Below are 72,089 nucleotides of genomic sequence, written 5' to 3' on the forward strand. Positions count from 1 at the left end.
TAGCTAAACCTTTTTCCCAAATGAGAGTTAACATTGTTCTACATTAATGCTCCAACCAAAAGACATAGACTGGCTGAATGGATACAAAAACAAGACGCATATATTTGCTGTCTACAAGAGACCCACTTCAGACCTAGGGACACATACAGACTGAAAGTGAGGAGATGGAAAAAGATATTCCATGCAAATGGAAATCAAAAGAAAGCTGGAGTAGCAATTCTCATATCAGTCAAAATAGACTTTAAAATAAAGACTATTACAAGAGGCAAAGAAGGACACTACATAATGATCAAGGGATCAATCCAAGAAGAAGATATAACAATCATAAACAAATATGCACCTAATATAAGTGCTGTTTTCTACAGCCACTGTACCAATTTACATTCCCACCAACAGAGTAGATGGTTCCAATTTCTCCAGATCCTTGACAACACTTTTTATCTTTTGTTTGTTTTTGTAATAGTCATTCTAATAGGTTTGAGGTGATATCTCACTGTTTTTGATTTGCATTTCCCTGATGATTACTGATATTTAGCACTTTTTCATATACTTGTTGACCATTTGTATGTTTTCTGTGGAAAATGTCTATTCAGTTCTGTTGCTCATTTTTTAATGTGGTTATTTACTTTTTCTGATAATCTCTTTATTTATATTGGCCAGTTAAGGTTTTCTATTTCTTCTTTTGTTTTTCTGGAAGACTTTATCTTGCCTTTATATCTAAGGAACAGTTTTACTGGGTACAGTATTCTTGGTTGTTAATTTTTTTCTTTCAGCACTTTGAATATATCATCTCAATCTTTCCTGGATTGAGAGGTTTCTGCTGAGAAATCCACTGATAGCCTTATGGGGTTCCCTTATATGTGATGAGTTGCTTTTCTCTTGCTGCTTTGAAATTTCTTTCTTTATCTTTGAAAATGTGATTATAATGTATCAGTATAGACTTCTTGGTTTCTTCTCTTTGACATCCTTTGGCATCCTGAATGTGGATGCCCATTTCTTTCTCCACATCTGGGAAGTTTTCAGCCATTATTTCCTTAAATAAGCTTTCTGCCCCTTTCTCTATCTCTTCTCTTTCAGGACTCCTAAAATGTGTACATTGGCTCAGTTGATGGAGTTCCCTGAGCCCTTTAGGCTTTCTTCACCTTTTTCATTCTTTTTCCTTTTTGATCCTCTGGCTGTATAATTTAAATGCTCTGTCTTTGAGTTCACTGATTGCTGCTTCTGTTTTTTTTCTAAGTCTGCTGTTGAATTTTTCACTGCAGTCATTGCACTCTTCAGCTCCAGTATTTTTATTTTATTTTATTAGTTTCTTTTACAGGGTATGGCAGATTCTATTTTCTAAAGATGATGCAGTATCTCCTTTGACATTCTCACTGATTAGTGGGTCTGCTCTTGACCTCAAATCTGAGTGGGCTTAGACTCACTTGTAATCAGAGTGAAGTAGAAGTGATGCTGGATGACTTCCTAGGTAAGGCCAGAAAAGTCCATGCTACTTTTACCTTCTTCTCTTGAACTCTCATACTCAGAGCCCAGGAATGCCATGCATAAGTCTGACTATCCAAAGGGTACCATGCAGTGATGAAGCCAAACCACTCTGATGGGCATTCTCTGTCATCAAGTCCTCCCAGCCTATGTGTCAGATTCTGTGACTGAAGGAGCATATAGGTAATCTCAGCTCCCAGCTGTTGAGTCACCCCAAGCCTTTGACTCCTCCTAGCTGAAGCCCAGATGGGGTGAAGCACATAAAAGTCATCCTTACTGTGCCCTTTCCAATTTCTGACCCACAGAATCCCTCTTTCTGCTGTGTTGTTTCTGGGACTTGTTTCTGAATTAAAGGAGAGATAGATGCTAATGAGATTAGGAGGTGGAAGAGAAGGTAAATAATAGAACTTTAGTTCTCTCTGCCTCAGTAGGTGTTTGTTTATGGTCAACAAAGTACCTGCATACTGGAGTTAAATGCAGACAGTGTGGGTAGGGGATGCCAAATTTTCCCTGGGTTTTGACATCTGTCATGTTTCAGAGGGAAGGGCTCATGAAAAGTAGTTTAAAAGTATGTTTTCAGTCCATCATCAATGAAACAGTTGGTTGAAATTCCACCTGGATTTTAGCAACTGTTCCTCTCTCATTTAAAATCCATAGTGTTGTTGCCAGTTTTTCTCCTTTTCTGTATCTTTATGGTCATTTTTTAAATGGTGAGGTTTTTTTTTTAATTGAGATATTGACATATAACATTGTGTTCGTTTTAGGTGTACAACATAATGGTTGATATATGTATATACTGCAAAATGATCACCACAATAAGTTTAGCTAGCATCCATCACCACACACAGTTACGTTTTTTTTTCTCTTGTGATGAGAACTTTTAAGGTTACTCTCTTAGCAACTTTCAAGTATACAATAGAGTATTAACATATTTGTCATGCTGTACATTACATCCCCAGGAGTTATTTTATAACTGGAAGTTTGTACCTTTTGACACCATCACCCATTTTATCCAACCCCCATCCCCCACTTCTGGCAACCACCAATCTGCTCTCATCTCCAGTATTTCTGAGTGGTTCTTTTTATTGTTTCTATCTCTTTATTGATGTTTTTCATTTTGTTCATATATCATTTTCCTGAATTCGCTTAATTGACTGAGTTCTACTGTAACTCACTGAGCTTCTTTTAGAAGATTGTTTTGAATTTTGTCAGCAAATTCATAGATCTCTATTTCTTTAGGGTCAGTTACTAGAGATTTATTTTTCTCCTTTGACTATGTTATATTTTCCTGAAAGATCAGTCCAGTCCCTTGTAGCTTTGTGCTGATGTCTGCATTTTTTGAAGACACAAACACTCTAAATTGCTCCAGGTGACCAGCCTTTTTTTTTTTTTTTAATGGAGGCTGTAATCTCTCATTCCCTCTGGTGTCTAACTTTGCTGGTTCTGTCAGCACTTGATGTGAGGCTACACAGAAGCTAGTGCCGTGGGTAGGACCCTGAAAGGTAAAGACATTGGAGGCATGCCCTACTCCTCTGCCTCCCTTCTGAGGGAGAAGCCTCAGTTCTGCACATTTTCCCAATCTTGAAGATCCTTGCTAGCTGTAGGAAACCACCCTCTGCTTTTCCTTTGTTCTTAGCTGCCCCAGGCATCTGGACTATGCTAGTTCCTTCAGCACTTGGTGTGAGGTGAGACAGGACCTGGACCCTTGGGGAGTGAGTGCACTGAAAGGCTCGGAGGCTGAGCGCACACTCTAATCTCTTTTCCCCACCATGGGAGAAGTCATTGGCTGAGGAGATCTCTCTTGGCCCTGGGCTGTGCAGTTTGCAGGGAGGGGCTAATGCAGTTAAAGTGAAATTGCTCTTCTTACCCATTTCAGCGTGGCTGTTCTTGGTTTTTGTGCTTATCTGGGGTGCTGAAACTTCTTATTTGGAATCTGGAATTCTCATAAAGGTATTTTGGTTCATGTATAATTTTTACATCGCTGTTTCTATGGGGGAACAACGATTGAGTATTCCTATTTCTTCATTTTGCTGATGTCACTCGCAGTTTGATCTTTAAGGAACAGATTATTTCGTGATACTGTGGTGGAATATGTGTAGTGATGAATTTAGCCAGGGTAGCTACAATGACTAGTGGGACAGTGTGCATCTTCATTTAGGGGAAGGTATAAGAACTTCTTCACTTATAATAACAGTGGTGTTTTAAAACCTGTATGATCATGTTATAACTCTTAACATTGATACATATAACTAGATTGATTTATGAAAGGTTTAGCTAAAATAAAACATGGTCAACAATGTATACACATATCTGTGTGCCCATTTTATCATTGTATTTCTTGATATTTCTTTATGTTAAGATAAATATAAAAATAATGCTCTCTTGATGTTTTAATTTGCTTTAATTTACTTCTGCTTTTTTTTGTTTACAGAATGTTTATACATCAAATACAAATGCTGCATTTTATAATGTATGCCTTCAGGCAAGAGGCTGTAGCAGAATGAAAAATCAATTTTTAGCATAACAATATGTTCAATCTTCTTATATATATATTTATTTTTATTGTGGTAAAAAACACAAAACATAAATTTTACCCTCTTAACAAATTTTAACTGTACAGTATTGTTAACTATATGCATATTGCTGTGTAGAAGATCTTCAGAACTATTTTTATCTTCTTGACTGAAACTCTATACCCAATGAGTAGCAGCTTCCCAGTTCCCCCTTTCCCCTAGTCCCTGGCAACCACCATTCTGCTTTCTGCTTCTGTGAGTTTGCTTTAGCTATCTCATATAAGTAGAGCTACACAGGATTTCTCCTGCGACTGGCTTCTCTCACTTAACACAATGGCCTCAATCTATGTTGTCACACGCTGTAGAATTGCCTTCTTGTTTTAAAGCTGAATAATACTCCATTGTATGTATATATCACATTTTCTTTATCCAGTCACCTGTTCATGGACATTTAATATGTTCATTCTTTGTGTTCACTATTCTTTGACTATTTGCAGGCACACATGCCATTTGATGCCTATGGTGCCACCAGGTCAGGTGAATGGAGGGTGCTGAACTGTCTTATCCTGGAGCATTGTCTGCGTGTAGTTTACTTGTTCTGTGCCCTTCTACTAATGGGTTCCTTTGTGTAACTCCACAGGTAAAAGTCCTGGGCTCAGAATCTTAGTTCTTGTCAGAGTCTTTGTTCTGGTTCAGCCTCCTCAACTGTAGTGAAGTCATTCTTTCTGGATTAGTTTCCAAAGGCTATGGTAGGAGCTAATGTCTGTGAACCTTTCCCCTAAAACCCAGGATGGGCCAAATACTTCTCTGACTATATTGCTTATCTTTTGGAAGTTACTTAACTTTGAATAAGAAATAAAAACAGTTGAATTTAATTAAAAATCAAGTTATACATGAGCTCTAAGCTTACAAAGTTCTCAGCCCTTGTAGATTGGTTCTTTTATAGAACAAACATCATGTTGAGGTTTCTTACCCTGAGACACATATTTGCTGCCTCAGCATCCTCTGCAGAGCTGCCTTTACCTCCTAGTTCTTGAAGCTGTAAATGAGAGGGTTTAATAAGGAAGTGATCACACCATACCGTATAGAGATAACTCACTACAGTACTGGTCCTGAAGAGGGGCTGATGTACCTGAATAGAGCCGTCCCATAGAACAAGAGCACCACGGTGAGATGGGAGTAGCAGGTGGAGAAGGCTTCACCTTGGCTTTTAGAGGAAGAGGTACTTAGAATGGCAAGAATAATTTTTGAGTAAGAGAAGAGAATCAGGGGAAGTGTCACAAGTCCTAGAAATGCAAAAAACCTAGCCAGCAGGATGGTGTTAGGTGTGGTATCACTGCAGGACAGAGGGAAGTGTGAAGGCAGTTCACAACTGAAATGGGGGATGAGATTGGGACCATAGAACTGTAAGTTCTGAACACAACGATTATTCACTAGTGAGTTCAGAAACCCCATCACCCATGCTGTACCAACGATTGCAGTGCAGAGAGGTCTATTCATGACCACGGTGGAGAGCAGAGGGTGACACATGGCAGCATAGCGGTCATAGGCCGTAGCAGAGAGCAAGCAGCTCTCAGTGATTCCAGAAATCATGAAAAAGAAACTCTGGGTAATGCAGCCCCACACCGAAATGGTTTTCTTCTGAGATAGGAAATTCTGCAGCATCTTGGGCACAGTGACTAAAGAGTAGCATATGTCTAGGAAAGATAAATGTCCAAGGAAGAAGTACCTGGGCATGTGGAGGTGAGAATCAGCCCTGATCAACAGGATCATCATCAGGTTCCCTATCAGGGTCAGGAGGTAAATCCCCAGGAAGAGAACAAAGAGCATGGTCTGGATATCCGGGTCACTAGACAATCATAGCAGCACAAATTCATCAATAATGCTAAGATTTGTCATGGTTTCTTAGATATCCTATCCCTGGAGAGAAACAAATACTTATTCATTTGGTGGGACAACGATCTGAGTCACACTCAGTGAATAGGACTTTTTAATCTATAAAAGATCCACTCTTTAAGGCTAAAGTGTCCCAGTATCCAGTTGCGCTGATTTGAGTCTTTTGGTCTCAGCTAAGAGAATCTGGTACTCTTCCTTATCATTTTCCTCTCCTTTTGTCTCCCTCAGTCCTGAGGACAGCGCCTGCCCAGTTTATGTGACTTATATCTCTTTTTTCATCAACTCATTGGTAATCTTGTGCCAGCTGAGCCCTGGAGACAGATGTTGAGTAAGAACTGTTGGGAGCCAGGACCAGTTCACTGCCCATGGGAGAGGCAGCAGTAGCCAGAGCCAATGTGGTTCTCAGTCCAGAGAGGGACAAGCTACTAGTCCTGCTGTGGCCAGTGGAGGACACAGGACTGCAGAATGCTTCTGGCTATAAATGGCTTTACTATTAGGGGACCAGGTGAACTCCAGTGTGTGAGACTCTGCTTAGAGTCTTTATTCCCTGATAGTCCTAGCATTCTGAAAACACACACACTCTCTCTCTCTCTCTCTCTCTCTCTCTCTCTCTCTCTCTCTTCAACCAGGTACATATACTCTCCTTTCTCACTGTGACAAGTTCAGTCATTTCATTACTCTCTTGAAGCTCCCTGCTCCTTTAACCTCACACTCCTAACTCTCAGCTGATAATTGGCAGAGGACATGTTCCTGTTCCTGTTATGGGCGATCTCTAACTCCCTAATCCCCACACATGGAGTTATTCTTCTTTTCTCCCCTCCAGCGCGGGAAGGAGGCCCTTCTCCTTCACCTCTGGTGAGTGCTTCTCTCTGCTCTGTATTCCATCTTAACCCTTCTCTTTGAGCATCTCTCTGAATCAACCATGCTCTTTCACTTCCCTTGTCTCTCCCTTTCCATCAAGCATATCCACTCAGTTTATATGCAGAACTACTCACATTTATCCATTTAAAATAGAGCAGAAACAATTAATAACCTTCTTTCTTCCATAAGAAGCCTTAAAAATATAATAGAATTTGGCACCCTTCCTTGGGTAATAAAATATATTGCCTTTAAAGTTTTCTACATGTAAAAACACTAAGACTTAGATAACTTTTCGTCTGAGACATAAAGTCCACATTAGTGAAAATTTTACTCACCCATCTAGATTTTAGTATATTTCTGATGTTACCCCAATCCTTCAGAAAAAATTTATATGGAATATACCACATATTATATAACACCTCTGCTGCACCCTGTAGTCAAACATATTACTATTTCTATAATGAAACTTCTGAGTACCCCTTCTACATGGGATTTTAAGAGTCTACAAATAGCCTCATATCAATTAACTTCCAGTGTTTCCTCCAAACTAGTTCTGGAAAAAAAAGTTTGGCTTTTAGAGATTTTTGGAGATTTTGGAATTGGAGATGAGAGCTTATAAACCTGTCTTAAATTTCTATATTCACTGGCTTTTATTTCTAGATTTCCTATTCTATTCTTTGATGTGTCTGTTTTTACAGTAGTGCCACACTCTCTAATGACTGTAGATACGGTATATACTTTAATATATAACGATGCTGGTTTCTAATGTTTATACTTTTATGTTATTTTTTCATTTATTCTTATAATTTCACTTCGTAATTGGATTTATAGTTTGAAAAATTCCCTTGAGATTTCAGCTGGAGTTGTTTTTTCACCAATATGTCAATATTACTTTGGCAGTAAGCTTTACAATTTGTTCTACCTTTTCTTTGTTTCAGCCTTTTCTTTTTGCTTACAGTATAATTTTTTATTTTCTTCACATAGGCCCTAGGCTTTTTTGTCTATATTTTTTATACATCAGGTTCTTATTAGTCATCAATTTTATACACGTCAGTGTATATATGTCAATCCCAATCACCCAATTCATCACACCCCCACCCCCACGCAGCTTTCCCCCCTTGGTGTCCATACGTTTGTTCTCTACATCTGTGTCTCAATTTCTGCCCTGAAATCTGTGTCTCAATTTCTTCCCTGCCCTGTACCATTTTTCTAGGTTCCACATATATGTGTTAATATGATACTTGTTTTTCTCTTTCTGACTTACTTCACTCTGTATGACAGTCTCTAGATCCATCCATGTCTCAACAAATGACCCAGTCTTATTCCTTTTTATGGCTGAGTAATGTTCCATTGTATATATGTACCACGTCTTCTTTACCCATTCGTCTGTCAATGGGCATTTAGGTTGCTCCCATGACTTGGCTATTCTAAAGAGTGCTGCAATGAACACTGGGGTTCATGTGTCTTTTGAATAATGGTTTTCTCTGGGTATATGCCCAGTAGTGGGATGGCTGGATCATATGGTAATTTTATTTTCAGTTTTTTAAGGAACCTCCATACTGTTCTCCACAGTGGCTGTATCAATTTACATTCCCACCAACAGTGCAAGAGGGTTCCCTTTTCTCCACACCCTCTCCAGCATTTGTTGTTTGTAGATTTTCTGATGATGCCCATTCTAACTGGTGTGAGATGGTACCTCATTATAGTTTTGATTTGAATTTCTCTAATAATTAGTGATGTTGAGCAGCTTTTCATGTGCTTCTTGGCCATCTGTATGTCTTCTTTGGAGAATTGTCTATTTAGGTCTTCTGCCCATTTTTGGGTTGGGTTGTTTGTTTTTTAAATATTGAGCTGCATGAGCTATTTATATATTTTGGAGATTAATCCTTTGTCCCTTGATTTGTTTGCAAATATTTTCTCCCATTCTGAGTGTTGTCTTTTTGTCTTGTTTATCGTTTCCTTTGCTGTGCAAAAGCTTTTAAGTTTCATTAGGTCCCATTTGGTTTTTTTTGTTTTTATTTTCATTACTCTAGGAGGTGGATCAAAAAAGATCTTGCTGTGATTTATGTCAAAGAGTGTTCTTCCTATGTTTTCCTCTAAGAGTTTTATAGTGTCCAGTCTTAACATTTAGGTCTCTAATGCGTTTTGAGTTTATTTTAAGTGTATGGTGTTAGGGAGTGTTCTAATTTCATTCTTTTACATGTAGCTGTCCAGTTTTCCCAGCACCACTTATTGAAGAGGCTGTCTTTTCTCCATTGTATATCCTTGCCTCCTTTGTCGTAGATTAGTTGACCATAGGTGCGTGGGTTTATCTCTGGGCTTTCTATCTTGTTCCATTGATCTATGTTTCTGTTTTTGTGCCAGAACCATATTGCCTTCATTAGTGTAGCTTTGTAGTATAGTCTGAAGTCAGGGAGTCTGATGCCTCCAGCTCCGTTATTTTCCCTCAAGACTGCTTTGTCTATTCGGGGTCTTTTGTGTCTCCATACAAATTTTAAGATTTTTTGTTCTAGTTCCATAAAATATGCCATTGGTAAGTTGACAGGGATTGCATTGAGTCTGTAGATTGCTTTGAGTAGTATAACCATTTTCACAATATTGATTCTTCCAATCCAAGAACATGGTATACCTCTCCATCTGTTGGTATCATCTTTAATTTCTTTCATCAGTGTCTTATAGTTTTCTGCATACAGGTCTTTTGTCTCCCTAGGTAGGTTTATTCCTAGGTATTTTATTCTTTTCGTTGCAATGGTAAATGGGAGTGTTTCCTTAATTTCTCTTTTAGATTTTTCATCATTAGTGTATAGGAATGCAAGAGATTTCTGTGCATTAACTTTGTATCCTGCAACTTTACCAAATACATTGATTAGCTCTAGTAGTTTTCTGGTGGCATCTTTAGGATTCTCTATGTATAGTATCATGTCATCTGCAAACAGTGACAGTTTTACTTCTTCTTTTCCAATTTGTATTCCTTTTGTTTCTTTTTCTTCTCTGATTGCCATGGCTAGGACTTCCAAAACTATGTTGAATAATAGTGGTGAGAGTGGACATCCTTGTCTTGTTCCTGATCTTAGAGGAAATGCTTTCAGTTTTTCACCATTGAGAATGACGTTTGCTGTGGGTTTGTCATATATGGCCTTTATTATGTTGAGGTAGGTTCCCTCTATGCTCACTTTCTGGAGAGTTTTTATCATGAATGGATGTTGAATTTTGTCAAAAGTTTTTCTGCATCTATTGAGATGATCATATGGTTTTTCTTCTTCAATTTGTAAATATGGTGTATCACATTGATTGATTTGAGTATATTGAAGAAAAGTTGCATCTCTGGGATAAATCCCACTTCATCATGGTTTATGATCCTTTTAATGTGTTGTTGGATTCTGTTTGCTAGTGTTTTGTTGAGGATTTTTGCATCTATATTCATCAGTGATACTAGTCTGTAATTTTCTTTTTTTGTAGTATCTTTCTCTGGTTTTGGTATCAGGGTGATGGTGGCCTCATAAAATGAGTTTGGGAGTGTTCCTCCCTCCACAATTTTTTGGAACAGTTTGAGAAGGATGGGTGTTAGCTCACTTCTAAATGTTTGATAGAATTCACCTGTGAAGCCATCTGGTCCTGGAATTCTGTTTGTTGGAAGGTTTTTAGTCACAGTTTCAATTTCATTACTTGTGATTGGTCTGTTCATATTTTCTGTTTCTTCCTGGTTCAGTCTTGGCAGGTATACCTTCTAAAAATTTTTCCATTTCTTCCAGGTTGTCCATTTTATTGGCATAGAGTTGCTTGTAGTAGTCTCTTAGGATGCTTTGTATATCTGTGGTGCCTGTTGTAACTTCTCCTTTTTCATTTCTAATTTTATTGATTTGAGTCCTCTCCCTCTTTTTCTTGATGAGTCTGGCTAATGGTTTATCAATTTTGTTTATCTTCTCAAAGAACCAGCTTTTAGTTTTATTGATCTTTGCTATTGTTTTCTTTGTTTCTATTTCATTTCTTCCTGCTCTGATCTTTATGATTTCTTTCCTTCTGCTAACTTTGGGTTTTGTTTGTTCTTCTCTCTCTAGTTCCTTTAGGTGTAACGTTAGATTGTTTATTTGAGATTTTCCTCGTTTCTTGAGGTAGCTTTTATAGCTATAAACTTCCCTCTTAGAACTGCTCTTGCTGCATCCCATAGGTTTCAGATCATCATGTTTTCGTTATCATTTGTCTCTAGGTATTTTTTTATTTCCTCTTTGATTTCTTCAGTGGTCTCCTGGTTATTTAGTAACGTATTGTTTAGCCTCCATGTGTTTGTTTTTTACGTTTTTTCCCCTGTAATTCATTTCTAATCTCATCGCGTTGTGGTCAGAAAAGATGCTTGATATGATTTCAATTTTCTTAAATTTACCGAGGCTTGATTTGTGACCCAAGATGTGATCTATCCTGGAGAATGGTCCGTGCGCACTTGAGAAGAAAGTGTAATCTGCTGTTTTTGGATGGAATGTCCTATAAATATCAATTAAATCTATCTGATCTATTGTGTCATTTAAAGCTTCTGTTTTCTTATTTATTTTCATTTTGGATGATCTGTCCATTGGTGTAAATGAGGTGTTAAAGTCCCCCACTATTTTTGTGTTACTGTCGATTTCCTCTTTTATAGCTGTTAGCAGTTGCCTAATGTATTGAGGTGCTCCTATGTTGGGTGCATATATATTTATAATTGTTATACCTTCTTCTTAAATTGATCCCTTGATCATTTATGTAGTGTCCTTCCTTATCTCTTGTAACATTCTTTAAAGTCTATTTTATCTGTTATGAGCATTGTTACTCCAGCTTTCTTTTGATTTCCATTTGCATGGAATATATTTTTCCATACCCTCACTTTCAGTCTGTGTGTGTCCCTAAGTCTGAAGTGGGTCTCTTGTAGACAGCATATATATGGGTCTTGTTTTTGCATCCATTCAGCAAGCCTGTGTCTTCTGGTCGCAGCATTTAATCCATTTACATTTAAGGTAATTATCGATATGTATGTTCCTACGACCATTTTCTTAATCATTTTGGGTTTGTTTTTGTAGGTCCTTTTCTTCCCTTGTGTTTCCCACTTAGAGAAGTTCCTTTAGCATTTGTTGTAGAGCTGGTTTAGTGGTACTGAATTCTCTTAGCTTTTGCTTGTCTGTAAAGCTTTTGATTTCTCCATCGAATATGAATGAGATCCTTGCCGGGTAGAGTAATCTTCAGTGTAGGTTCTTCCCTTTCATCACTGTAAGTATATCATGCCACTGCCTTCTGGCTTGTAGAGTTTCTGCTGAGAACTCAGCTGTTAACCTTATGGGAGTTCCCTTGTATGTTATTTGTCATTTTTCCCTTGCTGCTTTCAATAATTTTTCTTTGTCTTTAATTTTTGCCAATTTGATTACTATGTGTCTTGGCGTGTTTCTCCTTGGGTTTATCCTCTATGGGACTTGCTGCACTTCCTGGATTTGGGTGGCTATTTCCTTTCCCATGTTAGAGAAGTTTTTGACTATAATCTCTTCAAACATTTTCTCTGGTCCTTTCTCTCTCTCTTCTCCTTCTGGAACCCCTATAATGAGAATGTTGTTGTGTTTAATGTTGTCCCTGAGGCTGTCTTAGGCTGTTTTCATTTCTTTTCATTCTTTTTTCTTTACTCTGTTCCGCAGCAGTGAATTCCACCATTCTGTCTTCCAGGTCACTTATCCGTTCTTCTGCCTTAGTTATTCTGCTATTGATTCCTTCTAGTATAGTTTTCATTTCAGTTATCGTATTGTTCATCTCTGTTCGTTTGTTCTTTAATTCTTCTAGGTGTTTTTTAAACATTTCTTGCATCTTCTCAATCTTTGTCTCCATTCTTTTTCCGAGGTCCCGGATCATCTTCACTATCATTATTCTGAATTCTTTTTCTGGAAGGTTGCCTATCTCCACTTCATTTAGTTGTGTTTCTTCAGTTTTATCTTGTTCCTGCATCTGGTACCTAGCCCTCTGCCTTTTCATCTTGTCTATCTTTCTGTGAATGTGATTTTTGTTCCACAGGCTGCAGGACTGTAGTTCTTATTCATTCTGCTGTCTGCCCTCTGGTGGATGAGGCCATCTCAGAGGCTTGTGCAAGTTTCCTGATGGGAGGGACTGGTGGTGGGTAGAGCTTGTCTGTGTATTATATATACTTTTTTTTTTTTGCTCTTTTGCTTATGAACTTTGCAGTTGAGGTTCCCAACTACATAGCTTTGTGGAGAAGTAGCAGCAGCTTCTAGGGCTTGAGCTCCATACTTTATGGAGAAATTTGATTTTATGTGGGCATATGCTGCCAGATAGGGTACACCAGGTAATATTATTCTGGCCTCCAGTACTTATTGTTCTTCCCTGACATCATCAGCCAAAGGGAGGCACTCTCTTCTTCCCGAGCTCTGGTCCTACAATGAAACATGTCACCCAGTTGCAGTTGCCTGTTTGATGCCACGTGTATTTGCTCATGCATTACTCCAACCAAAGTCCCTATTGGTACCCTTTTACTTTCCCCTCTTCCTGGCTTCTACTTGTCTAATCAGGAAACTTTCTGATTTTTCTCCTACTTTTTTGTGTTGGTACTTTTCTGTTCACCCCTGCATACTTTCAAGTTACTATTTCTCTCTTTAGTACCATCAGAACTGCTTTCAGTTTCTCAGTAACTGCTTAATATCTGGTCTTCTAAGTAATCACCCTTTTGATTTGACAATAGGTAAATTCACTTAAAAACCCTCTTTAATATTTTTCCATGGTTTGTTTCTTAAAAGAAATACTGCATCATATGCTCAGTAGACCATTTTATAATCAGAAGGTCACAAGCTATATGTTCCAATTCACTAGAGATGATAAAACAATGAAGCTGAGGGGGGGGGGAGAGAGAAAGGGAAAGAGATTGGTCATGAATTTTCATTTTGTACTGAAGAAGTATTGGACGTCAATCCTGACTCCATCACTTACTGGCTAAGTGACTTAGGCAAGTTAATGGTCTCAGACACACTCAGTATCTTCGTTTTGAAAAATGGAACTTCTACCTTACAAGGATGTTATAATGAATAAAGACTTTTTTTTAATAGTATACAGAACACTGCTGGCTGATAGCTTGATGAACTTTAGCTCTTTTGTCTATTTTTATGGCAAAAATAAAAGTAGAGAAAGGAAGTTTACAACAAAAATGATCAAATAAGACAGTTGAATAAATTAAACCCATAATTTATAACTGTATGTAAAAATCACAGTGGTATTAAATACAAAGTTTTAAGTAACGTCATTAAAAGGCACAGATTTAAGAAACAAAAATCTAATGATATGGTGCTTTAAGCATATAACAAAATGATACAGAAACATTAAAGCTGCCATGATGGGCAAAGATATACATGGTGACTTCTAAAAAAGAAAGAACAAGGTGGAAATATTAACATCACAGAAAGTGAAATTCAAAGAAAAAACATTAAACTATAAAAGAGTTCCATTTTATAATATCATTATAATATAATGATAAGAGGTATAACCCACAGTGAAGACAAAACTTCCATGATCTTTTAAGGCTACAAAATTCAGTTTCAAAATAAATGAAGCAAAAACATGGTAATACCATGAAATACATCCAGAGGCACAATGTTGGTGTCAAACTTATACATATTTTTTCAGTCTTTGACAGAAGAAATGAAGTGAAAGTCAACACCATTGCAAACGATTTGAGTGTATGATAAATAGAACAAGGACATGATGATGGAGTAGAAGGACTTGAGCTCACCTCCTCTCACAAAACACCAAAATTATAACTAACTGCTGAACAACCACTGACAAAAAAAGACTGGAACCTACCAAAAAGATATTCTACAACTAAAGACAAAAAAGAAGCCATAATGAGATGGTAGGAGGGGTGCTTTTTATAATATAATCAAATCCCATACCTGCTGGATGGGTGACCCACAAACTGGAAAATAATTATATGGCAGAGGTTCTCCCACAGAAGTGAAAGTTCTGAGCCCCCATCAGGCTTCCCAGCCTTGGGGTCTGGCATCAGGGGAGGAGCCCCCAGAGCATTCAGCTTTGAAGGCCAGTGGGACTTGAGTGCAGGAGCTCCACAGAACTGGGGGAAACAGAACTCCACTCTTGGAGGGTGCACACAATGTTTCACATGCACTGGAACCCAGGGCAAAGCAGTGACTCCATAGGAGCCTGAGCCAGACCTACCTACAGGTCTTGGAGGTGCTACTGGGGAGGTGAAGGTTGGCTATGGCCCACAGTGGGGGCAAGGACACTGGTGGTGGAGGCCCCAGGGAATATTACTCAGTATGAGATCTCCCACAGGTTGCCATTTTGGCACTGAGACCTGACCCCACCCAACAGCTTGCAGGCTCCAATGCTGGGGTGCCCCAGGTGAAACAACCAACAGAGTGTGAACAGTGCCACACCCTTTACAGCCTGCATGAAGTTTTCCTGATCCCACAGCTACCTCTAGACATGCAACCTGACATGGCCCTGCCTACCAGAGGGACATGAACCAGCCCCACCCGCCAGTGGGCAGACACCAGTCCCTCCCACCAGGAAACCTGAACAAGCCCCTGGACCAACCTCACCCACCAGGAGGCAGGCTCCAGAAGCAAGAAGAACTACAATCCTGCAGCCTGCAGAATGGAGCCTACAAACAGAGAGTTAAACAAAACGAGATGGCAGAGAAATATTTTCTACATGAAGGAACAAGATAAAAACCCAGAAGAGCTAATAAGTGAAGTTGAGATAGGAAATCTGCCTGAAAATGAATTCAGAATAATGATAGTGAAGATGATCCAAGATATTGGAAAAAGAACAGAAGCACAGACCAGAAGATACAAGAAATGTTTTTTTGGTCACACTGCACAGCTTCTGGGATCTTTGTTCCCTGACCAAGGATTGAATCCAGGCCCTCAGCAGTGAAAACATGGAGTCCTAACCACTGGTCTGCCAGGGAATTCCCCACAAGAAATGTTTAACAAAGAGCTACAAGATTTAAAGAACAAACCAAGAGTTGAACAATACAATAACTGGAATGAAAAATACACTAGAAGGAAACAACGGCAGAATGAATGAGGCCTAAGAATGAATAAGTGAGCTGGAAGATAGAATGGTGGAAACCACTGCTGTAGAACAGAATAAAGAAAAAAGACTGAAAAGAAATTAGGCCAGTCTAAGAGACCTCTGGAATAACACTGAATGCACTAACATTCACATTATAGGGGTCCAAGAAGGAGAAGAGACAGAGAAAGGGCCTTAGAAAATATTTGAAGAGATAATAACTGAAAACTCCCCTAACATGAGAAAGGAAACACTCACTCAAGTCCAGGAAGTGCAGAGAGCCCCATACAGGAAAAAGTCAAGGAGGAACTTGCCGAGACATTTATTAATCAAAAATTAAAGACAAAGAGAAAATGTTAAAAGCAACAAGAGAAAAGCAAAAAATAACATACAAGGGAACCCCCATATGGTTATCAGCTGATTTTTCAGCAGAAACTCTGCAGCCAGAAGGGAGTGGCATGGTATATTTAAAGTGATGAAAGGGAGAGACCTACAACCAAGAATACTCTATCCAGCAAGGCTGTCATTCAGATTTGATGGAGAAATTAAAAGCTTTACAGAAGAGGATAGCTAAGGGAATTCAGCACCACCAAACCAGCTTTACAACAAATGCTAAAGGAACTTCTCTAGGTGGAAAAGAAAAGCACAGAACTAGAAACAAGAAAATTATGAATTTGGAAAAGCTCACTGGTAAAAGTGAAAATACAGGAAAGGTAGGATATCATCTGCAAACAAATATGTCATCAAAACTAACAATCATGAGATAAGGAGAGTACAAATGCAGGATATTGGAAATACATATGGAATTAAGAAACCAGGAACTTAAAACAATATTGTTTATATATAGACTGCTATATCAAAACTTCATGGTAACCACAAAGCAAAAATCTACAATAGATACGTACACAAAAAATAAAAAGCAATCCAAACACAACACTAAAGATAGTCATCAAATCACAAGAGAAGAAAAGTGGAAGGGGAAAAAAAAGACCTACAAAAACAACTTCAAAACAATCAACAAAATGACCATAAGAACATACATATCAATAATTACCTTAAACGCAAATGGATTAACTGCTCCAACCAAAAGACATAGACTGGCTGAATGGATACAAAAACAAGACCTGTATATATGCTGTCTACAAGAGACCCACTTCAGATCTAGGGACACACACAGACTGAAAGTGAGGGTATGGAAAAAGATATTCCATGCAAATGAAAATCAAAATAAAGCTGGAGTAGCAATAGTCATATCAGACAAAATAGACTTTAAAATAAAGACTGTTACAAGAGACAAATAGGACAGTACATAATGGTCAAGGGATCAATACAAGTAGAAGATACAATACTTGTAAATATATATGCAGCCAACATAGGAGTAACTCATATGTAAATCAAATGCTTACAGCTATGAAAGGAGAACTTGACAGTAACACAATAATAGCGGGGAACTTTAACACCCCACTTACATCAAAGGACAGACTCCTGAAAAAAATCAATAAGGAAACTCAGGCCCTAAATGATACAATAGACCAGATGGACTTAATTGATATCTATAGAACACTCCATCCGAAAGCAGGAGAATACACATTCTTCTCAAGTGCACATGGAACATTCTCCAGGATAGATCACATGCTGGGACACAAAGCAAACCTTGGTAAATGTAAGAAAACTGAAATCATATCAAGAATCTTTTCTGACCACAATGCTATGAGATTAGAAGTCAACTACAAGAAAAAAAAAACTGTAAAAAACACAAACACGTAGAGGCTACACTATATGTTACTAAAGAATCAATGGATCACTGAAGAAATCAAAGAGGAAATAAAAAATACCTGGAGACAAATGAGAATGAAAACACGACAATCCAAAACCTATGGATGCACCAAAAGCAGTACTAAGGGGGAAGTTTTTAGTGGTACAATCTTGCCTCAGGAAACAAGAAAAATCTCAAATAAACAACCTAAGCTTACACCTAAAACAGCTAGAGAAAGCAAAACCCGAAATTAGTAGAATAAAGTCAGAAGAGAAATATATGAAATAGAGAAGAAAACAATAGAAAGATCAATCAAACTAAAAGCTGGTTCTTTGAAAAGATAAAAAGATTGATAAACGTTTAGGCAGACTCATCAGGAAAAAGAGGGAGAGGGATCAGATCAATAAAATTAGAAACGAAAAAGGAGAAGTTACAGCTGACATCACAGAAATACAAAGGATCATAAGAGACTACTACAAGCAACTATATGCCAATAAAATGAACAACCTAGAAGAAATGGACAAATTCTTAGAAATGTACAATCTCCTAACACTGAGCAGGAATCAATAGAAAATATGAACAGACCAATCACAAGTAAATGCTGAAATTAAAACTGTGATTTAAAAACTCCCACCAAACTAAAGTCCAGAACCAGATGACTTCATAGGCAAATTCTATCAAACATTTCGAGAAGAGTTAAACCTATCCTTTTGAAACTATTCCAAAAAATTGCAGAGGAAGGAATACTCCCAAGCTCATTGTACAAGGTCACCATCACCCTGATACCAAAACCAGACAAAGATACCACAAGAAACTAAGGTTACTGGCCAATACCACTGAGGAACATAGACACACAAATCCTCAACAAAATACTAGCAAACCGAACCTAATGATACATTAAAAGGATCATACACCATGGTCAAGAGGGATTTATCCCAAGGATGCAAGGATTCTTCAATATCCACAAATCAATCAGTGTGATACACATTAACAAACTGAAGAATAAAAACCATACAGTCATCTAAACAGATGCAGAAACAGCTTTTGATAAAATTCAACACCCATTTATGATAAAAACTCTCCAGAAACTGGAGAGGGAACAAACCTCAATATAATAAAGATCATATATGACAAACCTACAGCTAACATCATACTCAACAGTCAAAGGCTGAAAGCATTTCCTCTAAGATCAGGAAAAAGACAAGGATGTCCACTCCCACAACTTTTATTCAACATAGTTTTGGAAGTCCTAGCCATGGCAATCAGAGAGGAAAAAGAAATAAAAGGAATCCCAATTAATTCAAAATTTTAAAAATACCATCTACGGTAGTACCAAAAATAAGTGAAGTACTTAGGTATTAACCTACAAAACTTGTGCAGAATGTATATGCTAAAAACTACAAAAGATTGATGAGAAAAACCAAAGATCTTAAAAAATGCAGAGACATACACTATTCATGAATTGGAAGATTCAGCATTGTTAAGAAGTCATTTCTTGGGCTTCCCTGATGGCACAGTGGTTGAGAGTCCGCCTGCCAATGCAGGGGACACAGGTTTGTGCCCCGGTCTGGGAAGATCCCACAAGCCGCGGAGTGGCTGGGCCCGTAAGCCATGGCCACTGAGCCTGCACGTCCAGAGCCTGTGCTCCGCAACGGGAGAGGCCACAACAGTGAGAGGCCCGCGTACCACAAGAACAAACAAACAAAAATTTTATATGAAAAGTCAAGGGAACCAGAATAGCTTAAAAATACACAAACAGAAAAATTAGAAAAAGAACAGAGTTGAAGATCTCATACTACCTAATTTCAAGACTTATAGACAGTATGATAATGTCAAAAGGATAGGAATATAGATCAATGAAACAGAATTGAGAGTCCAGAAATAAACCATTTTATTTATGGTCAGTGGATTTTTGATAAAGCTACAAAACAGTTCAACAGAGAAATTACAGTATTTTTTAAGAAATGTGCTAGAACATTTGGACATTTAGAAGCAAATAATATATGTATTATATATGTGTGTATGTGTGTGTGTGTGTGTGTGTATATATATATATATATATATACACATACATTTGTATGTATACATAGATAAGAAAGACCTTGACCAATACCCTACACCTTATGCAAAATCAACTCACAGACCTAAATGTAAAATCTAAAACTAATAAAATTCTAGGTGAAAAAACTGTCACTGTTTGCAGATGACATGATACTATACATAGAAAATCCTAAAGATGCTACCAGAAAACTATTAGACCTCATCAATGAATTCGGTAAAGTTGCAGGATACAAAATTAATACACAGAAATCTGTTGCATGTCCATACACTAACAACAAAAGATCAGAAAGAGCAATTAAGGAAACAGTCCCATTTACCATCATATCAAAAAGAATAAAATACCTAGGAATAAACCTATCTAAGGAAACAAAAGACCTGTACTCTATAAACTATAAGATGCTAATGAAAGAAATCAAAGATGACAAAAACAGATGGAAAGATATATTATGTTCTTGAATTGGAAGAATAAATATCAAAATGACTATACCACCCAAGGCAATCTACAGATTCAGTGCAATCCCTATCACATTGCCAATGGCATTTTTCACAGAACTGGAACAAAAAAATTTTTTAATTTGTATGGAAACACAAAAGATTCTGTATATTCAAAGCAATCCTGAGAAACAAAGTGGAGCTGGAGGAATCAGGCTTCCTGACTTCAGAGTATAATACAAATCTACACTAATCAAAACAGTACGGTACTGGCACAAAAACAGAAATATAGATCAATGGAACAGGATAGAAAGCCCAGAAATAAACCCATGCACATATGGTCAATTAATCTATGACAAAAGAGGCAAGAATATACAATGGAGAAAAGACAATCCTTTAATAAGTGGTGCTGGGAAAACTGGACAGCTACATGTAAAAGAATGAAATTAGAACATTCTCTAACACTGTACACAAAAATAAACTCAAAAGGAATTAAAGACCTAAATGTAAGACTGGATACTATAAAACTCCTAGAGAAAAACAAAGAAAGAACACTTTTGACATAAATTGCAGCAATATCTTTTCCAGTCTGTCTCCTAGAGTAATGGAAATAAAAACAAAAATAAACAAATGGGACCTAATTAAACTCAAACGCTTTTGCACAGCAAAGGAAACCATAAACCAAACAAAAAGACAATCCATGGAATGGGAGAAAATATTTGCAATTGAAGTGACTGATGAGGGATTAATCTCCAAAATATACAAGCAGCTCATGAGCTTAATATCAAAAAAACAAATGACCCATTCAAAAAATGGGCAGAAGGTCTAAACAAACATTTCTCCAAAGAAGACATACATATGGCCAAAAGGCACATGAAAAGATGCTCAGTGTCACTAATTAATTAGAGAAATGCAAATCAAAACTGCAATGAGGTATCACCTCACACTGGTCAGAATGGTCATCATCAAAAAATTCTACAAACGATAAATGCTGGAGAGGGTGTGGAGAAAGAACCCTCCTACACTGTTGGTGGGAATGTAAATTGGTACAGCCACTAAGGAGAACAGTATGGAGGGTCCTTAAAAAACTAAAAATAGAACTATCATATGAACCAGCAATCCCACTTCTTGGCATATATCTGGAAAAAAATGTAATTCAAAAAGATACATGCACTATTTACAACAGCCAAGACATGCAGAAACCTAAATGCCCATTGACAGAGGAATGGATAAAGAACATGTGGTACCTATATACAATGGAATATTACTCAGCTATAAAAAAGAATGAAATAATGCCATTTGTAGCAATATGCATAGACCTAGAGATTATCATACTAAGTGAAGTAAGTCAGACACAGAAAGACAAATATCATATGATATCACATGTGGAGTCTAAAACAATGACACAAATGAACTTATTTACAAAACAGACACAGACTCACCAGACTTCAAAAACAAATTTATGGTTACCAAAGGGGAAAGGTCAGTAGGAGGGATAAATTAGGAGTTTGGGATTAACATATACACACTACGATATATAAAATAATCAACAAGGACCTACTGTATAGCACAGGGACCTCTACTCAATATTCTGTAATAACCTACATAGGAAAAGAATCTGAAAAAGAGTGGATATATGTATATGTATAATTGTATCACTTTGCTGTATACCTGAAACTAATACAACATTGTAAATCAACTATACTCCAATATAAAAAATTAAATTGAGAAAAATAACTAAGTTACGAAAATCTAGATACTGAAACCTAAATATCAATCACTTTTAATTATAAATATATGTTAACACTTCTCAAATACATGTTAATTTAATGGTTTATGAAATGGTGTATCAATTAATAGGTTTTTTCATGGAATGTAATGATCTTTTAATATTAGAAAATTTTATAATTGGTCCAACAAGAAGAAATATATAATAATCTCAATAAATTTTGAAAATCCACAAAGTTCAATATCTATTTTGATAATATCTCTTTACAACTAAAATGGATCACTATAACTTGATAAAAACATGGGCTATATGCTGACATCTAACATCATACTAACAGTGAATTATCAGAGGCTTTTTTATTACAATTAGATACTAAACAAGACTGACCACTCAAACTATTATTCTTTTCCTGTTATTACGGAATTATTAGTGTATGTTAAAAGATAGGAGTAAGAAATGGACATTTTAAGGATGAGAAAGGAGGACACCTAACTTGCTTTTTTATTGATAATATGATTGATATCACATTATGGTCATTAAGGGACAAGGAGAATGTCAGATTAGTTTAAGAAAAAGAGAGAGGTTGTTGGATTGGAATTGGAGTACATTCAGATTAGAGGCAGCCCTAATCCACTTTCCTCATGGATATTGTTTCTCTAACATTGAGCCTATGACTTTTATCTTTAGTGTCCATAAATAAGGAGACTCTAATTAGGTTGTTTAATCGCCATTTCAACGGGAGTATTCCTATCAGCAGCTCCTAGATCAGGTATTTTTTCTCTGGTCTAGTGGATATTTCTGTATTTCCTTAGAACAACTTTTAATTGTTTTCACATCAAAACAATATAAAACTATTTTAATTCTAAATCATTTGGATAGTGGAATCTGATTTTAGCACCTGATATGCATTCTGATTATGGCAAGGATGCCAAATTAAAGTGAAAGCAATTAAATTTGATGTCGTATTTGGTAATGGCAGACTAGTGTATTGAAGACCAAATTTCCTCCCCAAAACAACTTTAAAAATTAAGCAAATGTAAATGTATAAGTATATACTTTTTTGAATTTTGATAGTACCAGAGATGTACCAAAACAGCTGAAATTTGAGGGATCAATATAACTGAAGAGAAGTTATGATGACATTTGATACTGCTTTCTGCCTTAAGTCGTCCATTGATTTTTAACACAAAATCAGAAGCAGAGTAGTTAAAAATCAGAACAGTAAGTGGCATCTGAGCAGAAATGCTAATTGTCCTATAAGTCTGAGAGGACAAAAATTGGTGCTTAACACCACCAAAGAAGAGAGGATCTGGTAAGCACTTCAGATTTTTAGTTAGGACCTCAGAAGAGCTACATGCTAAGAGAGTAAGTATAAACTGGAAATAGACCAGCTATCATTAAAGGCTGATGGTCAGTTTCAAAGCAGCATAAATCTGATTGGATTAAGGTTATCTTTCATCTACCTTCATTGCTATATCTTCTCTGAAGAAAGAAAATATCACATAGGGTAAAATTATTTCTATAATTTGTTAAACAAAATGCTCAGAATTCAGTTTAAAAAAAGAATCAGGGATGCCAGGAGGCAATACCACATGATTGGAAAATAATAGGAAAATTAGAAAGCAATAGATCCATAGGAGATCCAGATATTGACATGGACTCGCATATAACTAATATGTTTAAGAAATTTGATGACTAAATGGACATTTTCAGGAGACTTGAAATCTATAAAAAAAAAACCACATTTGAGTTTTAGAACAGAAAACAAAAATAACCCAAATTAATAATTTAATGGATATGTATAAGAGCTATTAGATATAACAGAAGAGAGATTTGATGAAGATGGGTTGGAAGAAAATATCCAGACTTAAGTAGTGAGAAAAACATGACAGAAGATATAGAGAAGAGCATAAAAGACATGTAGCGAATGGTGGAAACATCTAATGCACAGAAGGAGAGGGAGGAGAGAATTAGGCAGATGCAATATTTAAAGATTATCCCAATCTGACACAAGCTTCCATCAAGCTACTGATTTAAGAAGAACTCTAAACTCCAAACAGGATAAATACAAAGAATTCCACAACAAAATATATAATGAAATAGCTGACCAAGACCAAAATAACAAAAGCAGCTAGAATAAAATGATATAGTCCTTCTAATTAGCAATACTAAAACTTAGAGCTAACCTCTCAGTGGAAGCTGAAGGACAAAGTCATGTGATCCTCAAAGCACTAGGAGAAAATATTTGTCAAGAATTCTACAGCCAGTAAAAATATTCTTTAAAAAAAAGGCTAAAGAAAGATACTTATAGACAATCAAAAAATTGGAGAATTCATCACCAGCACATTTAATAACAGTCCTTCAGGAAAAAGGACAATGAATCAAGCCAGAAGCAAGAGGGAGTGAAGATCAATAAGAAAAGGTAAATACCTAGAGACAAATGAAAATGAAAACATGATGATTCAAAACCTACAGTTTGCAGCAAAAGCAGTTCTAAGATGGAAGTTTATAGTGAGACAGGCTTACCTCAGGAAACAAGAAAAATCTCAAACAAACAACCTAACCTTATGCTTAAATCAACTAAAGAAAGAAGAACAAACAAAACCCAAAGTTAGTAGTGGAAAGAAATCATAAGGATCAGAGCATAAATAAATGAAATACAGAAGAAAACAATAGAAAAGATCAAAGAAATTAAAAGCTGGTTCTTTGAAAAGATAAACAAAATTGATAATCCTTTAGCCAGACTCATCAGGAAAAAAAGGGAGAGGGCCCAAATCAATAAAATCAGAAATAAAAAAGAAGTTACAACTAACACCACAGCAATACAAAGAAAGGATCATAAGATACTACTATGAGCAACTATACTCCAATAAAATGGACAACCTAGAAGAAATGGACAAATCTTTAGAAATGTACAATCTTCCAAGACTGAAGCAGGAAGAAATAGAAAATATGAATAGACCAATTATCAGTACTGATTGAATCAGGGATTATAAAACACCCAACAAGCAAAAGTCCAGGAATAGATGACTTCACAGGTGAATTCTACCAAACATTTTGAGAAGAGTTAATACCTATCCTTCTGAAACTATTCCAAAAAACTGCAGAGGAAGGAACATTTCTGAACTCATTCTATGAGTGCACCATCACCCTGATACCAAAACAAGACAAAGATATCACCAAAAAAGGAAAATTACAGGCCAATATCACTTATGAACATAGATGCAAAAATACTCAACAAAATACTAGCAAATGGACTCCAACAATACATTCAAAGGATCATACACCATAATCAACTGGGATTTATCCCAGGGATGCAAGTATTTTTCAATATCTGCTAATCAATCAATGTGATAACAAATTAAAGAATAATATTAACATTAACAAAATGAAGAATAAAAGCCATATGATCATCTCAATAGGTGAAGAAAAAGCTATTGATACAATTTAACATAAATTTATGATAAAAACTTTCCAGAAAGTGGGCTTAGAGGGAACGTACCTCAACATAATAAAGGCCATATATGACAAACCCACAGATAAGATCATATTCCACAGTGAAAGGCTGAAAGCATGTCCCCTAAGATTAGGAACAATACCAGGATGCCCACTCTCACCACTTTTATTCAACACAGTTTTGGAAGTTCTAGCCACAGCAATCAGAGAAGAAAAAGAAATAAAGGGAATCTAACATGGAAAAGAAAAGGTAAAATTGTCACTGTTTGCAGATGACATGATGCTATACATAGAAAATCCTGAAGATGCTACCAGAAAACTACTAGAACTCATTAATGAACTCAGTAAAGTTGCTGGATACAAAATTAATATATAGAAATCTCCTGATTTTCTATATACTAACAACAAAAAAGGAAGAGAACTTAAGGAAACAATCCCATTTACCATCACAGCAAAAATAATAAAATACCTAGGAATAAACCTACTTAGGGAGCAAAAGACCTGTACTCTGAAAACTATAAGATACTGGTAAAATAAATTGAAGACAAAACAACAGATGGAAATATATACCATGTTCTTGAATTGGAAGAATCAATATTGTTAAAATGACCATACTACCCAAGGTAATCTACAGAATCAATGCAATCTCTGTCAAATTACCAAGGGCATTTTTCACAGAACTAGAACAAATATTTTTTTTAATTTGTACGGAAACACAAAAGACCCCAAATAGCCAAAACGATCTTGAGAAAGAAGAATGAAACTGGAGGAATCATGCGCCCTGACTTCAGACTATACTACAGAGCTACAGTAATCAAAACAGTATGGTTCTGGCACAAACACAGACATATAAATCAGTGGAACATGATGGAAAGCCCAGAAATAAACCCACACACTTATGGTCAATTAATTTACAACAAAGGAGGCAAGAATATACAATGGGAAAAAGACAGTCTCTTTAATAAGTGGTGCTGGGAAAACTGGATATGTAAAAGAATGAAATTAGAACATTCTCTAACACCATATACAAAAATAAACTAAAAATGGATTAAAGATCTAAATATAAGACCAGATACTATAAAGCTCCTAGAGGAAAACATAGGCAGAATGCTCTTTGACATAAATTGTAGCAATATTTTTTTGGATCTCTTAGAATAATGGAAATAAAAACAAAAATAAACAAATGGGACCTAATTAAACTTAAAAGTTTTTGTACAGCAAAGAAACTGTAAACAAAATGAAAAGGCAACCTACAAATTAGGAGAAAATATTTGCAAATGATGTGACCGACAAGGGATTAATTTCCAAACTATCCAAACAGCCCATATAGCTTAATATCACAAACAAAACAACCCAATCTAAAGATGGCCAGAAGACCTAAACAGACATTTCTCCAAAGAAGACATACAGATGGCAAACAGGCACATGAAAAGATGCTCAATATTGCTAATTATTAGAGAAGTGCAAATCAAAACTACAATGAGGTATCACCTCACAGCAGTCAGAATGGCCATCATTAAAAAGTCTACCAATAATAAATGGTAGAAAGGGTATGGAGAATAAGGAACCAACCTACACTGCTGGTAGGAATGTAAATTGGTGCAGTCATTATAGAGAACAGTATGGATGTTCCTCAAAAAACTAAATATAGAGTTACCATATGATCCTGCAATCCCACTCCTGGGCACATATCTGGAGAAAACTCTAATTCAAAAAGATACATGCACCTCAGTGTTTATAGCAGCACTATTTACAATAGCCAAGACGTGGAAGCAACCTAAATGTCCATTGACAGATGAATGGATAAAGAAGGTGTGGTGTATATAAGTATATATAATGCAATATTACTCAGCCATAAAAAAGAATGAAACAATGCCCATTTCTTCCAGGTTGTCCATTTTATTGGCATATAGTTGCTTGTAGTAATCTCTCATGATCCTTTGTATTTCTGCAGTGTCAGTTGTTACTTCTCCTTTTTCATTTCTAATTCTATTGATTTGAGTCCTCTTTTTTTTCATGATGAGTCTGGCTAATGGTTTATCAATTTTGTTTATCTTCTAAAAGAACCAGCTTTTAGTTTTATTGATCTTTGCTATCGTTTCCGTCATTTCTTTTTCATTTATTTCTGATCTGATCTTTATGATTTCTTTCCTTCTGCTAACTTTGGGGTTTTTTTGTTCTTCTTTCCCTAATTGCTTTAGGTTTAAGGTTAGGTTGTTTATTTGAGATGTTTCTTGTTTCTTAAGGTAGGAGCGTATTGCTATAAACTTCCCTCTTAGAACTGCTTTTGCTGCATCCCATAAGTTTTGGGTCGTCGTGTTTTCATTGTCATTTGTTTCTAGGTATTTTTTGATTTCCTCTTTGATTTCTTCAGTGATCTCTTGGTTATTAAGTAGTGTATTGTTTAGCCTCCATGTGTTTGTATTTTTTACAGATTTTTTTTTCCTGTAATTGATATCTAGTCTCATAGCATTGTGGTCGGAAAAGATACCTGATACAATTTCAATTTTCTTAAATTTATCAGGGCTTGATTTGTGACCCAAGATGTGATCTATCCTGGAGAATGTTCTGTGTTCACTTGAGAAGAAAGTGTATTCTGCCACTTTCAGGTGGAATGTCCTATAAATATCAATTAAATCTATCTGGTCTATTGTGTCATTTAAAGCTTGTGTTTCCTTATTTATTTTCTGTCTGGATGATCTGTCCGTTGGTGAAAGTGGGGTGTTAAAGTCCCCCAGTATTACTGTGTTACTGTCAGTTTCCCCTTTTATGAACATTGGCATTTGCCTTATGTGTTGAGGTGCTCCTATGCTGGGTGCATAAATATTTATAATTGTTATATCTTTTCTTGGACTGATCCCTTGATCATTATGTAGTTTCCTTCCTTATCTCTTGTAACAGTCTTTATTTTAAAGTCTATTTTATCTGATATGAGTATTGCTACTCCATCTTTCTTTTGATTTCCATTTGCGTGTAAAATCTTTTTCCATCCCCATAGTTTCAGTCTGTACATGTCCCTAGATCTGAAGTGGGTCTCTTGTAGACAGCATATATATGGGTCTTGTTCTTGTATCCATGTAGCCAGTCTGTGTCTTTTGTTTGAAGCACTTAATGCATTTACATTCAAGGTAATTATTGATATGTGTGTTCCTATTACCAATTTCTTAATTGTTTTGGGTTTGTTCTTATGGGTCTTTTTCTTCTCTTGTGTTTCCTGCCTAGAAAAGTTCCTTTAGCTTTTGTTGTAAAGCTGGTTTGGTGGTGCTGAATTCTCTTAGCTTTTGCTTGTCTGTAAAGCTTTTGATTTCTCCATTGAATCTGAATGAGATCATTTCTGGGTAGAGTAATCTTGGTTGTAGTTTTTTCTCCTTCATCACTTTAAATATGTCCTGCCACTCTCTTCTGGCTTGCAGAGTTTCTGCTGAAAGATCAGCTGTTATTCTTATGGGGATTCCCTTGTGTGTTATTTGTTGTTTTTCCCTTGCTGCTTTTAATATTTTTTCTTTGTATTTAATTTTTGATATTGATTAATATGTGTCTTGTATTATGTGTCTTGTAATATGTGTCTTGTTTCTCCTTGTATTTATCCTGTATGGGACTCTCTGTGCTTCCTGGACTTGTGAAACAATGCCATTTGCAACAACATGGATAGACCTAGAGAGTATCATTTTAAGGGAAGTAAGTTAGAGGAAGACAAATATCGTATGACATCACTTGTATGTGGAATCTAAAATATGATGCAAATGAACTTATTTACAAAACAGGAAAAGACTCACAGACAGAAAACAAATTTACAGTTACCAGAGGGGAGAGTGGGGAGAGTGGGGCAGGGAGGGATAAATTAGGAGTTTGAGATTAACGTGCACATACTTCTATATCTAAAATAAGTAAACAGCAAGGACCTACTGTATAGCACAGGGAACTGTACTCAATATCTTGTAATAACCTATAAAATGGAAAAGAATCTAAAAAGGAATATCTATACATATATATAAATAACTGAATTAGTTTGCTGTACACTTGAAACTAATACAACATTGAAAATCAACTATACTTCAATAAAAAAATAAAAGATAAATACATGGGTAAATTTGAAAGAATATTGACTGCATGAAATAACAACAGTAATAATAAAATAACAACAATATCTTGTACTCCAATAAAGATGTTAAAAAAACAACAATATCTTGTGGTATTATATATATGTATATATATACAGTTATCTACATACAGAAGTTATATACATATGTATATATATATACAGTTGATCTTGAATCAAGAGAGAGTTGGGGCACTGACCCTCCGTGGAGTGGAAAATCCACATATAACTTATAGTCAGCCCTACATATATGCAGTTGGGTTCCTCCACATCTGCTGTCCCACATCCCTGGATCAACCAACTACAGATTGCTTAGTACTGTAGAATTTCCTATTGAAAAAAATCCATGTATAAGTGGACCCACATAGTTCAAACCCATGTTGTTCAAGGTTCAACTGTTTATAAATAATATATATAATCAAAATATATGCTAGCTGTAGAATAAAAGGCAAAAAAAAAAAGAAATGCAGTTAAAAGGTTCTAGGGTCCTTCTGCTATTTAGAAAGTAACAGAAGTACTACTCTACATTAGACTTGAATAAAACAAGAACACATGTTATTTCTGGAGCCACTCCTAAAAATAGTGAAAAAAATTTATATCTAACAAGTTAGTAAAGGGGAAAAATAGAATAATAAAAATTCTTAGTAAATTGAAAGCAAGGAAATAAAAGGATAGAAAAAGGAACGTAGAACATATGGAACTTAAAGAAAACAGTCAGATAGTCAACTTAAACCAGAATGTATGAATAATTATATTAAGTGTTAATCTACTGAACACTCCAATTAAAAGATAAAGATGATCATATTGGATTAAAAAACAAAACTCCAGTATATGCTACTTATAAGGGACATGTTTGAAATATAAAGACACTTAGAATGACATTAAAAGGATGGAAAATTATATATCAAGCAACACTAACCTAAAGGAAGTTGGTGAAACTATATTAATAACAAAGTAGAATTAAAGCAAAAAAAATTTACTGGAGATAAGACACATTTAACAATGATAGAGGAGTCTATCCAATAAGATCATATAAAAATGCTAATTGTAAGCACATGTGGATTAGATCATTGTTCAGCAAATACCTACTACTTAACCCTTCCTCACCACCTCCATAGAGAAATACACTTCTCTATTCCATTGAAGTTCGGCTTGTCCATGGGAATGAATTGCTTTGTCCAATGGAATGTAAATAGAAGTGCCAGATTGCCAGCTCTGAGCATGGGCCTTAAGAGGGAATGCATATTTCCATTTGTCTTTCTGAGAGTTTCTAACCTCCATGATGAAACTAATAGCCCCAGGAAGGCACTGCCCCTTCAACCTAAGCCCCAGAATGAGACATTTGGAATAGATAACAGCCAGGAACCAAGTCCAGCCAATCTGCAGCTGTGCTACCTCAGCTGATCTGTATGCCCATGAGTGAGAACTAACTAAGTAGTTACTGCTGTATGCCACTAAGATTTTGTGGATGCTTGTTGTGCAACAACAAATGACTGATAGATCACCTAATAACAAAACTTCAATATATATACATATATATATAAAGTAAAAATGTAACTAAAAAAAGAAATAGACAAACCCCACCCTTAATAGCCATCTGATAGAAAAGTAGACCAAAACCCAGTAAGTATGTGAAAGATTGGAAAAGAATGAGTAACATCTTGACTTCATTGACATACACAAATCATTGTAGCTCACAACTGCAGAATGCTCACTGTTTTCATTCTTATGCACAGGAAACATTTTCTAAAGTTCACCATAAGCCAGGACACTGCTATATTTGAAATAGATAACCATCAAGAACCTACTGTATAGTGCAGGGAACACTGCTCAATACTCTGTAATAACCTAAATGGGAAAAGAATTTGAAAAAGAATAGATACATGTATATGTAAAACTGAATCACTCTGTGTACACCTGAAACTAACACAACATTGTTAATCAATTATACTCCAAGATAAAATAAAAATATTTTAAAAATCTAAATAAATTTCCAATGGATTGAAATCATACAGAGCATGATGGTCTCTAATTTAAGTACAAATCAATAAAAATAGCTAGAAAACCTTAAATGTTTGGTGAAAAAGCAATATAATTACATGTAACCCACAGATCAGAGAAGGAATAACAATGGAAGTTAATTTGATATGTTAAGCACTCTGGCGGCCATTAGGTTTGCATGTTCAATGTAGAAACCCTACAATAATCCTCTCCCATTGTTTTATTAATGATTAATTATTTTCCTAATTACTAGTTAGAATGTGTTCCTCTGTTACAGTGCTAATTTACAGTTAAAAGACTTTTCCACAGTGAGGGGATATTTTAATTGTTATAGGCAATCGAGAGAAAATACTGATGACTATTCATTTCTTGGGTGAAGTGAAGGGTGAAAGACATCACAGTGCAGTAAAAAATAAAGGTAATTAGCAGTAACTGCATTATTAAATATGAATGAAAGTCTTTTAATTAAACAATGTTTATTCAGTATTTCACTGAAATAACATTAAACTATTTAATCAAAATAGCACATTGGAGATAAAAAGAGTCAATTGTTAAAAATAATGATAATTACAGTGACTCAAATGATAAACCATTATGCTCAGAATCAAATGAATAAAATTGGCCAAACAAAGCAAGCAAATACAGCAAATGATAGTATCCATCCCATTAAGGTAGTTACTTGGAGTTTTATGAGTCGTAATATTGTACATGTTTAATTTATATGTTTGATTTGGTTTCACAGTATTATATGTTATAAAGGTAAGGAAGTTATGTTTCCTCTTGTTTGAACATATTTTTAAATGTTATAATAAAATAATGCAGGAAAAGCTTGATAATATTGAAAGATTTTTTTATTTAAATGGGTATATACACTTTTTGGGTTAGAGAAACAACACCGTGAAAATGAGTGTGTGTGTGTGTGTGTGTGTGTGTAATAAATACTTGTGAAATAACAAATACATAGTATATGTAATATGTACATTATATATATTGGTCTGCCCCCATGTTTCTACCAAAATTTTGTTTTTGACCCCAATTACTGATATAAGGCTCTTAAACACTTATCCATGGGGAATAAGTTCCAGGAATTCCAGTGGATGCCTGAAACCCCAGATAGTACTGAACCCTAAATATACAGTTGACCCTTGAACAATACGGTTTGAACTGTAGTGGTCCACTTATACGAGAATTAGTTTTCAATAAATATGTATTATAGTACTAGAAAATCTGCAGTTGATTCGTTGAATCCATGGATTTGGTACTGCAGATATGCAAGGCTGATGCAGATTTTTTTTACTCTGTCGGGTCCATGCCCCTAGTCCCTGCATTGTTCAAGGGTCAACTGTACTATGATTTTTCCTATACTAATGGGCTGGTAGTGTATACAGCATGGACAAGCTTGACAAAGGCATGATTCATGTTCTGGCTGGTACAGAGCAGAATGGCACGAGATTTCATAATGCTACTCAGAAAGGTGTGCAGTTAAAAACTTATGAATTGTTTATTTGTGGAACTTTCCATGTAGTATTTTTGGACCACAGTTTAATGTGGGTCACTGAAACCATGAAAAGTGAAACCACAGATAAGGGAGGATGACTGTAATTTCTTGAGCAATAAGAGTCTCTGATACAGAGCTCCTAAATCTCTTACAATTTCCTGACTCATAGGAGTGTCAACTCTTGGTGGGCTCCTGGATGAGGGATGGTCATTAGACCAAACCATGATTAGAAGCTTGTAACTTTCAGCCCTACCTACCCAATCCTCTGGAGAAGAGAGAGGGGCTGGAAAATGAGTTAACTGATCATGCCTACATGATGCAGTCTCCATAAAAATTCCTAAAGTATGGGGTTTAGAGAGCTTTCAGCTAACTAAACTTGTGGAGATGCCTGTGGGTGGCCTCCAGAAGGGCATGGAAGCTCTGTGCCACTTTCCACATGCTTTGCCCAATGCATTTATTTCATCTGCCTATTCCTGAGTTGTATTCTCTTATAATAAACAAGTAATCTAGTGAGCAAAATGTCTTCCTGAGTTCTGTGAACTGCTCTAGCAAATTATCAAATCCAAGGAGGGGGTCATGGGAATCCCTGATTTATAGCTGGTGGGTCAGAAGCACAGGTGACAACCTGGATTGTGATTGATATCTGAAGTCTGGGTGGAGGGCAGTCGTGTGGGACTGAGCCCTTAAACTTTGGGGTCTGTGCTAACCAGGTAGATAGTATCAGAATTGAATTGAATTGTAGGACAGCTGACTGGTGTCAGAATTGGTCAGTGTGGGGAAAAACCCACACATCTGGTCACAGAAGCGTGAGCGTAAGAGTAAAGGAAAACACCAAGCATTTTCCCAGGACACTACTAGTACATATATATTTGTCAGTGTATCAGAAATATCATGTATATGGTATCATTGTTTTCACTATTATATATTCTGTTTTCCAGTAACAATCACTGGAAATACAATCACAATAACAGAAAAATAGATTCCATTTATATAATCTATAAAAAAACACTAAGACTAATCCTGAACAAGAAACATGTGGAATCAGTATGAAGAAAAAACACCTATTTCTGTCCTAAGTAGAAGATCTCAGTGAGTAGAGAATTTCACTTTTCTGGATCAGAATACTGAATATTGCAAAATATTCTCAGGCACTGACATCAGTGGTAGTGGTTTAGGGCCATTTCAATACCTCCCATTCAACTGCTCTTGGAAGTTTATGGAACTTGGGAGGACATGATTAGAGAACCAATAAACACTCCTGGGGTTTCCTGTAAATGAAGGCAGGTCATAAGGGAGGGAACACATATCTAATAGTAGCTCATGAAAGCAAGCATCCCTCTGCCAAATCCTTCCAAATAGTTTATGGGACTCCATCTTTCATGCCCAGGTATGGCCAGGAGCAATGTGGATATCATGTTAAACAATTTGAGCTGGTGATTCTACTTCTGGGACTCTTTTTAAAGCAAAGAACCTAAAATACAGACCAGTATTTAGGCACAAAGATGTCAAGAACAATATTACTTGTAACAGAAAAACCTGACAAAAAGTCTAATAGTTCCATAATTATGAAAGAGTTCACATTAACCCAAATCAAATTAAAGCATGCCAGATTCTTGCTTTTCCCTCATTCATCAGATCGAATGGGTTATCAAGTTGTCTTAATTCCACTTTCTAAATATTTCTCAGATGTTGGCTTCTTAAAGATGAAGTTCTAGGGAAATCAGATATTCTAAATAAGATATGTGGCTGGTTATGTTCTTTACCAAGACCCTTTATCTCTGAAGGAGTAAATTTGTTACCTCCAAAATAAATAAGGAGCTGACACCAAAGGATTAATTTCTATTTTTGAAAAAATTAGTATGAGTATTGTAATTCAATATAATGCAGTTATTGATTTTTTTGTTTAATTAAATTGTTTTATTGAAAACGAGGTTCTGATACATCTGATACATCTTCCTTACCTTCCTTACCTTTCAGTATAAAATACTAAAAATGTCAGTGACAAATTTGGAAGCCAGAGACACCTGGGCCAGAAATTGGGGTGGTAGGATTAGAAAGTATCAAGAATTACTGACTGAGGAGATGACTTCTACTTCTGACAATATAGTACACTAATTGACTCAAACAATGTTTTTGGTTTAAATAACTAACAAGCTGAATTTTAAAAAATTAATGTGTTGCCAAGATGACATTTTTAGCTCTTCACAGTTCACAAATGAAGTGAAAGCAGAAATCCTAGAAGTTAAGCATCTACCCAAACCAGCTAGATGCAAGGGCAGGAGATAAAACGTAGAGACCATCTAGGCTAGTGAGTCTAATAGGAAAATTCTAATAGAAATGATCCTAATAGGAGAACTCCAACAGGGAGAATGTTACACTTTCACTGGAATGAATCCAGAAGCATTATAGCCTAGCAGTTAAGAGCATAGATTCTGGGTCCAAACTGCCTGGGTTTAAATCCCAGCTCTTCCAATGACCTTGAAGAAGGCACTTTCCCTCCCTTTGCATCAGTTTCTTTATCTGTAAAATAAGGATAATAATGTAACTATCTCATATGGTTGTTCAGAGCATTAAATTAGTTAATATATATTAAAGATCTTAGAGACGGGGAGTGGAGACAAGATGGCAGAGTACAGGGACATAAGCTCAACTCTTCTTATGAACACACCAAAATCACAACTAACTGCTGAACAACCATCAACTAAAAACAACAGAACCTAACAAAAAAGATACTCAACATCCAAAGACAAAGAAGAAGCCACAATGAAATGGTAGGATGGGTACAATCACAATAAATCAAATCCATTACCTGTTGGGTGGGGCACCGACAAACTGGAAAATAATTATATCATTTCATCCCACAGGAGTGAAGTTCTGAGCCCCACATCAGGCTCCCCAACCTGGGGGTTTGGCAGTGGGAGGAGGAGCCCCCAGAGCATTTGGATTTGAAGGTCAGCAGGGTTTGATTGCAGGAGTTCCACAGGACTGGGGGAAATGATATTCCACTCTTGGAGGGTGCACACAAGGATTCATATGACTAGAACCCAGGGGAAAAAGCACTGACCTCATAGGAGCATGGACCAGACCTACCTGTTGGTATTGGAAGGTCTCCTGCAGAGGTGGGGGGCAGTTATGGTGCACTGTGGGGACAAACACACTGGTGGCAGTAGTTCTGGGGAGTACTCATTGGCATCAGCCCTCCTGGAGGCTGCCATTTTCTCACCAAGTCCTGGCCCCACCCAACAACCTGTAAGCTCCAGTGCTGGGACACCTCAGGCCAAACAACCAACAGGGTGGGAACATAGCACCAGCCATCAGAGACAGGCTGCCTAAACTATTCCTGAGCCCACAGCTACCCACTAGACACATGCCTTGACACGGCCCTGCCCAGAAGAGGGACAAGACCCAGTTCCACCCAACAGTGGGCAGGAACCAGTCCCTTCCACCAGGAAGCCTGCACAAGCCTCTTAACCCAGCCTCATCCATCATGGGGCAGACAGCAGAAGCAGGAAGAACTACAACCCTGCAGCCTGTTAAATGGAAACTACAGTCACAGAAAGGTAGGCAAGAAGAGATGGCAGAGGAGTATGTCCCAGATGAAGGAACAAGATAAAACCTCAGAAGAACAACTAAGTGAAGTGGGGATAGGCAATCTACCTGAAAAAGAATTCAGAGTAATGAGAGCAAAGATGATCCAAGATTTCGGAAAAAGAATGGAGGCACAGACCGAGAAGATACAAGAAATGTTTAACCAAGAGCTAGAAAGTCTAAAGAACAAACAGAAAGAGATAAACAATACAATAACTGAAATGAAAAATACACTAGAAGAAATCAATAGCAGAATAAATCAGGCAGAAGAACAGATGAGTGAGCTGGAAGACGGAATGGTGAAAATCACTGCTACAGAACAGACTAAAGAAAAAAGAAAGGAAAGAAATGAGGACAGTATAAGAGGCTTCTGTGACAACATTAAATAAAACAACATCCACATTAATAGGGGTTCCAGAAGGAGAAGAGAAAGAAAGGGATTGAGAAAACACTTGAAAAGATAATAAGCAAAAACTTCCCTAACATGGGAAAGGAAACAGTCACACGAGTCTAGGAAGTGCAGAGAGCCCCATACAGGATAAAGTCAAGGAGGAACTTGCCAAGACATTTATTAATCAAAAATTAAAGACAAAGAGAAAATATTAAAAGCAGCAAGGGAAAAGCAACAAATAATATACAGGGGAATTCCCATAAGATTATCAGCTGATTTTTCAGTAGAAACTGTGCAGTACAGAAGGGAGTGGCATGATACATTTAAAGTGATGAAAGGGAAAAAACTACAACCAGGAAGATTCTACCCAGCAAGGCTCTCATTCAGATTTGATGGAGAAATCAAAAACATTGCATGCAAGCAAGGCTAAGAGAATTCAGCACACCTAAACAGCTTTGCAACAAATGCTAAAGGAACTTCTCTAGGCAGAAAAAGTAAAGCCCACAACTAGAAACAAGAAAATTACAAATGGGAAAGCTCACTGAAAAAGGCAAAAATACACTAAATGTAGGAAATCATCCACACACAAATATGATATTGAAACTAGAAATCATGAGAAAAGGAGAGTACAAATGCAGGATATTAGAAATGTATCTGAAATTAAAAGACCATCAACTTAAAAAAATATTGTTTATATATAGACTGCTATATCAAAACCTCATGGTTACTGTAAACCAAAAATTTACGATAAATACACACACAAAAAAAGAAAAGGAAATCCAAACACAACCCTAAAGTTAGTCATCAAATCACAAGAGAAGAGAACAAAAGAGGAAGGGAAGAAAAAGAACTTACAAAAACAAATCCAAATCAATTAACAAAATTGCAATAAGGACATACATATCAATAATTACCTTAAAATTAAATAGATTACATATTCTAACCAAAAGACATAGACTGGTTGAATGAATACAATAACAAGACACATATAAATGCTGTCTACAAGAGACCCACTTCAGACCTAGGCACACATACAGACTGAAAGTGAGGGGAAACGGACATTCCATGCAAATGGAAATCAAAAGAAAGCTGGAGTAGCAATTTTCATATCAGACAAAATAGACTTTAAAATAAAGACTATTACAAGAGACAAAGAAGGACCCTACATAATGATCAAGAGATCAGTCCAACAACCCTCAGAATGGGAGAAAATATTTTCAAATGAAGCAACTGACAAAGGATTAATCTCCAAAATTTACAAGCAGCACATGCAGCTCAATATCAAAAAAACAAACAACCCAATCCAAAAATGGTCAGAAGACCTAAATAGACATTTCTCCAAAGAAGATATACAGATTGCCAACAAACACATGAAAGAATGCTCTCTAATCATTAGAGAAATGCAAATCAAAACTACAATGAGATATCCTCTCACACCAGTCAGAATGGCCATCATCAAAAAATCTACAAACAGGGCTTCCCTGGTGGTGCGATGGTTGAGAGTCCGCCTGCCGATGCAGGGGACACAGGTTCGTGCCCTGGTCCAGGAAGATCCCACATGCCGCGGATCGGCTGGGCCCATGAGTCATGGCCGCTGAGCCTGCGCGTCCGGAGCCTGTGCTCCGCAATGGGAGAGGCCACAACAGTGAGAGGCCCGTGTACGGCAAAAAAAAAGAAAAAAAAATCTACAAACAATAAATGCTGGAGAGGGTGTGGAGAAAAGGGAACTCTCTTGCACTGTTGGTGGGAATGTAAATTGATACTGCCACTATGGAGAACAGTATGGAGGTTCCTTAAAAAACTAAAAATAGAAGTACTGTACAATCCAGCAATCCCACTACTGGGCATATACCCTGAGAAGACCATAATTCAAAAAGAGTCATGTACCAAAATGTTCATTGCAGCTCTATTTACAACAGCCAGGACATGGAACCAACTTAAGTGTCCATCAACAGATGAATGGATAAAGAAGATGTGGCACATATATACAATGAAATATTACTCAGCCATAAAAAGAAATGAAATTGAGTTATTTGTAGTGAGGTGGATGGACCTAGAGACTGTCATACAGAGTGAAGTAAGTCAGAAAGAGAAAAACAAATACCATATGCTAACACATATATATGGAATCTAAAAAAAAGAAAAAGGTCATGAAGAACGTAGGGGCAAGACGGAAATAAAGACACAGACCTACTAGAGAATGGACTTGAGGACACAGGGAGGGGGAAGGGTAAGCTGGGACAAAGTGAGAGAGTGGCATGGACATATATACACTACCAAATGTAAAATAGATAGCTAGTGGGAAGCAGCCGCATAGCACAGGGAGATCAGCTCTGTGCTTTGTGACCACCTAGAGGGGTGGGATAGGGAGGGTGGGAGGGAGGGAGACACAAGAGGGAAGAGATGGGGACATATGTATATGTATAATTGATTCACTTTGTTATAAAGCAGAAACTAACACATCATTGTAAAGCAATTATACTCCAATAAAGATGTTAAAAAAATAAATAAAAATTTAAAAAAAGAGAGAGATCAGTCCAAGAAGAAGATATAACAATTGTAAATATCTTGCAGTCAACATAAGAGCACCTCAATATATAAGGCAAATGATAACAGCTATAAAAGGAGAAATTGACTGTAACACAATAATAGTGGGGGAAGTTAACACCTCACTTTCATCAATAGAGCATCCAGATACAAAATCAATATGGAAACAAATGCCTTGAATGACATTAGACTACAGATGCACTTAACTGGTATTTATAGAGCATTACATCTGAAAGCAGCAGAACACACATTCTTTTCAAGTCCACTCAGAACATTCTCCAGGAGAGATCACATGCTGGAACACAAAGCAAGTCTTGGTAAATTTTAAAAAGTCAAAATCATATCAAACAACTTTCTGACCAAAATGCTATGAGATTAGAAGTCTAGCACAAGAAAAAAAAACTGTAAAAACAAGAAGACATGGAGGCTAAGCAATATTCTACTCAAAACCCAATGGATCACTGAAGAAATCAAAGAGGAAATAAAAAAAAATACCTGGAGAGATGAAAACAAAAGCATGATGATCCAAAACCTATGGGACACAGCAAAAGAAGTTCTAAGAGGGAAGTTCATATCAATACAATATTACCTCAAGAAACAAGAAAAATGACAAACAATGTAAGCTTACAATAAAGCAACTAGAGAAAGAAGAACAAACAAAACCCAAAGGATTTCCTTCCTTAGCAGAAGGAAAGAAATCATAAAGATCAAAGCAGAAATAAAAATGGCATAGAATCCAAGAAATCAATAGAAAAGATCAATGAAACTAAAAGGTGGTTCTTTGAGAAGATAAATAAAATTGATAAACCTTTAGCCAGACTCATCAAGAAAAAATGGGAGAAGACTCAAATCAATAAAATTAGAAATAAAAAAGGAGACCTTACAACGGATATCACAGAAATACAAAGGATCATAAGAGATTATTACAAGCAACTATATGCCAATAAAATGGACAACCTGGAAGAAATGGGCTAATTCGTAGAAAGGTACAATCTCCCAACACTAAACCAGGAAGATATAAAAAATATGAACAGACCAATCACAAGTACTGAAATTGAAATTGTGACTTAAAAACCCCCAAAAAGTCCAGAACCAGATGGCTTCACAGGTGAATTCTATAACATTTAGTGAAGAGTTAACACCTGTCCTTCTGAAATTCTTCCAAAAAACTGCAGAGGAAGGAATACTCCAAAACTCATTCTATGATGCTAGCATCACCCTGATGCCAAAACCAAAGACACCACAAAAAAAGATTACTGACCAATATTACTGATGAACATAGATGCACAATTCCTCAACAAAATACTAGCAAACCGAATCTAACAATACATTAAAAGGATCATACACCATGATCAAGTGGGGTTTATCCCAGTGATGCAAGGATTCTTCAATATTCACAAATCAATCAGTGTGATACACCACATTAACAAACTGAAGACTAAAAACCATATGATCATCTCAACAGAGGCAGAAAAATTTTTGACCAAATTCAACACCCATTTATAATAAAAACTCTCCAGAAAGTGGGCATAGAGGGAACAAACCTCAACATAATAAAGACCATATATGACAAACCTACAGCTAACATCATACTCAATGGTGAAAAGCTGAAAGCATTTCCTCTAAGATCAGAAATAAGACAAGGATGTTGACTCTCCCCACTTCTACTGAACATAGTTTTGGAAGTTGTAGCCACAGCAATCAGAGGAGAAAAAGAAATAAGAGGAATCCAAATTGAAAAAGAAGTAAAACTGTCAGTGTTTGCAGATGATATGATACTATACTTAGAAAATTCTAAAGATGCTACCAGAAAACTACTAGAGCTCATTAATGAATCTGGTAAAATTACAGGATACAAAATTTATACAGAGAAATCAGTTGCATTTTTATACACTAATAACAAAAGATCAGAGAGAGAAATTCAAGGAACAATCCCATTTACCATCACAATAAAAAGGAAAAAAATACCTAGGAATAAACCTACCTAAGGAGGCAAAACTCCTGTACTCTGAAAACTATAAGATGCTGATGAAAGAAATCAATGGTGACACAAACAGATGGAAAGATATACCATGTTCTTGGATCGGGAGAATCAATATGGTCAAAATGACCATACTGCCCAGGGAATCTATAGCTTCAGTGCAATTGCTATCAAATTACCAAGGCCATTTTTCTCAGAACTAGAACAAAAAAATCTTAAAATTTATACAGAGACCCAAAAGACCCCAAATAGCAAAAGCAATCCTGAGAAAGAAAAATGGAGTTGGAAGAATCAGGCTCCCTGACTTCAGGCTATACTACAAAGCTGCACTAATCAAAACAGTATGGTACTGGCACAAAAATAGACATATATCAATGGAACAGGATAGAAAGCCCAGAAATAAATCCACACACCTATGGTCTATTAATATACAGCAAAGGAGGCAAGAATAATACAATGGAGAAGAGACAGTCTCTTCAAAAAATGGTAGTGGGAAAACTGGACAGCTACATATAAAAGAATGAAATTAGAACATTCTCTAACACCATACACGAAAATAAACTCAAAATTGATTAAAGACCTAAAAGTAAGACAAGACACTATAAAACTCTTAGAGGAAAATATAGGCAGAACACTCTCTGACATAAATCGCAGCAATATCTTTTTTATCTGTCTCCTAGAGTAATGGAAATAAAAACAAAAATAAATGGGACCTAATTAAATTCAAAAGCTTTTGCACAGCAAAGGAAACCACAAACAAAATGAAAAGACAATCCACAGAATGGGAGAAAATATTCACAAACAATGTGACTGACAAGGGATTATTCTCCAAAATTTACAAACAGCACATGCAGCTCAATATCTAAAAAACAAAGAACCCAATCAAAAAATAGGCAGAAGACCTAAATAGACATTTCTCTAAAGAAGACATACAGATGGCCAAGGGACACATGCAAAGATGCTCAACATCGCATATTATTAGAGAAATGCAAATCAAAACTACGATGAGATATCACTTCACACTAGTCACAATGTCCATCATCAAAAAGTCTAAAAACAGTAATTGCTGGAGAGGCTGTTAAGAAACATGAACCCTCCTACACTGTTGGTGAAAATATAAATTGGTACAGCCTCTATGCAGAACAGTATGGAGGTTTCTTAAAAAACTAAACATAGAGTTACCATATGATCCAGTAATCCCACTCCTGGCCATATATATGGAGAAAACCATGGTTTAAAAAGATACTTGCACCCCAATGTTTATTGCAGCACTGTTTACAATAGCCAAGACATGGAAGCAACCTAAATGTCCATTAACAGATTAATGGATAAAGAAGATGTGGTACATATATAGAAAGGAATATTACTCAGCCATTAAAAAGAATGAAATAATGCCATTTGCAGCAACGTGAATGGATGTGTACATTATCATACTAAGTGAAGTAAGGTGGACAGAGAAAGACAAATATCACATGATAGCACATATGTGGAATCTAAAAAAATGATACAGATGAACTTATTTACAAAATATAAACAGACTCACTGACTTAGAAAACAAAGTTATGGTTACCAAAGGGGAAAAGAGGGGGGAGGAATAAATTGGGAGTTTGGGATTAACATATACACACTACTATATATAAAATAGATAATCAACACAGACCTACTGTATAGCACAGGGAACTCTACTCAGTATTCTGTAATAACCAAAATGGGAAGAGAATTTGTGGAAGAATAGATATATGGATATGTATAACTGTATTACTTTGCTGTATACCTGAAACTAACACAGCATTGTAAATCAACTGTATTCCAATATAAAATAAAACATTTTTAAAATGCTATACAAATATAAATATATCAAACATTAAATAAAATAAAGTTCTTAGAATGCCTAGCAGATAGCAAGAACTATATAATTGTTATAAATAGGGACAACAACATGTGTGTAATCATAAATAAGGAATAATTCACCATGTGGACAGGGGCCATGATAAAATTGGGTCTTTTGACATTGGAGTTGGTTAAATGAAGAGGAGGGTATTTCTTGAAAATTCTTAACTACAGCTGGTGCTCAGAAAAGTTTGAGGTCTGAATTCATGCCATGGTTTGTTTGTTTGTTTGTTTGTTTTTTGTCTGAAACCCCTCAAGCGGTATGATATGTGGAATCTAAAAAATCATACAAACGAATGTAAATGTAAAACAGAAACAGGTCACAGATATAGAAGACAAACTAGTGGCTAGCAAAGGGGAGAGGGAAGGTGGGAGTGGCAAATTAGGGATTTGGGATTAAGAGATAAAAAACTACTATGCATAAAATAGATAAGCAACAAGGATATACGGTATAGCACAGGGAATTATAAGCATTATCTTCTAATCACTTTTAATGGAGTATAGTCTGTGAAAATAGTGAATCACTATGCTGCACACCTAAACTAATATAATATTGTGAATCAACTATACTCCAATTTTAAAAAGTGGGGCTGACACCCAGGTAACAATTAGAATGAAATAAATATCCTTTCTGTGAAAATAGAAACTTCAACTCAGACCACACGTTGAATTTTATGGCCAGAAAAATTATCTTTTGGGAAATAAAGTCATTTTCAGGCAAACAAAAACATTTCTTTACTGAGAGACGGATACTTAAAGAGAATTCTAAAGGATCCAATTTAGACATGAGAAAATGATCCCTAATGGAAGATTTCAGATGCAAAAAGACATAGTGAGTTCAAGGAGCTTGCCTATATTTTATAAGGTCTCATGTGGAGGTGGGCTGGTATTGCATTTGTCACTTGTACCCAAGATGATATTCAATATTTATGAAGTGTTTTGAGTGCCTTCTATAAAAGATACATACAAATCCCAAGTGTTATGGTTTAATAAAACAATACCAAAATTACTGATAAATATCAGAAAAGTCAATATTTGTAGTATGTAATTCTATTGTTAGCATTTCATTTCATTGGCATGCATAGGCAATATTGATATAAATAACTTTTAATTGTATACGCTAATAAATAATTGTTTTTTTAATTTAATAAGTTATGTGATCTATAGCACGTATAGGGAAAATCACATCATATAAAGTCTCCTATGTTTTTTCTATATGTTGTAAAACATCATTATGGTCTTATAACAATTTGTATTTTGTTTGTAATTGTACCTTCATAAGTATAATTGTCATAAATCAAGTTTCTTCAGCATTCTGTAAGCACCACATAAATAACAACCATATTACAGTATTTTTAAAAAGAAAGGGCAAGCAATGATATGGTAAATATCTGGGCACACCTAAATAAAAACACACCTAAATAAAAAAAAAATAGTAATAATATCTAATTTAAGGGGGGGAAAGGAAAAACTAAATTACTGGATTGAAAGGGCATATAAATTGGGGGTGATGTTGTTTTGAGTTAAAGTGTTTTATGGCCTTCATATTATCTTGAAAGAAGATAAACATACTAATTTTAGAGAGGAGATCAAGATGGCAGAGTAGAAGGACAAGGAGCTCACCTCCTCGCACAAATACATCAAAAATACATCTACATGTAGAACGGTTTTCACAGAATACCTACTGAACGCTGGCGGAAGATATCATACTATCAAAGCTTCAAGAAAGGTCACTGCATAACTGGGTAGGAAGAAAGGAGAAGAAAAGGAATCAGGATGGGACCTGTGCCCCTGGGAGGGAGCTGTGAAGGAGAAAGTTTCTCTCACCCTGGGAACCCCCTTCCTCTGCTGGGAGATCAGCTGGGACAGACAGGGAGCTTCAGAGACTCAGAGGAGAGTACAGCAGCCAGATTGTGGCAGGCAGAATGGAGAGAGAGCAGCACAGACAATCTGGCCACCTCGCTGCACTGCCCAGCTTGAGACACGCATCTGATGGTGCATGCAGGGGCTGGGTGCTGAAACTCATGCTTCAGCAGACAGATCCAGGAATAGGACTGGGGTCTGTTGCATAGAGACAGCTGAAGAGACTGTAGTTCAATCTGGGCCACAACCAAGAGTGTATACAGGACGGAGCTCGGGTCTGCCATAGAAGCCCCATTGTTAATGGGTGTGTGAGGTGAGGGGCGGGGCTCCACCACTGCAGCCTCATTCTCACCTTGCTCACGGTGGGCACGGCTCCACCTCTATGAGCTCTGGGAGTGTGCAAGCGCTGGTGGGTTGCCCACATGCAGAGGTGGGACTGAAATCTGGGCTGTGTCCCAGAGGCTGTTTGAAGTCAGTGGATTTACACCACTGGCTTTGTAAGCGCAGGGCCTGTGGGACATCCGAGAGGATTACTGGTGCGCCAGGGGCTGGGGTGGGTCCAGTGTTAGCAGCTGTGGGCTTTGCAGGCACGTGCACGTGGAGGTGGGGCTGGGGTCTGGGCTGATTCCATAGCTCCCACAGATGGGCCCAATGCCTGAGTTCCTCAGATCTGTACTGGTAGATTTGCACTGGTGGTTTGTGAATACAGCACCTGAGGGACATCTGGGCCTATTGCCTGCATTCCCCTGGTTGAGATGGGGCTGAGGTCAGTGCCAACAACAGTGTATTTTGTGAGCCTGCACATCAGATGACAGGTGACACCACAAAGCATACACACTTCCCTGTGGACAGCTCCTGCAGAGGAATACTCAGTGACTCCTCTCTCAGTGGGCATACTCCAGTTGGGCCTATCTCACACCACAGCTCAGAAAAGGATCTGGGGGCTTCTACTCCAACTGGGGAGCAGACCCTGCCCCCAGCAGGGCTGTGAAAACCACCTAGCAAAGAGTAGGTGCTGCTTAACATAGGGTGCAGGCTCTGGTCACCACAACACCAATCACACCTCCTATCAAGGGGATAACAGCCAGCACACACTGAGGAAACACGTGGCAGGCATCCATATTAAAAACAGCCCTCATGCCAAAAATATTAGACTCATGCAGGCTACGCAGGGATGCTCCCATATAAAAACAGCCCTTCAAGACCACAGTAGATAACTGTTTCTCCAAAATTCATAGAGTCAGACAAATATAAATAAAACAAAGAAGCAGAGGAACCATTCCCAATTAAGAGAACAAGAGAATCCTCCTGAAAGAACAATGAAACAGACCTATCCAGTCTACTAGATCTCGAGTTGAAAAAGGAGGTAATAAAAATACTGAAGGAATTAAGAGAGGCTATCGATAGAAATACAGATCACTGTAAAAAGGAGCTAGAAACTATAAAGAGGAGCCAATTAAAATTTAAAAACTCATTTGCTGAGACAAAAGCCGACCTAATAGCAAACTAAATAACGCAAAAGAACAAATAAGTGATCTGGGAGACAGAAAAATGAAAATCACCCAATCAAAACAGACAGAAAGACAAAAAAAAAAATGAAAGCAAGATATGAAACCTATGGGATAATATAAAGCATGCTAATCTATGCATAATAGGGATCCCAGAAGGAGAAGAAAGAGAAAAGGGATAGAAAATGTATTTGAAGAAATTATAGCTGAAAAATTCCCAAACCTAAAGAAGGAAACAAATGTCTAGGTACAGGAAGAACAGAGGGTCCCAAACGAGGTGAATCCAAACAGACCTACACAAAGACATATTGTAATTGAAATGGTAAAAGTTAAAGAGAGGATTCTAAAGGCAGCAAGAGAAAAACAAAGAGTTAATTATAAGGGAAGCCCTGAAAGGCTATCAGCTGATTCTATACAGAAACGTTGCATTCAAAGCCCTGAAAGGGAAAAACCTGCAACCTAGGATACTTTACCCAGCAAGTTTATCATTTAGAATAGAAAGGAAGAGAAAGAATTTCTCAGACAAGCGAAAATTAAAAGAATACAGCAATACTAAACCTATCTTAAAAGAAATATTGAAAGGTCATCTTTAGAAAAGAAACAATCTATAGAAAAGAGAAAATCACAATTGGAAAGTAAATCACTTAAATAAGCCAGTACACAGATTTAAAAACAAACAGACAACTTGTGAAAGCAATGATAACTACAATGAACAGCAAAAGGATAAACATGAAGATGTAAAAGAGGACATCAAATCATAAAATGTGGGGGAGGTGAGTAAAAATGTAGTTTTCGTTTTCTTTTTTTTTTTTAGAATGTATTTGAGCCTATATGACTACTAGTCTAAAGCAAGTAGATAGAGTAAAGGGTTGACATACTTGAAAAACAGGGTAACCACAAATCAAAAACATACAATAGATTCACAAAAACCAAAAAGAAGAGAACACAACCATAATACAAAAGAAAACCATCAAACCACAAAAGGAAAAACAAATAGAAAAAGAAAGAAACCATCTAGAAGAAATACAAATCAACTGGAAAACAAGGTTTAAGATGGCAATAAATACATATCTATCAATAATTACCTTAAATGCCAATGGACTAAATGCTCTAATCCAAAGACATAGAGTGGCAGACTGGATTAAAAAAAATAAGAGCCTGTGATATATTGCCTACAAGATACCACTTTGGGCAAAGGACACACATTGATTGAAAGTGAGGGAATGGAAAAAGGTATTTCATGCAAATGGAAATGACAAGAAAGTGGAGGTCACAATACTTGTATCAGACAAAAAAAAGACTTTAAAACCAAGGCCAAAAAGAAAGATAAAGAAAGACACTATATAATGATAGAAAGATCAATACAAGAAGAGGATGCTACACTTGTTAACATATATGTACCCAATATAGGAGCACCTAAATATATAAAGCAAATATCAATACACAAACAGACATAAAGAGAGAAACTGACAGGAATACAATATAGTAGGATTTTAATACCCCACTGACATCAGTGGACAAATCTTCCAGGCAGAAAATCAGTAAGGAGATAGAGATCCTAAATGACACAATAGAACAGTTAGACTTAATTAATATTTTCACGACATTACATCAGAAAAAAAACAGAATGCACATTCTTTTCAAGTGCATGTGGAACATTCTCTAGGATAGACACAAAACAAACCTCAACAAATTTAAGACGATAGAAATTATTTCAAGCATCTTTTCTGAACGCAATAGCATGAAACTAGAAGTAAACCACAGAAAAAGAAATGAGACAAAAATGATTATTTGGAGACTAAATAACATGCTACTAAAAAACCAACGGGTCAACAATGAAATCAAAGAGGATATTAAATAATACCTTGAGACAAATGACAATGAGAACACAACCATACAAATTCTGTGGGATAATCATAGTCTATGGGATGCAGCAAAAGCAGTCCTAAGAGGGAAGTTCACAGCTATACAGGCCTTCCTCAAAAAACAAGAAAAAAATATCAAATAAACAATCTACCACCTAAAAGAATCAGAAAAGGAAGAAAAAACAAAACCTAAATTCAGCACAAGGAAGGAATAATAAAGATCAGAGAGGAAATAAATAAAATAGAGATTAAAAAACTAGAAAAATAATCAATAAAACCAAGAGCTGGTTCTTTGAAAGGGTAAACAAAATTGACAAACCTCTGGCAGGGCTCACCAAGAAGAAAAGAGAGAGGACCAAAATAAACAAAATAAGAAATGAAAGAGGAAAAATGAGAACTGATACTCAAAATACAAAAAACCATAAGAGAATACTCTGAGCAATTACATGCCAACAAATTGGGCAACCCAGAAGAAATGGACAAGTTTCTAGAAACATACAGTCCACCAAAACTGAATCAAGAAGAAATAGATAATTTGAACAGCTTATCACTAGAAGTGAAGTAGACTCTCTAATTTAAAAAATCCCCTGCAAACAAAGTCCAGGACCAGATGGCTTCACTGGGGAATTCTACCAACCATAAAAAGAAGAACTTACATTGATACTTCTCAAAACAAAAACCCCCAAAACCAACCAAACATACAAAAAACCAAAAGAATTTCATCATCCATTAGATGATAGGGTAAAAGGAAGTGAATAAAAAATGATTCTCAGGTTTCTGTCCTTGATGACTGAGGGGTCCCATTGATTAAAAAGGTGACCCGGGAAAAGAAGTATTTTTGAGGGAAAGATGATAAACTCAGTTTTGAATATGCTGTGTTTGATGAGCCTATGAGACAGTGATGAGACATCCAGGAGGCACTTGAAGCTAGAGTCCTGAAGTTCAGGAAGATTATTTGGGCTGAATATATGAGTTAAAGAACCATCAACAAGCTTACACAGAGACAGCCCACTCATAAGAGAAGATGCTCTAGGACAGAGTTTCATATACCAGAAAAATTTAATGAAAAGAGAGAAAGAAAAACTCACAAAGGGTCCCTGCACTCATTCAGCATGGTCAATCATGCACCTATGCCTCTCTGATCTGAAGGGTCCACTAGAGGTCATGAGCCCCAATGCCCTCTATAGGTGAGGAGACTGGGTCCCAAGGAGGGGGAAGTGACCTATAACTCCTTCCTCTAGCTCCATCACTCACTAACCAACCCATCATGCCTATTTCTCTTTTTCTTCCTAACCTGCTAAGAACCATCATGTCTCAGTTCAAGGGTCATTTCCTCAGGGAAGCCCTCACTGTCCATCCCGACACAGTAATTTTCTTTTGGTATACTTGTTTCTCTTTTATTATTCTAGTTATAATTGTAAAAAAAAAAAAAAAACCTTTTTAGAGTATGTAAGAAAGTTTTTCCCATCCTCCCTCAACCTGTCCCCACTCCCTGCAGACTACCTCTGTCTTATTACCCTTCTTTGTCTTCACAGCGCTTACCAGCACCTGCTATTTTAAAATACATTTATTATCAATTTTCTCTTCTACTGAAATGTAAACTCAAAGATTTTGTCTGTTTTGGTCATTACTCTATCTCTAGCACATAAAAGAGTGCCTAACATGTGAAAAGGGCTCAGTATATATTTACTAAGTGACCGAATGCATTTGTTTCACATCTGTCTGATTTTTGAGTAAGTTCTGTGAAGACAGAGACAATGTCAGTATTTTTCGTCATCTCCTCAGAGCTTAGCACAGTGCCTGGCACTTAGTAAAGGTTTATAGAATAAACGTATGAAAACACCACAAAGCTAGATTTTGCATAAGCTTGTTCTATTTTTAATGCACCACACATAGGAGATCATAAAAATATTTTTGGTTATTGAATAAGTAAAAGAATTAATGAAATAAATAATCATATGATCCGTAGGCAACCCCACTGGTAAGACCATAAGTTGCACTGGCAGTGAGATGTTACATACACTCTATGGCCTGTGTCCTCTTTGAAGGAAGGGGCTAGTTTGAGGTCTCTGTGGCTTTCCTGAATGGATGGTAATGGGGCTGTACAGAGTCAGAGGACCTTGACGTGAGCCTCAGCTACTGTGCAGGCAGTCAGACTTCGGGCAAGGAGGAAAATCTGAATCTGAATCTCTGTTTTCTCATTTGAGTTATCTCCCAAGGTCTACATGACAAACTATGTAGAAATAGGCCTTAAAGTCGAGTTTCAGGTCCTAATTCCAACACCAGGTGGTTTAGTTTGGGAACCTTGGATTTGTCACTTCACTTCAGAGAGGATTGGTTACATCGTTGGAAAAAATAGGGATAACAACATGTCCATAATGGAGTAAAACTGATTGGAAAACAAAAGTAATTTGCTAATGTATGAACTCTATTTCTGATGAGAACTAACTTACGTAGTTCATGATCTTTAACAAGGCAATTCATTCTTCTTCGTTTAGTCTAAACATGCTGCTGGGTACAGGGTAGTCTCCCCAGTTTCTACCTAACATATTTTGTTATTTTAATTGTCTTCTCAATATTTAAAAATTTCCCTCTTTCCATATCCTTCTACAGTATTTACCCTTTGGGATTCATCATCTGGCACTGAACGACTCTAGAAGCTTTCTGTATCCTGTCTATATGCAGGTTCTCTCTGCCATGCTTTGGAGCCGCTGCAATTCCTCGGACAAAATTAAAGTGGTGAATGCATGAGTAGCCTAAAATCCTATGCATATACTAGAAATATATATGGGAATCCTCCACTCTATTTGCAGATTAAAGCCAGATGATGATACTGTTCTACATCTATTTATATGGAAATAAACTATTTTAAATTGTAATAACCAGTGCTGGCAAGATTTGGTGAGTCTTATATGACCTTATACATTATTGGTAGCATTATATTTGGTACAATAATTTTGGCAACATGAAATCTGAGTTCTCTCTTTTGGAAATTTATCTTAAACAGATGATTCAAAGAAGAGAAAAAACTGTGTATGAAAATATATATTCCAGGGTTATTTTCAAGACAGTGACACAAGGATCAACCTAAAAGATCTAATAACTGGAGAATAGCTACTTTATTTTTGTAGAAACAAATGACAGAATATTATCTAATGATTAAAATGATAATTATAGAGGAGAGACAGAAAGAATATATTCATGATATCTAATAAAAAATCAGAATACATGATTAGTATAAATTCATTAAATTATGTAAAAATATGCACACAATAGGGGCTTATGTGGAATTAACAATGGAAAAATAAACAGCTGAGTTGTTTGGGTAGTAACAGAATGGTCAGTTGTCTTGATTTTACATTTTTTTAAATATGTTTTTTATATTTTCAATGAAAAATACCTTTATGGGGGGTAATATGCAATCCAAGTTCTACCCTTTTGCTTCAAATTCGGCAATTAATTAAGCTCAATTCCAACAAAATATATGCACCTCTTCCTCTTCCCATTCTATTTCTACCCTGTATATTCTCTAACAAGATTGAACTCGGTCTGAGAAGCCATTTCTTCAAGGAGTCTTAAATGCTCAGCTGGAGAATGGAACTGGCTCAAGTAGTTTGATTTTTCTCTTAGTTATTCTGCTTTATTCTTATTTCTGTCCCCTGTCTACTAGCTCTTTAATCCTAAATTTGTGGTCTAGGAAATGTGGCTGGAGGATACGCTCTTGAGGCCACCGGGAAGGTTGAAGGCTATTGAAAGGCTCCTGGTAGAAAAGGAAAGAAAGAAACTTTTTTTTTTTTTTTTTGCGGTACGCGGGTCTCTCACTGTTGTGGCCTCTCCCGTTGCGGAGCACAGGCTCCAGAGGCGCAGGCTCAGCTCACGGGCCCAGCCACTCCGCGGCATGTGGGATCTTCCTGGACCGGGGTACAAACCCGTGTCCCCTGCATCAGCAGGCGGACTCTCAACCACTACGCCACCAGGGAAGCCCAAGAAAGAAGCTTTATAAGGGAAGAGAATGTCTTGAAGTGAAGACTAGAGGAGCTGTGCTCTTGTGTAGTAGGAAGAAAGGGGTATCAAAAATGTCCTTTTGGGCTCTTTGTACTTTTTCACTTGCCATTCTCTCCTCATCTTATTCCAGCTAGCTGAAACTTCTCTTGTCAATACTGTCAACCCCTTTCAAACCAACGTTGCAAAACCCAATGGTAATTTTTCTGCTTTCTTCTTATTTGAATTTTCAGTGGCATCCAACACAGCTGACCTCTCTATCCTCCTTGTAGCATTCTCTTTCCTTGGATTTTGTGACACAAAAATTTCCTGATTTTCCTTCTTATTTAATGGCTGCTGCTCCTGTTTCTCTTGCTGGGTCATTCTCAACTTGAACTAGAAATGCTGGACTGCTCCAGATCTCATTCCCAGGACCTCCTCTTCACTTCATTTTCCTTAGATGTTCTATGTTACTCTTATATCTCTAAATACCACATATATGTCAAATATTAGCCCAGACCTCTCCCCAGAATGTCAAAATAATACGTACAACTTGACATTCCACTTTAATGTCTAATAAGCATCTTAAGCAGCTTAGCCAAAATGCAACTAGCCAAACAGCCAAACTAACAAAAAATCAAATCCTTAATTTTCACCCTTCTATTGTGCATTTCCCCCAATCATGCTGATTTTAGTAAGTGATGCCACCATTTTTACCCAGTTGCTCAAGTGAAAATCTAAGACTTAGACAAGATACTACAGTGAGGTAGGAGGAACAGGCGGAGAAATCCTTGTGTTTGCTTGTGGTGGAGTTGATGCTCAGAATGGTAGACACAATGTGAGAATAGGAGAAGAAAACGAGGAGGACGGTTCCAATGCTGTGTGTGACATAAGACCAGGCCAGCACAGTGAGATTGGTGGAGCAGGCTAGAGGGAAGAGGGAGGGCAGCTCACAACTGAAATAGGAGACAGTGTGGGTCTCACAGAACTCTAAAGAGCCAGCTCCAAAGATATTGATGTGATCATCCAGAAAGCCCAGGCCCCACTGGGCCAACAGCAGTCCCACACACAGGTGGTTTCTCATCACCTGACTGAATACCAGAGAATGACAAATGTCAACATAGTGGTCATGGGCCATTGCTAGGAACAGGAAGGATTCAACGCCCTCAGAGGCAGAAACGAAGGAGATGTGGGCCATGCAACCTGCTACTGAGATTGCTTTCTTTTTAGACAAGAGATTTTCCAGCAACTTGGGCACTGAGACTGAGAAGTAGCAGATATCAAGGAAGGAGAGTTGTCCTAGGAAGAAGTACATAGGTACATGGAAACGGGAATCAGCACTGATCACCAGCAGCATCACCAGATTCTTCATCAGGGTTAGGAAGTAAACCCCAAGGAATAGCACAAAACGCAGAGCCTGGATGTGGGGGTCAGCAGATAGCCTGAGGATGGTGAACTTGGTGATGGTGCTGTGTTTCTCAAAAAGAAGAAACTTTCCCTTGGAATGAAATTAGCATTTCGAACCTCATTTTTTGCCTATTTCCTCTGGGCCTTAAATCCTTTCTCTATACACATTATTTCTTGACTCTGGGATCCAAGTTCAAGTTTTGAACCACCTTCACTAACTCTCTAGACTCAACAGTATCTTTGATTTTCTTATATTCTACACCCTCAACTCTAGATCAAGCTGGTGCTGCTCAGTCTTTAATAAAATATTTAGATAGATGATAGATTACAGCATTTGCAGATGCAGAGAGAACTTGCTAATGTAGGTGGAAGGGCTGAATTTACTGAAAGGGGAATGTCAATAGGAGCCAGAGAATAAGTGGAGGAGTTTACCTTGGGAATAGGGATGCTTGATCCACTGTTAGAGGAAGGAAAGCAAAGAGTGTGGAGAAAGATACAGGCAAGTTTTTGTATCTGGAAGGGTAGGGAGTTTCCTATTTATAGCCTCTATATTGTCAATTAGGTGAAAGGTAAAGTCATCAGTGGGGGTATGCAGGGGGAGACTGGTGTTTGAAATAACTACTTTGGATTAGTTGCAGTGGTGAAGTATAGTCCAGATTTTTGGTTATAAATTTGAGTCCAGTGGTCACTCTTATGTGATTTTTCTCGTGTTTGGTATATGTGGAGAGTAAGTCAGTCATTGCATTTATGTCAGACATGTGATGTAATAAAAGGAGAGATGGGTTATGGAGTTAAGAAATTTCCTTGGTGATTAAATGAATGAATCTTGCCTGTGTAATGAGAGAAGTAAGGATATGAGTGGTATGAAATGAAAATGTGGTCGACATAAAGGATTAGTGTTCTCAATGCATATGAAAAATGGTTGGTGTAGGAACACTAAATTAAATGAATCAGACAGAGAGGTGACTGTGGTAGGAGAGTGTTTGAAATTGAGGTTTTTGGAGGTGCTGGCTGAATGTGTGAAGGAAAACATCCTTGGATGGAGGGACACAAGGAAACCAGAGACTTGGTACTATTTTAATTAAGATGAGAATTTTTTTGGTTATTTTTTCTTCTTCTCCTAGAAAAGTCACATGATGTTAAAACATTTAAAAATATGTTAAAGTTTTAAAATTTAGAAATTAGAGCACAAGGAAGTTAGTCCAGAGATACCCCAGATGTTCTACTGTGGAAAGGCACCTGTCTCAATTGGTCATGATTACTTATTCCCCTCTACAGATCCATAATTAAGTTCTATTTAAGAGTGTTATATTCAGACCTTGCTACATTCTGTGTTCTCATACCAGATTTAGCTAACTTATGCTAACCCAGAACTTGCCCAGGTTCACTTGCTCTGACCTGACACTGAGACACAAACTCAGCCTCAAGATCACTATTCAAACTTGTTGGCTCAGTCAGCTGGTTCATTCTGGCCTTCCTGTCTTATGGCTGATGCAATTAATTACTTAAGGGAGACTGAGACTTTTCTCCAATTGTTTCTTCACCCAGCAATCAAGCCCTTGTTAGCTACCAAGTCCCAATTAACCTGTGAACATAATCCAATGAGCCAATCAGTAGACACGTTGGCAGAATTCATTCAGATTCAGTGACAAAGATGTTTAATTGGCTTGTAAAATATGCTTTGAGAACTGCCAGTAAGGAGCTGGCTCAGTGTATTGTTTATATTTTTAATTTTTTGTATAATGTGATATTTTGACATTAAACTTTCTGGCTGTGGAGAGTCTGCCTCTCACCAGGGATAGCTAATTCTTAGAGAGATAGCAAAGGAATTAGCATGGAGAATGCCTTTAATATACACACTAACCAATTCACAGCCATATCTCCTCTATGTAGCCCTTACAAGCCAGGAAACAATATTCGTCTGCCTTAACCATCCCAGGGCCAGGTACCAGGCAACCAGGGACCACCCCTATAGCACGGAGCCTCCCAAAATTATTCAACCTAGCCAGTTCCAAACTGTTCCTGCCCTGCCTTGCCTTCTAGTGAAAACCCCAGTAAAGGCTCTAGGCCACGCTCTCTCTCTCTCTCCCCTTCTGCCTCCTCACCAGTGCTGGTGCTTCCCCACATGGCCCTGTGTGGTATGCCATGCCTACTGTTTCTAGTACCTCTGAGTACAATAGATTTTGTTTTCCTGAACCTCTCCTGTGTCTCTTCCTATGGCCTGAGACATACCTGGGGTCAAGTCATCAAGTCCTAGTTCTGTTTCTTACTAGTTGTATGATCTTTGGAAAGTCTTTAAGGCTTCCCTATCTCAATTTTCTGATCCATAAAATGGCATATAGTAATACCTCTCTTATATGGTTTTAAGAAGTTATTTATATAACTTATATGCGGTGCTCAGCATACATTGGTTATGACAGACTTATTTGTTATTCGTTGCCTTAGTTTTAATCCCTCAATATTCTCAAGGAGAGGACAAGAGTTAATTTTGAGGGCAGATCAGAGCATGTTAGTAAATAGAGAAAAACCAGATCAAAGAGGGAGAGACGGAGATGGATGGGGGAAGGATGATCTCACTGTAAGAGCAGAGTTGCAGGAAAGCTCAAAGTACAGAGCAAAGGAGACACAGAGAGGAAGAGATAAAGAGTAGAGATAAGTGGCTCAGGAGATATCAAGGCAGACCTAGCTCTCCTCTTCCCCAGTGGAGAGAACCCTCTAGGTGCTCTGACCTGTTAACAGAATGTCTCAATAAACCATGCAGGTGGAAAAGAGCAACAACTCTTTTCTCTGAAGAAAAGCTCTTGTCTATCTACATGACAGTATTAGGGGGGAAAAAAAAGTATATTAGTGTATGTGCCAGGAGTCTCCCTGGCTAAGATTTCAAAATCCTTTTTTAGATTCTTATAAACTTGGGCTGCTCTGAATCCTAAGAAAAGTACATAGATATACAATTTGGGTGGGTAACTGATCATGCAAGCCCAGGATACAGCTGAGTTGATTCCTTGAATTCCTTGGAGTTCAGCCAGAAGCAAATTTTTGACCTCATTATCTTAGAAGTTTCCTTATATGCAAGTATGTGTGTGTTGACAAATATAATCTTAATGACTAAACCTTAAATAGGTTTTTGACTAAACCTTAGTCAGCTTGACTAAACCTTAAATAGGTTTTTCCTGAATATAGGTCCCTGACCTTCCTTTTCTTAGAGCATTTGCTGGCCCTGATCTCCCTTTTCTGAGAACATTTGCTTTAAAAACTTGAAATTGTAAATTCTTTCTCTGCCTCTTTAAAATGAATGTAAATCTTCTCTCAGCTTCTTGCCTGTCTTTCTCGAGGTCCTGAGAACTATCTCTTTGAAATGTAAACACTGAAGAAGATAGTACTCCTAGCTCTCAGTCTATGTAGAAGGACAGGAGACTAATTTACATAAACAGCAATTAGTAAATATGGATGGCCTAATCACAGAGAAAAACATTTGCAAACTCAGGAATAACTCAGTGAGCTTGACATCCCATTGACTGACCATAAGGAACACACACACACATACATGCTCTACTGAGTTGTAAGTATAGCTACCACTCCCCCTGAATTAGGCTTATTTATGCATCCCACCATAGATAGCACAGGTTAACATACATGTCTCAACAGGGTAAACTTGCTCCACTAATTTTATCACATGGCCAAAGGAATAAACTAGCGTGTACCTTCTCTACGGACAAATGGGAAAGAGGAGAAAGGTGGAGTTGAGCAGTGCTTCTTCTCCCTAACTCACCAATTGGGTAACAACTTGCCCTCTGGTGGGGTTGGAAAGATTGACTGAGGGTTAGATGGTGTCTTAGGTTGGGATCCTGAGAAACAGAAACTGAGAGGGGTGTTCATATGTATATAATTTAAAGGAGAAAACTCTTAGGAGAAATCAGTAAGGAAGTGAGGGGAATCCATTATATCCAGAATAGGGTAGGATTTGTACAAGACTGTGGTTTCAGGTAAAGTCTAGCAGCTGTATCCTGAGATGAAATCCAGTGGAATTTCTGAACTTTAGAAGCTGATTTAATCTCTCATAGGCTCCACTGTTGAATACTGTAAAGAATTAATAAAACCCATAAGATTATCAGAGCATCAGCCAAACACCTAAAATATTATTAGAAGAAACAATTGTGCTAGCACCAGGTAAGTTATTTCAAGCAAACTGAATAAACTCAATTCATTGTTCGATTAGAACTACATTACCATTGTCAAAGACCATAACAGAGACATACAGGGGCCTGGGGGAAGGTAAGCAGATGGAGCAAATTTTGCTTTTATGGTAACCAGGATACCAGTCACTCTTTGCTTGTTGCCTGAAAGACATGACTTGTTTACTAAGACACAAATGAGAAAAATAATCTGTCAAGAAGTAATTTTGGCCCTATGTTTTGCCATATTTGTTGGGCCAAAGCCATATATACACATGGATGCATCTCTCAGAAAGTGATATTTAAAATATTGCTGTCTTAGAAAGAGTAAACATTTGCAATAGTGGTAGTCCCAGTCCCTGGGATAGTTACTGAAGTAAGGTACTTTCTTTGCCTCTCAGTATTCAAAATATTTTAATTTCTATTTTGTTCTAGCATTTGTTTCTGACACCACATGTTAGATCAAATGTGGGCTCTGTCACGACAACCTGTACCTCAATGTTCAGAAGGTAAAATCTGAGGAGTTGTGAGTGAAGCACCAAAAACCCCTGCTTTATCTCTTACTCCTGATTAATTATATCATCTTCCTTTATCTTTTAAATTATATTTCCCTCATGTTTTGATGATAAGACATGAGCATATTTTTTTAAAATAAATTGAATTTTTCTTTTCGATTTTAGGGGAAAATATTTCAAAAGACAGCATGTTCCAAGCACGTTGTTGTTGTTATTGCTTTTTAGTTACAATTTTAAGGTTTTAACTATTTTATATCAAAATTGAGAAGATAGCATAATTATTTCACAATAAAGTATCCTTGTTTTCTTCTTTTGTTTATTAATAAAACATTCTTAGGGTGGAGATTCAGTTTATTACTTTGGGGACTATTAATATCTTCACAATATTGAGACTTCCAACACTTGAACATAGACTATTTTTTAACTTATTTATTCTTTATTTCAATAATTTTTGTGACTTTATATTTTAGCGTATTTTCAGGTTCACAGCAAAATTGAGAGGAAGATACAGAGATTTTCCATTTATCCCCACCCCCACTCATGCATAGCCTCCTCCACTATCAATATCACCCACCAAAGTTATACAGATGTTACAACTGATGAACCTACAATGACACATCATGAACAACCAAAGTACACAGTATACCTTAAGGTTTACTCTTGGTGTTGTACATTCTATGGATTTGAACAAATGTATAATGACATGTATCCATCTGTATTATACAAAGTAGTTTCACTGCCCTAAAAATCCTCTGTATTCTACCTATTCATCCCTCCCCTACCCTAGCCCCTGGCAATCACTGACCTTTATACTGTCTCCACAGTTTTGCCTTTTCCAGAATGTCATACATTTGTAATCAAAGTATGTAGCTTTTTCAGTTTGGTTTTGTTCACTTAGTAATATGCATTTAAGGTTTCTTCATGTCTTCTCATGACTTGCTATTTTTTTTTTTAGCACTGAGTAATATTTCATTGTTTGGATGTACCACAATTTATTCATTTCCCTACTGAAGGACATCTTGATTACTTCCATATTTGGGGAATTGTTAATAAAGCTACTATAAACATCCATGAGCAGGTTTTTGTATGGACATAAGTATTTAGCTCCTTTGAGTAAATACCAAGGAGCATGATTGCTAGATTATGGTGAGAGTATTTTTAGTTTTGTAAGAAATATCGAACTGTCTTCCAAAGTGACAATCCCATTTTACATTCCCACCAGTAGTGAATAAGAATTCCTGTTGCCCCACATCCCTACCAGTATTTGGTATTGTCAGTATTTTAGATTTTGCCAACTCTAAAGGGTGTCCAGTGGTTTCTTATTTTTGTTTTAATTTGCATTTCCCTGATGACATACGAGGAAGAACACCTCATCATGTGCTTATTTTCTATCTGTATATCTTCTTTGCAAGGTGTCAAAGTATTTGGCCCATTTGTTAATTATTTTTTTATTGTTGAGTTATAGGGATTTCTTTGTATATTTTGGATAACAGTACTGTTTCTGATGTGCATTTTGCAAATATTTTCTCCCAATCTGTGATCTATCTTCTCATTCTCTTGACATTGTTCACAGAGAAGTTTTTAATTTCAATGAAGTCTGGTTTATCAATTATTTCTCTCATTAATCCTGCCTTTGATGTTGTATCTAAAAAGTCATAGCAATATCTAAGGTCTTCTAGATTTTCTCCTATGTTAACTTCCAGGATTTATATATTTTGCGCTTTACATTTTGTTCTGTGATCTGTTTTGAGTTAATTTTTGTGAAGGGTGTAAGTTCTGTGTTCAGATTCTTTTTTTTTTTTTTTTGCACGTGGATGTCCAGTTGTTTCAGTGCCATTTGTTGAAAAGGCTATCTTTGCTCCATTCTATTACCTTTGCTCCTTTGCAAACATCAGCTACTATATATATGTAGGTCTATTTCTGGGCTCTTTATTCTATTCCACTGATTGATTTGTCTGTTCTTTCACCAATGTCTTGATTGCTGTAGCTTTATAATAAGTCTTGAAGTCAGGTAGTGTCAGTTTTGGTTCTCTAACTTTGTTTTTCTCCTTCAGTATTGTTTCTGTTATTCTGGGTCTTTTGCCTTTCCATGTCAACTTTAGAATCAGTTTGTCAATATCTACAAAGTAACTTTCTGGAATTTTGATTGGGATTGCACTGAATCTATTTATCAAGTTGGAAAGTACTGACATTTTGGCAATATTGAGTCTTCCTATCCTTGAACATGGAATATCACTACATTTATTTACTTCTTCTTTGAGTGTGTTCATCAGAGATTTGTCATTTTTATTATAAAGATCTTGTACACATTTTGTTAGATTTATACTGAAACATTTAATTTTTTGGTGTCAATGTAAATGGTGTTGTATTTTTACAACTGTTGATATGAACAATCAAATTCTAACTGTTCATAGCTGGTTTTTAGAAAAGCAATTTTTTGCATATTAACCTTGTATCCTGCAAATTTGATGTAAATTCCCATTAGTTCCAGGAGTATTATGGTCAACTTTTTGGATTTTCCACACAGATGATCATGTCATCTGTGAGTAAAGACAGTTTTATTTCTTCCTCCCTAATCTGTATATCTTTTATTTCTTTTTCTTGTCTTATTGTATTAGTTATAACTTCCAGTATGATGTGGAAAAGCAGTGGTGAGAGGGGACATTCTTGCCTTGTACCTCATCTTAGTGGGAAAACTGAGTTTTTCAGCATTATGATACTATCTGTGTCTTTAACTCATCAGAGGCTATCTATAAATAATATTATACAATTTCATATATAGTACACTACACTTCCATTTCCCCCTTTCTGTCTCATGTGCTATTTTTGTCATACATTTTAATTCTACACATATTATATGCCCCCCAATACACTATTACTATATTTGCTTTAAGCAGCCAACTATGTTTTAAGAAGATTAATAAATGAGATAAATGCCTTTTATACTTACTTACATATTTTCCATTTTGGGAACTTTTGTGTATATCTAAATTTCCATCTGGTATCATTTGTCTCCTGCTTGAAGAACTTACTTTAACATCCTTGTAGTAAATTCTACTGACAATGAAGTTTTTCAGCTTTCTTTTGTTTGAAAAACCCTTTATTTCATCTTAAGACATTATCAAGTGTCCCCTTAGGGGAAGAATTATCCCCTTTTGAGAAACTCCTTGCTAGAACTAAGGTAGAACTAAGAAAATAGTTCAAACAACATGTCAGAAAAATCAACAAAAGAAACAAAGTAGAGCACTAGAAAATTTTCTACCTAATACAAAAGAAGGTAGAAAAGGATGAAAAGAGGAACAAAAAAGACATGTGATATAGCAACAAATGACAAAATGGCAGATTTAAGTCTAACCATATTGATAATTATATTAAGAGTAAATTGATTAAACAGTGCAAGCCAAAGTCTGATATGGCCAGACTGGATTTTAAAAATTAGGTCTAGGGCTTCCCTGGTGTTGCAGTCGTTGAGAGTCCACCTGCTGATGCAGGGGACACGGGTTCGTGCCCCGGTCCAGGAAGATCCCACATGCCATGGAGTGGCTGAGACCATGAGCCATGGCCTCTGAGCCTGCGCATCTGGAGCCTGTGCTCCACAACGGGAGAGGCCACAACGGTGAGAGTCCCGCGTACCGCAAAAAAAATAAAATAAATAAAATAAAAATTAGGTCTAGCTATATGCTGTCTAAAAGAGAAACATGTTAGATTAAAAGACACAAACAGATTGAAAATTAAAAGGTGAGTTAAGGTATACCTACAAACAGTAACGATATGAGGACTAGAAGTACTGATACATGCTATTGCATAGATGAAACTCAAAACATATGCTAATGGAAATTACCCAATCAGAATAGCAAAAAAAAAAAAAGAGAACAGTTGAAGGGACCTCCAGGACAATATCAAGCACGCTAAAGGTCTGCATTATAGGGGTCCCAGAAGGAGAAGAGAGAAAGTGGTAGAAGATATATTTGATCAACATATGGATGAAAACTTTTTGAACCTGAAGAAGGAAACAGATATCCAGGTACAGGAAACACACAGAATCCCAAATAAGATGAACCCGAAGAACCTATGCCAAATAATATCATGATTAAAATGGCAAAAGTTACAGATAAAGATAATTTTAAAGGCAGCAGGAGAGAAAAAAGTCACATATAAAGGAACCCCCATAATGCTATCAGTTGATTTTTCAGGAGAAACTTTGCAGGCCAGAAGCAAGTGGCATGATTGATTGATTGATTGATTTATGGCTGCGTTGGGTCTTTATTGCTGCACACAGGCTTTCTCTAGTTGAGGGAAGTGGGGGCTACTCTTCATTGTGGTGCACGGGCTTCTCATTGCGGTGGCTTCTCTTGTTGTGGAGCAAGACCCTAGGTGTGCGGGCCTCAGTAGTTGTGGCACGCAGTCTCAGTAGTTGTGGCGCACAGGCTTAGTTGCTCCATGGCATGTGGGATCTTCCCAGACCAGGGCTCAAACCTGCGTCCCCTGCATTGGCAGGCAGATTCTTAACCACTGCGCCACCAGGGAAGTCCTGGCATGGTATATTTAAAGTGCTGAAAGGAAAAAACCTACAACCTAGGATACTCTACCCACAAGGTTAACATTCAAAATTGAAGGAGAGATAAAGAGCTTCTTAGACATGAAAAAACTAAAAGAGTTCATCAATATGAAACTGACCTTACAAGAAGTGTTAAATAGTCTTAAGTGAAAAAGAAAAGCCTGCAATAAGAAATAAGAAATTATAGGCAGAGGAAAATCCCACTGGTAAGGGCAAATATATAGTAAGGCTGTGGATCAACCACTTAAATAAGCTAGTATGGAGATTCAAATACAAAAAATATAAAATGAACAGCTAATAGCTAAAATAAACATGTAGATATAGACATGAAGATTTAAAATAGGACATAAAAAACACAAAACATGGTGAGGGGAATAAAAAATCTATAGCTTTTTGAATGTATTTGAACTTAAATGACTGTCAGCTTAAATCAAGTAGATATAATTATAGGTCAACATGTATGAACTCCATGGTAACCACAAATCAAAAACCTACAACAGATATACAAAAACTAGAGAGAAAAAAAACACAAACACAACACTAACAAAAATAATCATTCTCAAGTGTATATGGAACATTCTCCAGGATAGATCATATCTTGGGCCACAAATCAAGCCTTGGAAAATTTAAGAAAATTGAAATAATACCAAGCATATTTTCCAACCACAACACTATGATAATAGAAATCAATTACAAGAAAAAAAAACTGTAAAAAACACAAATTCATAGAGGGTAAACAATATGCTACTAAACAACCAGTGGATCACTGAAGAAATCAAAGAGGAAAGCAAAAAATATCTAGAGGCAAATGAAGATGAAAACACACCAATCCAAAATCTAAGGGATCCATCAAAAGCAGTTCTAAGAGGGAAGTTTATAGCAATACAATCTTACCTCAGGAAACAAGAAAAATCACAAATAAGCAACCTAACCTTACACCTAACACAACTAGAGAAAGAGAAACAAAAAAACCCAAAGTAAGTAGAAGGAAAGGAATCATAAGGATCAGAGCAGATAAATGAAATAAAGATGAAGAAAACAATAGCAAAGATCAATGAAACTAAAAGCTGGTTCTCTGAAAAGATAAACAAAATTGATAAACCTTGAGCCAGAAACATCAAGAAAAAAAGGGAGAGGATTCAAATCAATAAAATTATAAAGGAAGAAGAAGAAATTACAATGGACACCACAGAAGTAAAAGGATCATAACAGACTACTAAATGCAACTATATGCCAATAAAATGGACAACCTAGAAGAAATGGACAAATTCTTCAAAAGGTACAACCTTCCAAAACTGAACAAGGAATAAATAGAAAATATGAACAGATAAATCACAAGTACTGAAATTGAGACAGTGATTAAAAAACTTCCAACAAACAAAAGTCCAGGACCAGATGGATTCACAGGTGAATTCTATCAAACATTTAGAGAAGAGTTAAGACCTACCCTTCTGAAACTCTTCCAAAACACTGCAGAGGAAGGAACACTTCTGAACTCGTTTTATGATGCCAGCATCGCCCTGATGCCAAAACCAGACAAAGATACCACAAAAAAAGATTACTGACCAATATTACTGATGAACATAGACGCACAATTCTTCCACAAAATACTAGCAAACAGAATCTAACAATACATTAAAAGGATCATACATCATGATCAAGCGGGATTTATCCCAGGGATGCAAGGATTCTTCAATATCCACAAATAAATCAGTGTGATACACCACATTAACAAACTGAGGAATAAAAACCATGTGATCATCTCAACAGATGCAGAAAAAGCTTTTGACAAAAATCAACACCCATTTATGATAAAAACTCTCCAGAAAGTGAGCATAGAGGGAATCTACCTCAACATAATAAAAGCCATATATGACAAATCCACAGCTATCATCATTCTCAACAGTGAAAAGCTGAAAGCATTCCCTCTAAGATCAGGAACAAGGCAAGGATATCCATTGTTGCCACTCTTATTCAACATATTTTTGGAAGCCCTAGCCATAGAAATCAGAGAAGAAAAAGAAATAAAAGGAATCCAAAGTGGAAAAGAAGTAAAACTGTCACTGTTTGCAAATGACATGATACTATACATAGAAAATCCTAAAGCTGCTACCGGATAACTACTAGAGCTCATCAATGAATTCAGCAAAGTTGCAGGATACAAAATTAATACACAGAAATCTCTTGCATTCCTATACACTAACAACAAAAGATTAGAAAGAGAAATTAAGGAAACAATCTTATTTACCGTCACATAAAAAAGAATAAAATACCTAGGAATAAACCACCCAAGGAGACAAAAGACCTGTACTCTGAAAACGATAAGACGCTGTCGAAAGAAAGCAAAGATGACACAAACGGATAAAGATATACCATGTTTTTGGATTAGAAGAATCAATATTGTCAAAATGACTATACTACCCAAGGCAATCTACAGATTCAATGTAATTCCTTCCAAATTACCAAAGGCATTTTTCACATAACTAGAACAAAAAATTTTTTAATTTATATGGAAACACAAATACCACAAATAGCCAAAGCAATCCTGAGAAAGAAAAACGGAGCTGGAGGAATCAGACTCCCTGACTTCAGACTATACAACAAAGCTACAGTAATTAAAACAGTATTGTACTGGCACAAAAACGGACGTACAGACCAATGGAACAGGATAGAAAGCCCAGAAATAAACCCACAAACCTATGGTCAATTAATCTATGACAAAGGAGGCAAGAAAAAACAATGGAGAAGAGACAATCTCTTCAATAAGTGGTGATGGGAAAACTGGACAGCTACATGTAAAAGAATGAAATTGGATCATTCTCTAACACCATAAACAAAAATAAACTCAAAATAGATCAAAGACCTAAATGTAAGGCCAGACACTATAAACCTCTTAGAGGAAAACATAGGCAGAACACTCTTTGACATAAATTGCTGCAGTCTTTTTTGACTCACCTCCTACTGTAATGAAAATAAAACCAAAAATAAACAAATGGGACCTAATTAAACTTAAAAGCTTCTGCACAGCAAAGGAAACCATTGGCAAAACAGAAAGACAACACATGGTATGCGAGAAAATATTTGCAAACAGAGACTGACAAGAGGTTAATCTCCAAAATATAAAAACAGCACATGCACCTCTATGTCAAAAACAGAGAACCCAATCAAAAAATGGGCAGAAGATATAAATAGACATTTCTCCAAAGAAGACATAAAGATGGCCAAAAAGCACATGGAAAGATGCTCAACACCACTACTTATCAAGAAGTGCAAATCGAAACTACAACAAGGTATCACCTCACATTGGTCAGAATGGCTGTCAGCAAAACGTCTACAAACAACACATGCTGGAGAGGGTGTGGAGAAAAGGGAATCCTCCTACAGTGTTGGTGAGAATGTAAATTGGTACAACCACTATGGAGAACAGTATGGAACTTCCTTAAAAAAACAAAAATAGAACTACCATATGATTCAGCAATCCCACTCCTGCACATATCCAGAGAAAACCATAATCTGAAAAGACACACATACCCCAGTTTTCATTGCAGCACTATTTACAATGACCAAGACATGGAAGTAACCTAAATATCCATCGACAGAGGAATGGATAAAGAAGATGTGATACATATATACAATAGAATATTACTCAACCATAAAAAAGAATGAAGTAATGCCATTTGCAGCAACATGGATGGACCTAAAGATTATCATACTAAGTGAAGTAAATCAGACAAAGACAAATATCATATGATATCACTCATATGTGAAATCTACATTAAAAATGATACAAATGGGGCTTCCCTGGTGGCACAGTGGTTGAGAGTCCGCCTGCCAATGCAGGGGACGGGGGTTCGTGTCCTGGTCTGGGAAGATCCCACATGCCGCAGAGCGGCTGGGCCCGTGAGCCATGGCCACTGAGCCTGCGCATCCGGAGCCTGTGCTCCTCAACGGGAGAGGCCACAGCAGTGAGAGGCCCGCATACCACAAAAAAAAAAAAAAATGATACAAATGAACTTATTTACAAAAGAGGAACAGATTTACAGATATGAAAAACAAACTTATGATTACCAAAGGGTAAGTGTGTGGGGGGAGGGATAAATTAGGAGCCTGGGATGAACACACAAACACTAACATATATAAGAAGATAACCAACAAGGACCTACTGTATAGCACAGGGAACTCCACTCAATATTCTGTGATAACCTATATGAGAAAAGAAACTAAAAAGGAATGAATATATGTATATGTATAACTGAATCACTTTGCTGTACACCTGAAACTAACAAAACATTGTAAATCAACTATACTCCAATAAAATTAAAATAAAAAAAGAAAACCATCAAGCCACAAAGAGACTAAAAGCTGAAAAGAGAAGAACTACAAAAACCACCAGAAAAAAGTAACAAATTGGCAATAACTATATACCTGTCAATAATCACTTTAAATGTCAAAGGTCTAATGCTTCAATCATAAAAAAAAACAAAACGAGACCCATCTACATGCTGCCTACAGAGACTCAGTTCAGAGCTAAACACACACATGGACTGGGAGTGAGGGGATAGAAAAAGATATTCAGTGTAAATGGAAATGAAAAGAAAGCTGGGGTAGCAATACTCACATCAGAAAAAAATTAGACTTAAAGTCTATAATAAGATACAAATAAGGGAATTATATAATGATATAGGGATCAATACAGGAAGATTCTGTAACGTTTGTAAACATATATGTACCTAATATAGGAGCACCTAAAATATAAAGCAAATATTAACAGATGGGGATAAATTGACAACAATACATTAACAGTAGGGGACTTTAAAACCCCACTTACATCAATGGACATATCACCCAGACAGAAAATCAATATGGAAACAATGATCTTAAATGACACATTAGTCCAGTTGGACTTAATAGGTATCTACAGGACATTCCATACAAAACACCAGAATACACATTCTTTCCAAGTGCACATGGAACACCCTGAAGCATAGATCACATGATAGGAAAAAAAACAAGTCTCAACAAGTTAAGAGAGTAGAAAGTATGCAAGCATCTTTTCCAACCAAAAGGGTATGAAACTAGAAATCAATTACAGGAAGAAAAATGTAAAAAACACAAACAAGTGGAGATTAAAAAAAAAAAAATGGGTCAAAGAAAAAACCAAAGAGGAAATCAGAAAATATCTTGAGACAAATGAAATTAAAACACAACTTACAGGAGAGTAAATCCAAATGGTTAACAAACACAGGAAAAATCAGTAACACTCACTGATAGTAAGGGAAATGTAGAATAAGCTAAACAAAGACACCACTTTGTACCCACCAGAAGGCAGAAAGTGTTTTTTTTAATGTTTTTTTCATTTTTTTTTAATTGAAGTATAGTTGATTTAAAACATTGTGTTAATTACTACTGTACAGCAAAGTGACTCAGTTATTTTTATATATATATATATATATATATATATATATAAACGTTCTATTTCATACGTTTTAAATGATCTGTAACAACTATATTTGGAGAGTATGTAGGGGAAAACTACACCTATTCACTACTTAGGATGTGTGAACATTCCAGAAGGCAATCTAGCAACATATATTCAAATTAAAATACATATCCACATTGATTTTAGAATCTCATTCCTGAGAATCACCCCCATATAAATAAAAGCATCCAAAGTTTAAGGATTTATATACAAATATGTTTATTGAACTATTACTCATTATGACAAAAATCTGAAAGCAAAGGTAATGCCCAACTAAAAGACAGTTGTATCGATTATGGCATATCCTTACCATGGAATATTAGGCTATGATTTGAAAGACTAAATTAGAATCAAACCATTTGACCTACATTAATATGCCCCTGGTATTGCTGAATGAGAAAAACAAGATAAAACCTACATGTTTAAAGGGAGTTTAAAAAACAGAGCAGCCATGTATATGTAAAAATGAATGTGTATGTAAAAATGAATATATCTGTATATGTATATGTGAGCACTTATATATGATTATATGAGCATGGAGAAAATTATGAAAGAAAATACTTTTAGTTAACATGGGTTCATGGAAAAGGAGGTGATGTAGTTGGAGGGAGAATAGAAATTAGGGAAAAGGGAGGTAAGTAAAAAAAATAAGTAAGACTGGACCACCATGAAGCACTATACATGAAATGATCTCATAAAATTATGTATGTGTCTTTATGTATATAAAGATATACAAATTAATTTTAAAATGTCAAGTCCACACTCCTTAGCTGAACATACTTAAAATAATTTTTCACAAATTATCTCCGTATTTTTGAAATAGAAATTAGTGGGTTATTATTGTTATTTAAAATTCAAATCTCCTAATTATCTTTTCTGATTCTCCATTTCAGCCCAAGTCATGTTAATTTTGAGTGCTGGAAACTAATAGAGTAACAGGAAGGGATGAGCATGAGAAGAATCATGTGTTTTTTCCATCAGGAAAGGAAGAGCTTGGGTGAGGAGAGCACTGTGGAGGTAGTTTTGAGTGGTTTGGAGGTTTGGTATGCTGTCCTCAAATCCTCCCAGGTATGTGCTCAACTCTTGATCGGTTCTATGTGCAGCCCAATATGATAGTTCATTCTCACAGGGTTGTAATTCAGCAAGCCAGAGAATCAACCTCTGACTTTGGCTTTAGGTCATCTCTAAGCCGCAAGCAGTAAGGTCAAAATTTCCAGATTTGAACTTGTCTTGCTTGAAATTATCCTTCGTTCTTAATATTTTTATCCCCACCCTATCGAATGACAGCAGCAGCTTAATCACTATAGTTTCATTCTCGGTGGGTGCATGATTTTAGGTAATCACAGGTGGTAAGTATCTGCCATTGAATAGCGTGGTGTATATGTTCCCATCAGAGAATATAAATAGAAGATTTGCTATCTTTTGTACCTCCTTGTATACTAATTAATCAAAAATAATCTCACTGGGGGTCAAGTGAAGGACATAATTCAATTTTTAGTGCCAATTTGAGTACCAGTTTGACTTTTGTTTCCAACCAACGTAATTTGAATTTGGTTCTCACTAATAAAGAAAAGGATGTTCTGCAAAGTACCAGACGCAAGAAAGGGTTTGTGAAAATGGACTCTGGATTCAGACCTACTGGTTTGAAATTCCAGTTCCCTTCACCTGTAGTCAACTTTTCTGGTTCTCAGTTATTTATTTGTAAAACAAGAGTAATAGTACTTAGTTCATACAAGGTTGTTGAGATAAAGAGGATTATATGTGTAAAACACTTAAGATAAGGGTCTTTATTAAAAGTTTGCTATTGTTATTTTGCTTATTGAAAAACTTCCTGGGAGGAAGCCCACTGGGCATGGAATCACTGGAGATCTCAGTAGCAGGAGAGCCCGGGCAGTCTCTTGTTAGGAGGCAGGTGTAGAATGATTGGCGTTTCGTGGGTCACATGATCTCCTTGTGGTGAGTGTGGGGACACGAGGCACCATGGGGAATCCCACTGGTCTACACAGAAGGGGAAGTGTTAATTTCCCTAAGCAAGAGTGGTATGCAGTTAAAGTAGGAAGGACAAAATCATGCTGGGCCGGCAAAAGTAACAGGTGTTCTCTACAACACAAATATATAAACAATATGTTGTAAAATTACCTGACCTACTTCTCATCCTCTGAAGAGGGCTGACCACTAATCATCCCATGAATAGAGCTTGCTGCCTTCTTAAGCATTATTAAGATTCTGACACATACATATCTTTTAACATCTGGCATGATGGTCAATCAAGAAATAATCCCTTGTTTCTAAGAACACTACTTGCAAGCTGTGATCAGACCAGTATTATATCAGTGAATGGAAGTCATCCTTCAATACAGTCCTCACGTACTGAAGGATTTAAGAACACTTCTAATAAAGATGTTTCTAAGAACGCTAAAAAAATCTTTATTTCCAGTTATGTATTTTGTTACAGAGTAGTTTAGCTTCTCCATGGTCCTGTTCCTCTGGTCCTCTATGTGAAAAAGTTAACATATCTTCTTAACATTCTTCCCATAGCTGCCTTCACCTCCTTGTTCTGAAGGCTATACATGAGGGGATTCAGCATGGGAGTGATCACACTGTATTGTAAAGGGAAGATCATCTCCAGGGGGAGCCTGAGGTTGGCAAAGAGATAACTGAGGAAACCTGAGCCATAGAACAGGATCACTGCAGTGAGGTGGGAAGAGCAGGTAGAGAAGGCCTTGCTTCTGCCTGAGGTGGAGCTGATGCTCAGGATGGTGGAGACAATGCAGATATAAGAGAAGAAGATTAAAATGAAGGTTCCAAAGAAACGGAAGACAGAAGAGCAGAGCAAGAGTGTGAAATTGGTGGAGGTATCAGAGCAAGCAAGATGGAAGAGAGAAGACAGCTCACAGCTGAAGTGGGGAAGAGTTTGGTCCTCACAGTAGTCTAAATTGACAGCCAGAAGGATGTTGATGAGAGCATCAACAAAGGCCAGGCCCCAGGAGCCCCACACCAGCCCAATACAGAGCTGGTTGTTCATCACCTGGCCATAGAGCAGAGGGCAGCTTATGGCTACATAGCGGTCATAGGCCATCACAGCCAGCAGACATGCCTCAGTGCCCCTGGTGGCAAACACAAAGAAGGCCTGAGCCAGGCAGCTCTCTACAAAGACGGTTTTACTTTCAGAAAGTAGATTCTCCAGCATCTTGGGGACTGTGACAGATGAATGGCAGAGGTCCAGAAAGGAGAGCTGTCCCAAAAAGAAGTACATGGGTGTGTGGAGGTGGGGATCAACTCTGATAACCAGCAACATTACCAGGTTCCCCAACAGGGTCAGGAGGTAAATCATCAGAAACAACATGAAGAGCAGAATCTGGTTGAGGGTCAACAGAAAACCCAAGGAGGATAAACTCACTGAACATGCTGTGGTTTCCCATAGTGATAAAAAGATTTACCCTAGGAATCCAAGAGAGAAAGACATTAAAACTCCTTCTGCACCTCCCAGTTACCCCACTGACTTAGCCCTC

General features: G+C 36.8%; 3 protein-coding genes and 1 long non-coding RNA gene across 4 annotated transcripts; 1 reads left to right on the forward strand and 3 right to left on the reverse strand.

Annotated features, from left to right (window-relative positions):
* The first annotated feature begins 3,319 nt into the window (after positions 1 to 3,319).
* Positions 3,320 to 51,321, forward strand: LOC137202823 (uncharacterized). Its single transcript, XR_010932799.1, has 3 exons — positions 3,320 to 3,432; positions 35,697 to 35,783; positions 51,079 to 51,321. It is a non-coding gene; the product is annotated as an uncharacterized lncRNA (long non-coding RNA).
* Positions 5,094 to 5,825, reverse strand: LOC137202822 (olfactory receptor 8S1-like). The gene has a single exon (XM_067698647.1). It carries the CDS (start codon positions 5,823 to 5,825, stop codon positions 5,094 to 5,096), a length of 732 nt encoding a protein of 243 aa, XP_067554748.1.
* A 1,816-nt stretch (positions 51,322 to 53,137) lies between the features above and the next one.
* On the reverse strand, positions 53,138 to 55,320 carry LOC137202899 (olfactory receptor 8S1-like). The gene is made up of 2 exons (XM_067698691.1): positions 55,252 to 55,320; positions 53,138 to 53,944 (listed from the first exon to the last, which is right to left on the reverse strand). Exons 1-2 carry the CDS (start codon positions 55,318 to 55,320, stop codon positions 53,138 to 53,140), a joined length of 876 nt encoding a protein of 291 aa, XP_067554792.1.
* A 15,751-nt stretch (positions 55,321 to 71,071) lies between these two features.
* LOC137202900 (olfactory receptor 8S1-like) lies at positions 71,072 to 71,999 on the reverse strand. Its single transcript, XM_067698692.1, is given in 2 exon segments — positions 71,072 to 71,942; positions 71,944 to 71,999. Coding segments are annotated over 2 exon segments (927 nt in total).
* Positions 72,000 to 72,089: the final 90 nt, after the last annotated feature.

The sequence above is a fragment of the Pseudorca crassidens genome, chromosome 11 (genome assembly GCF_039906515.1).
Source record: "Pseudorca crassidens isolate mPseCra1 chromosome 11, mPseCra1.hap1, whole genome shotgun sequence".
NCBI lineage: Eukaryota > Metazoa > Chordata > Mammalia > Artiodactyla > Delphinidae > Pseudorca > Pseudorca crassidens.

Bases quoted from the DNA above. Each gene is read 5' to 3' on its own strand.
- LOC137202899 (XM_067698691.1), bottom strand. From the start codon at position 55,320: ATGAACCAGCTGACTGAGCCAACAAGTTTGAATAGTGATCTTGAGGCT. The intron at 53,945-55,251 runs GTCAGAGCAAGT...TTTCATTCCAAG, and splicing joins AGTTTGTGTCTCAGTGTCAG to GGAAAGTTTCTTCTTTTTGA.
- LOC137202822 (XM_067698647.1), bottom strand. From the start codon at position 5,825: ATGCTCTTTGTTCTCTTCCTGGGGATTTACCTCCTGACCCTGATAGGG.